Source organism: Chenopodium album, chromosome 24 (assembly GCF_948465745.1).
Source record: "Chenopodium album chromosome 24, dcCheAlbu1.1, whole genome shotgun sequence".
NCBI classification, from domain to species: Eukaryota; Viridiplantae; Streptophyta; class Magnoliopsida; order Caryophyllales; family Amaranthaceae; genus Chenopodium; species Chenopodium album.
Genome location: NC_137857.1, coordinates 37,180,351 through 37,231,042, shown reverse-complemented (window position 1 = coordinate 37,231,042; position 50,692 = coordinate 37,180,351). Strand labels below are relative to the sequence as shown.

The 50,692-nt window shown below is 37.4% G+C and overlaps 2 protein-coding genes and 1 pseudogene across 3 annotated transcripts; all 3 read right to left on the bottom strand.

The window, feature by feature from the left end:
* Nucleotides 1-202: 202 nt before the first annotated feature.
* On the bottom strand, nucleotides 203-4,046 carry LOC145611898 (uncharacterized). The gene is made up of 3 exons (XM_081667281.1): nucleotides 3,862-4,046; nucleotides 1,191-1,390; nucleotides 203-733 (listed from the first exon to the last, which is right to left on the bottom strand). The coding sequence occupies exons 1-3, from the start codon at nucleotides 3,949-3,951 to the stop codon at nucleotides 478-480; spliced, it is 546 nt and encodes a 181-aa protein (XP_081523407.1). The 5' UTR covers nucleotides 3,952-4,046; the 3' UTR covers nucleotides 203-477.
* A 2,260-nt stretch (nucleotides 4,047-6,306) lies between these two features.
* On the bottom strand, nucleotides 6,307-29,069 carry LOC145612610 (protein MOR1-like). Its single transcript, XM_081667946.1, has 54 exons — nucleotides 28,661-29,069; nucleotides 28,399-28,504; nucleotides 28,175-28,298; nucleotides 25,152-25,231; nucleotides 24,841-25,018; nucleotides 24,682-24,746; nucleotides 23,805-23,887; nucleotides 23,433-23,518; nucleotides 23,147-23,260; nucleotides 22,920-23,039; nucleotides 22,541-22,643; nucleotides 21,721-21,857; nucleotides 21,488-21,553; nucleotides 21,279-21,396; nucleotides 21,159-21,193; nucleotides 19,835-19,897; nucleotides 19,630-19,731; nucleotides 19,439-19,544; nucleotides 19,144-19,256; nucleotides 16,979-17,066; nucleotides 16,757-16,857; nucleotides 16,431-16,538; nucleotides 16,198-16,303; nucleotides 16,033-16,112; nucleotides 15,810-15,956; nucleotides 15,605-15,680; nucleotides 15,356-15,480; nucleotides 15,105-15,215; nucleotides 14,853-15,002; nucleotides 14,668-14,742; nucleotides 14,484-14,565; nucleotides 14,273-14,400; nucleotides 14,075-14,176; nucleotides 13,904-13,978; nucleotides 13,496-13,591; nucleotides 13,316-13,417; nucleotides 13,072-13,173; nucleotides 12,565-12,747; nucleotides 12,367-12,478; nucleotides 11,518-11,594; nucleotides 11,365-11,444; nucleotides 10,684-10,746; nucleotides 10,455-10,581; nucleotides 10,150-10,272; nucleotides 9,295-9,372; nucleotides 9,025-9,183; nucleotides 8,786-8,944; nucleotides 8,393-8,490; nucleotides 8,127-8,283; nucleotides 7,887-8,003; nucleotides 7,693-7,788; nucleotides 7,477-7,548; nucleotides 7,116-7,404; nucleotides 6,307-7,029 (listed from the first exon to the last, which is right to left on the bottom strand). The coding sequence occupies exons 1-54, from the start codon at nucleotides 28,821-28,823 to the stop codon at nucleotides 6,767-6,769; spliced, it is 6,069 nt and encodes a 2,022-aa protein (XP_081524072.1). The 5' UTR covers nucleotides 28,824-29,069; the 3' UTR covers nucleotides 6,307-6,766.
* Nucleotides 29,070-35,122: 6,053 nt separating this feature from the next.
* LOC145610221 (TATA-binding protein-associated factor BTAF1 pseudogene) lies at nucleotides 35,123-50,083 on the bottom strand (annotated as a pseudogene). The gene is made up of 5 exons (XR_014106253.1): nucleotides 43,736-50,083; nucleotides 43,013-43,094; nucleotides 42,393-42,497; nucleotides 36,397-36,479; nucleotides 35,123-35,806 (listed from the first exon to the last, which is right to left on the bottom strand). The product of XR_014106253.1 is annotated as a TATA-binding protein-associated factor BTAF1 pseudogene (transcript).
* Nucleotides 50,084-50,692: the final 609 nt, after the last annotated feature.

Here is a 50,692-nt window from a genome sequence, read left to right as displayed (position 1 = left end):
TAAGGAACTAAAAAAAAGACTCGAGTTAGTGAGTCAACCAACAAGCTTTAAACAAGGGTCAGCCTCCTTAACAGTAAAACGCCTTCGGCCTTCCCCTGCAACAACACTAAGAATAAAATCTGTCATAAGCTTTGCCTGCTGTGAGCTGAAATGTGCATGATATATTCATCCATGAATCACACAAAATAATTCAGTAATCACCTAACCGAATGACAATTCACAAGTTTTTTAAAACTATTACAACAAATCAACAGTGGCAGCCAAATCACAGGAATGTACACCAATACTACTATACTAGAATTCTAGAGTAGAGCAACAAGGTTAATTTCACACCTAATTATGTGTAAACCTAACGACAGACATCGTTACAATTGTTCATTAGTAGATACTAGCAATGCCAAACACCACGAGACTACAAGACGATACAGAAAATTCATCAGCAAGAAATGTATGTTAACAGGATATGCATCAATGATCTCACAGGTTACCCATGCGCAACCCTGTGTCTCCGGGTTGTTTAGGAATAAAGTCCACGCTGGCCTTGGAGTAGCTGACGTAGTACAGTTCAGAGATTATGCCAGTAAAGACTGTAAATGCAGCACCAGCCGCAAACACTCCCTTCCTTAGTGTCTGGCAAGAAGGTGGGCTATTTAGGACACTCCTGTATTTGGTGTGGTAGGCATTTCTTACAGAACCCGCAAGCAGACATGCCTCAGCGATAAGGAAAAGCAACCTGAATCATTAGCAACACAAAATTTGATAAATGATAAGGACCAAATAAGTTCAGATAAGTTCAGATAAGTTAAGATAAGTTCAGATCAGTGAAAATCAGGTGAACAGAACACACCCTAAACAACAGCTTGAAGTCTACAGACTTCTTTCATTTAAAAACCTAATATAGAGCATTCTTCTGTTAAAAACAATCAAAGTTTTCCTTTTTTTTCACCTGAATTCGTTCATTTGGCTATCCGATCTTAGTTTGATAAAAAAAATGAACTTGGGAATCACTGTTTCAGGTTATAGGAACTTTTTTAAACATGTAATTCAAAGTAAACTCGGAAAACAACCAATTATGTTTACGATACACAAGGAAACAAAGTAAGCATATCAAGATAAATTAGTTAGTACATATGTACTCCTTATATGGAAGTTATCTATCAAATTTCGGAAGAAATGAAGTTGGTACATACCAGCAACTAATGAACAGCACAATGGCCCATGTCCTGGAACCACCAGGTCTCAGACCTCTGCCACAACAAAGGCATCGGCTGGTTAACATTACAAGAAGTTGGCTAACCAGGAGGAGTAAAAAAGCCCCAACACCTAACCCTGTTGATACATCTGAATCATATTTGCAGTAAGCTTCAGTCCCTGTATTAACCAGTGAGGCCTGTAACCAAAAAGAAAAAACAAATAAGTTACTGAAAATACAAAGCTAACTTAAACACATAAGCTCCCAATCCTTTTTATTACTTTTCTCAGCTATTTAATGTTTAATACTATTACTTTCCTCAGTTCTCTAATATAGTCGGCAATCCCAACGTCAGTATCCCATGAAAAGCCACTGTAGAAACATGGTGTTGAGCTGTGCCAAACTGCCAATTCACATAAGGCTAGTATTTTGAAATATAATGAAAGTTTTGATTGGATGAGCCGGGATATTTTAAAACGATATTGTATCTTAGATTCATAGGGTGATAGTTAATTGTATGATAGGATGAACCATATTTGAAATAGAAATTATCCCTAGTCAATTTGGTATAAGCCAATTCATGAATCAAAGACAGAAGAATTCAATATGCTTATGAGAAAATTAATGATGTTGAAGGTTCTTCCTATCATGGATTCTATTAGGAAGTGGTTTTAAAGTAAATTAGTAATTATAATATCTTAGTTCATGTCCCAAACCTGTAATTTCCAAACTGATCTGCTTAAAAAGAAATGAAAATGGAAGATGATTTCTGACTTCTGGAAAACCTTACAGTTAAGGACTAAATCTATACCAATCATGCTAACTTGCTGAAATGTTACAGGAATGGAACTAGATTGTGTTGGGTGTAATTGTAATAAGGAAGATATATTCAGACTTCTGGAAAACCTTACAGTTAAGAACTAAACCATACCAATCAAGCTAACTTGCTTAAATTTAACAGGAACAGAACTAGATTGAGTATGTGTGTGGTAATAAAAGGGAACATAATTCTAAGCTTACAAGGAATAGGAAAACAGATGGAACTTGGCCAATCATGAGCTTAAGATAAACAATTAAGTTAAAATATAGGCTGAAAAAGGAGAGAGGAGTGACGAGCAATGCTTAGCTTGATGAATAAAATGTGTCATAAATGACTCTTATTACAGTAATGAAATTCGAAGTATGTTCTATATCTGAGTTCCCAGAATCCCAGATAGATACGCATTACATAATGTCATTATTGAACTTTTTAAACTGAGAGAGTCTACTATCTGCATCAAAATTATGGCGCGACATGAAATCTTACTATTGTGCAATTTCACATTTCATTATTCCATTGTTATCTTGAAAACCTAAATCGTGAATTTAGACTTTTGATAATTGATCTATGACCAACAAACACATCAATGGATATGACTGATGGGGATGAAGCAAGTCAACAATTATCATTATTCATTCCGAGTTCATGTACCTATGAGTGATTCTCATTTCTTTGCTTGTATTCTTAAAAGTTAATACAAAGGAGATAATAATCTCCCACGATTTTGTACAATTATGTTCACAGACCTCACACTACAAATCTACAATACTAGGGGGATAATATCTCCCATGATTTTGTACTATTATTAATTTATTATATCCACACTACGATAGTTTGTATATACATACTTCCCCTATTATCAATTATATTCCTAAGCTTCTTCATAACTTCAACAAAACCCTTAAGCTTTACAACCTTAAATTAAGATACCTAACCAATTGTCTATCCAAGATAAGTCTTCCCTACATGATCAAGCTTAAACTTTGCATCCAAAACTTTCATTAACAATAATAGTTTCATCAACAATATCCTAAATTATGCTAAATTTTGAACAAAAAAACTTCCATTATGCATCGGTTTTGACAGTAACTACCATGATACCGACCCCTAGTTCGAGTTAGATACTTACTTGACATATGATCATTGAGGGGTAGCGTTCGATCTCAACTTGATAATTTACTAAGGCAATCCAACAAGTTAAAAAGGCAACCAACATCAATCTAATTCGAACCGACAGTTGAGATTACTATACTTGAGTATTCAAGCATATATTTGTAGCAATCACTCACTCGGTTTTACTAGTAATATTCAATGTAATCACTTGGATCCTACTCATGCAAATCAGGCACAAAAGTACACAAATCCACTGGAACACCCAGCCAGATTTGTGTTGACATAAACCCCAAAAAAAAAAAAAAAAAAAAAAAAAAACAACAATACCAAATCCTTAATCCAAAAATGATTCGAACCAAGAATTTATCTCCAGTAGTCCAAAAACCTATAAAAAAAATCAACAATAATCTCCCAAACAATTATTATTATTATTATTTTTTTTAATTATCATTTTAAGAGCAAAGAAACACATACAACAACAAATACTACGTAATTTAATTAGCACAAAATTCCCCACCAAAAAAACAAAAAAAAAAAGTTGGCAAAGATTAACTAAAAATAAACCCCATAACTCAGGTTATCAGCCAATAATAAATAACTGTAAACAACAAGAACCCAGAAAAAAAAAATTCACATTTAGCATAATACATGAAGAAAAACAAGATTTTCTAATCTTTTTAAGGGGTTTAACAATATAACCCACTTATTCACTTAATTTAATATTGAGAAAACTTACAGTGCTTCTCCTCTGTTCAGCAGCAACAGCAAGAGCAAAAGCAATCAAATCAAGCACAAACACAATCACTAACAGCAGTGTTGAAGCCATTCTAAATTAACCCTTTTTTTTAGAGAGAGAAACAGAAAGATAGAGAGAGAAACAGAAAGCGTTGAGTAAAAGGAGAAGTTGTCAGAAAGAGTGAGGATAAAAGAAGCAACAGAAACAAATACAGGGGAAGATTAGTGAATTAATTAAGTTTTTAACTTTGAATTAATGATTTTTATTTTATAATATTTTTTTTTTGACGAGATTTTTATTTTATAATAAATGTACTTTAAATTATAATACAAATGATACAAGTAATTGATTTGGTAAATTAGATTGAAGTCCACTCTCATATATTCACGCGCTTCTTGTAATTCCCATCATCCCTATTTTTTTAAGTATGTGATTTGTTTCCCTTTTTTGGTAGTATTACTTAAATGGGAAAGGAAGGGTCCAATGAATTCTATTTTTCTTGTTATAATTGAGAATAAGGAAAATTTGTAAATTACCACTCAAAAAGGAGTCCTATTTTGAAATTACCACCCATTACAACTTTTATTTTAAATTACCACCTCTTAAATAAAAAAAGTTTTCAGATTACCACCGATTTTAGATTTCCGGTGGAAATTCCGTTTGAGGGCCCCACATTATTAACTTCCCTCCTTTTTTTATCTTCCTTTCCCTTGACCTAACCTTCTGATTGTTAAATTAAACTCAAAAAAAAACTTCTCTCATCAGTTCCTTCAATTAATTAATCCAAAAGCATCAATCTTTTCCCTCTTCCTTTAATTCTCTGTCAAATTCGCAACTACCCCTAAAAGGGTTGAATCAAAACCCTAACTTTTCTTTTTGATTTTTTTTTCTGCAAATTGAATGCTTTATTCTCCTCCATTTCTGCAAGACATAATCCAAAAACAAAAAAGGAACTAGCTTACAACTTTATTCAACAATAAATCATTCAAATATTTCATTGACAAAACACAACACATAATTTACAATTATTCAACATAATAAACAATTGTTCAACAAAATTGGACAACATCAAGTCGAATCAGCAGAAATCTAACAGAAACGCCCAATTAATTGGCGAAAAACCCTAAATTATGAAGTTGTGGATTTATACCTTAGATGCGAATTGAAAGTATGGACTTCAGTGGATAAATTCTTCACACAGTACCAGCTGAAAATTGAGGAAATTTGGCAATTGGGGCAAAAGTTGTGATTTGAAGTTGGAGAATTTATAAACAAAAAAAATCGGGGAGAGAGAGTCAAAAGAGTCAAATTAGCAGTTATAAGCCATTGTGTGGGGCCCTTAAACGGAAAATTCCACCGGAAATCCAAAAAAGGTGGTAATCTGAAAACTTTTTTAATTTAAGGAGTGGTAATTTAAAATAAAATTTTTAACGGGTGGTAATTTCATAACAGAACCCTTTTTTGGGTGGTAATTTACAAATTTTCCTGAGAATAATGTAAAATTTTCTATTATTGATAAATAAATATATCATTCACAAGACACAAGTGATATGCTTTGTTTGTTATGGAGTATTTATTGTGCACTAGGTTTAATTTTGTATTGATTATTTTGTTTTCTGGATTTGAAATTTAATTCTTGAAATTATTGTTTTTGGAATTGTCGCTTATATATATTGAAACTTATTACAATATAGCATATCGAACTGTAAGAATATAAGAGGTCGGTAGTTGTTAAAATAAAGCATCACGTGTAAACGTAAAAGATTAATTGTAATTGTGCACACGACGCATGCAAGACAAGTGCTAATTACTCCATGTTACAACAATGTTTAGTTTCCATCAGCTTTATACTTGTACTAGTTGTGCCAAATTAACTTTACAAAATTGTTGGTATAGATGAATACATTGATGATCAACTATGCCAATAATATTAAACTTAATATATTCCTGTAGATTTTAAAGAAAAAAAAAAGAAAAAACCTAGCAATGCCAGGTGGTATATAATAATATATATTTTACGAGAAAATTTATGCCTTTAACTATTTGAAAAAATTATTGTTTATTGATTCCAGAAAATCAATTTATTAGGAGTTATATATATATATATATATATATATAATATATATATATATATATATATATATATATATATATATATATATATATATATATATATATATATATATATATATATATATTTCACCTTTGCATTTTCGAGTTTACAACATTGTAATTTATTATTCGTTATTATTTTTATATTTTGAATTTTACCGCCTTTTATCAACCAAATTCCCTCCACTTTCCTCAAGAAGTTGTGCTATAAGCAAAAGTAACAAGCAAAAAGCAACTAATTGACTTTGATGCAAAACTGAGGATAGTGCCAACACTAAAATTAAGCAAAAGAAATAATACCGTGGAGAAAATTGCCCAAAAGAAATAGTTACATCAAAACAAAACAAAACTTTTCATTAAGTTACATCAAAAAGATACATCTGTGACTGTAACAAAAGATAAGGTCAATTATCATACACAAAATGATAAGCTGTAAGGTTTACAAGAATCATTGCACACAATGGTTAGCGGAAGAAAAATTTCTTATACTATTCGCCGATTAGTCTCTCATCAATCACCCAAGAACAAACCTCGGGCTTTTTACAGCTGAATAGATTACAGCTAACAGTATACCATGAGCCATTCCTAAACAAGCTTTTCTGGGAAACCAATCTAAAAGATCCGTTAACACCCACCATTTCGAGTAAAGCTTCCCATTAAACCTGAGTACATTTTTATGTACAAAATCCGAGAGAGTGTACAGAGGTCTGCCCAGAAAAGGCACTGAACAAGATCTGCACTATGTGAGATGGTAAAGCAGGCATTCAACATCGTGATCCTCAATTTTACTGTCCTATACATGATCAAATGACCCACTCTTTAGTCTTTGCATCCGGGCTTGCAACCCAGATAATGCCTTCTCATCCATAGGAAGAACTCCACTGTGAACCGGGTTGTCAGCAGCTGAATCATCTAGCTCATGCTGAGCTTGATTATGAGTGACATTACCATTCATTGGCAACAAGGGCCTGTTTCCAGAATCTTGATTTACACCTGCTGCAGCTAACTGCATGTTCTTCATCCTTTCTCTAATAGCATCTAATGTCCCAGTAGTAACTGCTCAATGCACACAGCATCTCCCAAAATCAACCCAAGGGGAAATGAAAGAAATGAAAGAAGCAAGAGAGAGAGAAAAAAGTTACCTCCTGTTGCCAGTCTGTCACTTCTTTGGTCCCCTAGAATCTGTTGGTGATCAAAATTTGAACCTCTAGAAATTGCATTGGCTGTCTTCTCATCGTCACTGAATGATGGGGGTAAGGAAAAACTTGTTGGCTCAACTCTCGTATTCAGAGATTTTGAATCATTAAGTGAGTTTGTATGTACAGGCGACAAAGGAGCTAATTTTGGCGATGAAAGATTCAGTGATGATGGAGGTGGAGTTGCTAATGGGACGCTAGAAGGTGTCCTTCCGGCAGCTGCATTCTTCTCCATCTGCAGCAAAGAACATATGAGCACAGCACCACAATTATAATTAATGTTGATGATAATGAATTAGCTGCATACCTGTGCCAATCCATCTCTAATATAAGTTCGGAATGCTTCACTGGCATTTTGGAGCTGAGCAAAGATATCAACCTACAGAGTAGATTGTGAGCATAAAGATGCTTGAAGCATAATACTTGAGCAAAATCAAGCAATTGTGTAATGCAAACAAAGGAAAGAGGCTAATGGGTAGAAAACAAAGCAGTAGGAGATAACCAAGTGGTGCACAAAAGTTACCTTAGGGTATAATTGTGTAATGCGATACAGTTCATAAAGACCAATACTGCAAGTCTGCTTATCTCCAATTTTCTTAAATATTGCAGCCAGTTCTTGCTGCAAGAGACATATGGCCCAGATATCATAATCAGTCACAGTTGAATGTATTTAAGGCATAAAAGACCAGATGTCATCATCATTGATGCCAGCATTACCTTCAACTGAGCGTCTGCAGAATGAGTGGCAGAAGATGGATTATTAGCAGTTGAGTCACCCCAATGAGTTTGGCCCACAGGTCCAGTGGGGGTAAGCATCCTCGCCGCTGCCAAAGTCTAGTACAGGAAAATAGTAAAATTATAAATAAGGAACTAAGCACAACATGTGAAAGCCAGTAAGACAGATCACATGCTGGACAACTGGCTAGAAACCCTATATGCAAAGCAATATTCCAGTACCTGGAGATTCAAATCAATATATGCAAGAATAATGGGTTGAGGCTCCATATCTATAGGAACCATGGAGAGATGACCTTTGATAGCTGTACCCCGGAGTTTTACAAGTTCATGCAAAACAGTTTTAACCATACGCAAAGGCTTATCATCAGCTCCCGCCCTTCATGTAGACAGAATTATATCAAAAAGAAGAGAAAACAAAAAGGACAAGTGAGTATAATCCTCAAATAAGAGGAAACCAGAGCTAACACTAAAAGAGGGAAAAATACCTTCTCCTTATTTCTTCCATTCCAAGCTCTTGAAGGTACACATGGATGCTTTGAAGAATGCGGTCTAGGTCCACATCATATATAGTGCTTTGAAGAACCTGAAGTAGGAATAAGCAATTTAAAAAAATGATATCTTTCAACCCTCAGTAAATCCAAAGAAAGTGCAGTGTAGCAGAGAACAATTAAGAAAAAAAAAAAAAGATTCATGATGAAATTTAAGAGGGACAAAGATTGTTGATGATAGTTACTATACTAAAAATGTCTTTTTAGAGGAACATTAAACAAAAGAATATAAAAAAACAAGTGACAGCACTGGGTGTTTTCGAGCAGCAAATCTTACACTCAATGCAACCCAAGGCTTTCACCCACCCGAGCAAAATATAGGAAAATTACCTTGGTTAGTTTTATCAAACATTTGACAACTAAATCAGAAAATTTCTGATTTCTAACATTCAGGGATTCATTCACTGCAGGTGCTGGCCATCTTGAGGAGCTCACTGGACTTAGTAGCTTAATGAGCACCACAAATGATGATGTCCTATCGGCATTGTCCTACAAAAATTGACATTACTTTCAGATAGGTCACTATAAAGGTGATGAAACAATGGCAAAAAAGGCCAATTCATATATACCAAGATCTTAAGCATCAAAACATTTAAAGCTTTCAGAAGTTGGCCTCCATCATCCATGCGGGGAACCCGTTCATCCAACAGCCAAAGAAGAAGTTCAGTAATGAGATTATCAAGGGTGCTCTCCTTGACCGCATGAGCTAGAGTCTTATTTTGAAATGTCTGCAGCATAATAAAAACCATCAGAAGAGCAACAAAAACATAGACATAAAAACTAGCATGGGTTGCAAACTTGCAACAAGAAAATATCCATAGAAAAGAAAATAAAATCACCTGCATGAGTGTGTTTAAAACATATTTACAGGACCTCGAAGAAGCCCCGGTTAGACTGAAGTCAAATGTCTTTGCAACCTGTTTCAATTAATCACAAAAATTAAGGGTTGCATTGCAGGAAATTAAGAATTGACAGAAATTACAGAATGCAAACCAATATTCCCTCAAATATCAATTGTTACACTCCTAATTCAGTTGATCAGTATAAGTGTTATACTTTTATTTCTGATGAATTATTACTCCGTACATTATAATACTCTCTCTCATCTCATGGGCCCCACTCCATTTTTATTACCTCACCTCTCAAATCCCTTACATTTAATAAACTATTAACTTCACTATCATTTCTTCATATTTCTTAATAAACCAAATACCCTCCCCCACCCCACTTGTCTTGATATAATATCACAAACCTGCTAACATTATGTCCTGGTACAAATTGCAATACATGAGAAAACGGAGAGAGTTACTGCAATACACTCACACCCACCACAACGCATTCTGACCTACAGCAGGAGGAAAGGACAGAGACAGCAGCAACAAACAACGCAACAAGCATACCCCCCACCATGAGCAGCAGCAGCAACGGTTAGAAGGATTGGCAGAGTACTTTTTATTTAGCTAGAGGACAAATTGTAGTAATGACTAGCAATCAAGGCAATAGGCCAAATGCTTGTAGTGCAAGTAGTATAAATAGAGTAGCCTAAGGAGAGAGAGAACTATTCAGAAATCATTGTAATAGACCCTTGAGAGTCATGGCCTAAAGCCATGTTTACCGTTTACAAGCTTTCTTGCTAATCAAATACAATCCTTCGACTTATCTTAATCTTTTCACGCTTAATCCGTTGCAGTTACCTTATTAGCTAAGATTATGACAAGTCGGTCTGCATCCTTGACAATGTCATCCATTGTACTTCCTTCAGGATCATTTGTGGCTTGCGCCAACTCATGGCAGACTACTTTCATTCCTTCCACAGACTGCACAAAATTACATTACAGGAAAGATGAGTTCAATGAAAGAAACAAGCATGGATAAGAAGTACAAATATATATATTCAACACATGCTATAAATCAGAGCTACATAAAGGCCTTCTTTATTGTACATCAAACAACAAAATTAAGGAATTTTTTTAAGGGATCATTTAAGCATAACAAGTACCTGCTCCGGTGCACCATGTGCAATGATATCAAGTGCTTCATTCCAGTCAGTAGGACCACTAACACCAGCATGCACTCGAGGCAATGAATTTCTATCCATATGGAGTTCAGGATGAACATAGGGTTCCCTAAAATAGGCAATTCAAACAAATGGCCAATTTAAAATTGAGCAGACTTAAGAACAGCACAGAAGATAGGATGAAGCCCAAAGGAAGAAAAGCGGAGAATACCTGGCAAAAACTGGGCCAGCAATTGATCTTGAAACTTCTCCACTCTGTTCAGCTATATCAGACCTATAATATGTTCATACAAAAATTTAAGCAAGTAAATATTTAAGCTTTACTTCAGCAATTAACCAATCAAAGTGTGACGAGGATAGCAATGAAAGAAAAATGACCTGTTAGAACCTAAGGGCCAGGTAAAGAATGGTATGCATTAAAATTGAAGATACAGGCGGTGCAAATACAACAAAAATGAGGAAGAGAGTAAAACATAAGCTAAAACATAATATAAGGGTGGCAAACATAAGATAAACTGGAATGACCAGAGGATGAACAGATATAAACTGGTACAGGAATATTTTATTAGCCCACCCAGCGTCACAGGTAGTATAGATTGGCACAAAAATAACTCAGCACAAAGCATACATCTCCCAACCTCAAAAACTTTCAGGCTCCAACTCTATACTTTCATGTAGGCCATCAGGCAAAGATAAAAATCACATCAAAAAGCAATCTGAACTAGGTTTTATATAAAAGAAAAACGAAAGCTTATCCAAACAAAAGTATCGATAACTGCGAAGCAAATGGAGTCGTTAGATAACCCTTTGCTATAGAGCCATTGTGACAAGTAGTACATCATAAGAAACAAAGAAAGTAAAGCCGCATAGATGAATATTAGGATATCCTCACCCATTATCTCTGACTGAACGTCTTAAAGCAGCCCTTGCATCTCCAGGCTTCCCTTCCCTCCTCTTGTCCATATCACGAGCCTAAAGAAAAGCTCTATGTGATCAGCTAAAACAAACAAGGCAGTTACCATAAAACGAAAGATCCAATCCTCACCTTTGTCTTAAATTTTTCATCTATCATACTTCTTTGAGCATCTGTTAATTTCCCGACATATCTCCAAATATCCTCACCTGTAAGAGGAACAGTGTCACAAAACAAAAATTTGAAGGGTATCTCATTCTCCACTAAAATTCTTCTCCATTAAATAAAACTGTTGGACTAAATGAAGTTTATAAATCAGTTCCACTAAAAGAAGCATGACTACAGATGGACTGGAAGAGCTGAACTATCCTGTAATTCACTTTGTATCCTACATAATGTTTATCATGTTCATGACCAAGTTAGAAGACGGAACAGTCAATAATTATAAAGAACACAATAAATTCAAAGATGAACAACACTTTTCTTTGTTGATTGTAGAGCCAATAATGATAGGAGGAATTAAGAAACTGAAATCTCCATAGTTCAGGAATCTTAATGGACAACATGATATTCAGAGCGTATTCTGTTTACCTAAAAAAAATAAAGGCTTTCTTGATTTGCAATCTTTTGTCACACACGAAAAAAAAAAAAAAAAAAAAGAGTACCCTTTTGCAAAAGTGTGTAAATCTAGTGATTCCGTTTGCACACAAATCTCCACTAATATTCAAGTTTTAGAAGCTGGAACTCTGACCTACAAAGTTAAAAAAGGCCTTTTTTGGGATGAAGTGAAAAACAAATTAAAAAAACAGAGCCAAGGATGGAGGAATAGGGGGTGACATATCTCACAAAAAAAAATGGAGATCCAATGATCCATAGGACCATAACTCTACAGGATTACACAAGACAGGAGAAAGTTGTAAAAATACGACAAACAACTAAGGAGCTGCAAATGTATATGAACTTATAGTTCAGCATTGATACCTAAAATTTTGTAACCAGTGGCCAGCGCGTTCAGAGCAGCCTTTCTAGTTTCACCATCTCGTTCAGCTGTTAAACTCGCAACAATCTGCAAGCTTTTCAGCTGCCCACTTATCTGTGAAAAAGACACAAGTAGATAATCAATGTCACCACCAATCAAACACTAATCCTACATATTTTTTTAAAAAGACCAAAACTTGCCTCAGCTCCATGATTGTCAAGAAGGAAACCAACAAGATCTGCACACTCTATACGTGTTCGATTGTTTTTTGAGCGTAGACCCTCCACGACGTAAGGAAAAAGTTTTGCTGCTGAATATATACTAACAATTTGTTTAGTGAGCTCATGGATTTTTTCTCGTAGTTTCTCAATGTTATGTCCAGACTACAGATTAAAAAAGAGGCCAAAATTAGTTCTCATCCAACAGAAACATGCCTTCAAATGAAACACAAAGAGACTATAACAACCAAATGATTATACTGATTTGAACTGGAATACATCAAATATGTTGCAAAAAAACAAAAATCTAAAGTCAGCAAAATCATATATCAGTCCCAAATCATTCACTTCATGTTGTAAGAAAGTTGCAATGAAACAAAAATGAAGGAATGTTCCATGCTTCATCAATTTCACAACATCTAGATACATATAAAATAAAATAAAATAAAAAGGAAAAAAGAATCTCTAATAAAAAGAGAAAAGATAAACCTTTTCTACCAAACATGGAAGAAATATGGCTGCCTCTGCTTCAGTCAATGCATACCCCTCAATCCTTAATGCCTCAAAAAATTCAGGAAGAAATTCTAAGACCTGTCATTAAGAAAAGGGGAATTGCCTATTAGAGATGCCTGATATTACACACACATTCCACAAGCAAGAGCATGTTACTATACAAGGAATTAGCAAAAATGCTCAAGGTACTCAAATCAAATGAAGGGAGCAAATACCACACCTTCAATAAGCATGTTGTGTTCGATTCACAAAATCGCAAAACAAACCACCTTAAAACTATATCCATAACTTCAATTAGATCCTTTGCAATGGTTGGAAGTGCCTGTTGGAAGAGACCAGATATAAGAATCAAATCCCAACAGTACATAATACATTTGATACAGAGTAGAACATAGCTCACCCTATGTAACACTTCAATGCCATCCACGTGCTTTTTGAAGTCTGTACTCAGAAGCCTTCTATTCAGATCTTCCCTAAAAAATTTGGCAAGCCCACTCTGCAACAAAACAGCCAGTTTACAAATAGTTCAACATATTAGCCCACCAATTAACTAGATTGAGAATTATATTACTTCTGTCCCCAAATAATAAGCCCATTTCTCCTAAAAAATCCTTGTCCCTAAATAGAAGCATCATGTCTCACTTTGGTCGTCTCCATCATCCATTAACTTACTTTTTTTTTTTGTTCAATTTTAATCAACAAGATCTCTCTAACCCCACCATATTTTCTCACTAATCCCAATAAAACATGTGTCCAAGTGAAATTGGGTTTTACTTTAAAGTCAAAAAGATGTTAAGAAGATACTAACCTCAAGATCCTGTATTTGCTCCAAACGAGGTTCTTCAAATTTAAACCGGCGGACAACCATCCTCTCCCTATCTTCCTGCAGAACGTAATCATAACCGCATATACTATCACTCCCCTAACGTAATAGAGGGATGCAACATAATACAAACAAATAACCTCAACGGTGAAATACCTTGTTTGAATCTTTAATATTTAATAATGGCTGAGACTGGATAGCAATATCATGAACAGACATCATGGACTCGGCTCTTGAGCTCCGTGCAGGAGCAGCTCTCTGTAGAAAGATCAAAAGTCATTCAAAAATCGAACCCACAAAATAAGTAAAATAAAACTGCGAAAGCTGGACAATAATCAAAAACAGGTAACACACCGATGATGCTGATTTCGCTCCGTACTTAGGTGCACGTTCCCCAGCAGCGTTAGAGCTAGTTTTACCAAGTCTGGTGCTGCCCTTAGGTAGTGATGTAGTAGAAGTAACTTGAGCAGAATCGTGCAAGTCTGATGGCAGAAAAACTTAGTAAACTCAAGCACAAACTCAACAAATTATTTACAGACATGAGATAAAATTTATAAAGGCACACCTGGAACACCCCCATAAGATTTTAGCTTCTCAACAACATGAGAAAGAGCCGGGCCTTGAATATCTCTCAAATTCTTGGTCACCTAAGAAGGCAATAAGGCTATGATTGTTAGAAAACAAATCCATTTTCAAAATCAAAAATCTTTCTTGATCAAAGAACATTAAAGCAGAGCCTAAAAATGCACCATTTCTGGACCACAAGCTTTTAGAATATCTGAAAGACACGCATCAGCTGCTTTACGAACATCAGATGACTTATCCTGAAATTAAATCCAGAAGGGTAAACGGACCTCCAATAAAAAAAGGACAAGAAGTAATTTGACCACGATAAAAACAAACAGAAACCATAAAAAGAATGGTCAAAGAATACCGTCATGGCAGTGGCAGCTGGCTTAAGCAGCTGCACTGCATCAGGAAAGTCATTCATCAGGGAAAGATGCTTAGATAGCCATTCAAAAAGATCCTTACGCCCCTCAGCACCAAGTTTTGATTCCAAAAGAGCAGCAGTAATATAGGGTACCTATACTCACAGAACAGCATTAACAACAATTTCCTGCTCAGTTAATTCTTGCTTCTTTCCATTTACCCAAGAATCCAACAATAGTCATAATCTTAGACCAACCATTTTATCAAGATGGACAGCACCATGCCACAGGTCCAAAGTTGTCAAAACACATTCTCTCATTTGCTTTTTATTGTCACCAAGGCATTTCAATACATCTGAAAGAATTCCCTGTAAGAGCCACAATCAAATTTAATTTAGATAAGAAAACATACAAAACAATAAAGAATGCACAAAAAAACCTGAAGTCATTGGAAAGAGCCCAGATAGAGCTCCAGCAAATTCAATATCAAAAAAATGAACAAACAAACCTTGCTTGCTTTCTCAACTGGAAGACCCATGGCAAAAGCAACACCACCAATGGTAGAAGAGGCTTCCATCACAAGCTTTTTATTGCTGTCATTCAAACGGCCTCTAAGTGCACCAAACAACTCTCCTGTTTGTCAAAATAATAATCATAAACAACTAAAGGGGGAAGAAATTACAACTGACACTGCCAACTAAAAGTACAACAGAAAATCCAAACATGATTGCAGCCATGAGCAATAACACAGTGATACCAGTTCCAATGGGTTGAATACGCTTATTGGCCTCCTCTAAAATCTTATTTACAGCTTCGATGGATTCCAAGCGTATCTGGATATTATCAAAACATAAAGATGGTAGCACTTTCAATATCTTAATAAGGCAAATTCTGAAGCACAACGCTACAAAATCAATGACAAATTGACAATACATAAATTGAAATGTTGAATTAATACATACCTTCCAATCAGGGCTTTCAAAATTTTTCAGCAAGGTTGGTGTAATCTTCGCACTAATATCTTCACGTGGTAAACCATCTGAGCCACCAGCAGGAACAGATGACAAATCGGTAGCTTTTACTGTTTTCTTTGGAGCTACAGATGGTCCCTGCAGCCAGGTAACACTAATCTAAAAAATCCTGCAAACTAAATACATTAGGATTGGAATAGCGAAATGCACATACCTCATAAGGATTTTTTTCATATTCTGCATCAAGCGCACTGAGAAGTGCAGGTTTAACATCTGTAAGGAACCCCTTGATGTCTGCAATAAGATTAGTTAGCACTTTTCCAATGCTTCACACATTCACAAAAAAAAGCATGCAGACGAGGGAAGAGCCTATAATCACCTGGGCCAACAAATTTATGCAAGACACCAATCAACTTAATTGTGGCATTTCTAGTAGCAGCAGTACTTGATTGTAGTCCTGTCTCCTTGCAGAAGTCAATTAAGTCCTTCACAAAAGAAAAATAGCATTTACATTAAAATAGCTTTTCTCAAAAGAAAACTATATCATAACTCAATATTTCATGGCATAACAACCTAATCTTGCATAGGATGTTTAAGAAGAAAGATAATCACCTTCAATTTCAAAAGAGAAACACCAAAATCCTCAACAGCAGAAACCATCCATAGAATGCCTTCACTAAGGACCTTTGGATTCTTGTGCTCTTTCATAATTTTATATAACTGCAGCAAATGAAATCAATCAATCAATCAACGCCTTAATCCCATAAGTGGGAACTGCAGCAAATGAAAGTCATTAAAACACAAGCATATAACATATAGAAAAGGGAGCACGAAATCACTTCATTCATTCAAATATCCTTCACTGACAACATCAAGAGCATGAGAAAAGTTTTGCCGGTGGGAAACGAATACAGAGCATGAAGATAGAAACTACTTACTCTATCAAAAATAAATCCAGGACCAACAGCTTCCGAAAATGTAGTCAGGCATTTCATCGCCTGGGCTCTGGTCTTAATATCAGCTACCCTTTCACTTAGACCTGTGAAGCAGACAATCAATCAAAAAGAGATACAGAATAAGAAAAATTGTATCTCTGGATATCACTAGCAAGCAAAGCAACAATAAACTAATATGCAAGCCAAAAGTAACAAGACACTCACCTTGAAGACAAAGAACAACACACTTTTTGGGAAATCTTGTAGCAGTTGATGCTACATAAGAAATAACTTCAATAGTTTGCTGCTGGACCTGTGATATTCAAAAGAGTTGTCACTAAACAATATAGTTGTGGTAGGTTAATTCTTGATATATCTTAATACAGATATCTATGGAGTGATAAACAAACAGCAAACTCTATACTCCTTGTTCTTTACCCTGATCATAACAATTGGCTAATTTTAGCGTCAGGAAGCTCCAGAGTACAGCCCTTTCATCTATTTGTTTCCTATATTGATTCAGGTTTAAAACCTTTTTACTCTACCTAAATTTTAAGACTCAAAGCTAAGATGTTCGTTTATGGATAGGCGATTTCAAATAAATCACTATCCAATATAAGCTAACACTTAATTGACTTGTTATGGCGCTAAGAGAAATGTGTGTGTGGTTTTAATCTGCATTTACCAGAAAAGAGAGGCAGATTGGGAAATCTATCTACTAGTAGCTTAGTAGCTAGCCTATACACAATCTATACACACAAGTCTTATCAATTCCCCATTTCTGTTAGCAACTTCTACATAGAACACAAGGGACTAAAGGTAGTGTGTTTAGACAATCTAAATACAGGTGACAAGACTGACAACAGCAGTATGTCTACACCATAGCATGTGCCAAGTGTCTTCACGTCGATGAAATAAGGAACCAACAACTTCGAATTTGTGAAAATTTGTGGTGACTAATTGTCATTGGATATAACGTTTATATCAGGGAAGACCAACATATTTAATACTTGTATTTCTACAGCTCTTGCATGTAAATTATATAAGATCTAGAAGGAAATAAAAGGATTGAAAGTGAAATCCTTTTGGAGATTTGGACTTAATTGGTTTATCGATTCAATCAATAGCCTTAATCCCATAAGTGAGGCTGGCTTTATGAACCAAAAGTGATTATTCCATATAGTTATCTACAAAACTCTTCCTCCTCCATCCCTTACGATCAAATACCTCATTCTAATGCAAATCCATATGCTTCATATCCTTCCTAACTCCTTCCAACCAAGTCATTTTTGGTCTCCCTCTACCTCGTTTAACCTCTCCATGAACCCACTCTTCCACTCAGAACGTTCAGTCATTGCTTTTTAGCCATACTCAGAACGAACAGTAATTTCTTTTTAGCCATATAGAGATGGCTAAAAAGCAATAACTGAACTGTCAGAATATGACAAATGGATGATTAATAAGGTTTTGTTAAATAGTTATGTCATGCCACTTATCCGGATAAAGGATATTTCCCCTGTGTTTTTAAAAGGATCAGTTTCCTGAAAAGGGAAGATTCAAAATAAATGCAACACCTCAAAAACTTACCACATACTACTTCCCCCGTATTAAATATCCTTATTTATTTATTTAGCTAAACATTAAGTTACAACTTCCAATCAATTAATTTAACCACACACTAAATTACCCACTTTATCAAACACCCACTAAGTCATACACCCAAAACCACCTATTTCTTCATCTTTAACCTCCAACCATTTTCAATTTCAAAAAATACATCACCCACTATATTTCATCAACCTACCAGTCCAAAACCTGTTTCATCCTCTCTCTCTCTCTCTCTCTCTGCCCATGAGAACTTCACAAACAAGTCTACCCAAAAGAAAACTTCCAACTTGTTGACTTTAAGCCACCACCAACATTTACCTGTTGCTGGTGATTTCAATTTTGATGGTCATCTAATGCATACAACTGATACAAGTGAGTTGGTATGATGGAAGTAGGAATGGTGGGGTTCATCGCAACAGGGTCTGGTGACTTGGGGCAGGCATATGGCAGTGGTTGACGATCAGTGCAGGCATGCAGCTTCTGTGGCAAAGCATTGGGATGATGGGATTTGGTGGTCGAAAAATAGAACAGTAGTTTCTCTCTCACGCTTCCCCTTTAACACATGGCTAACATAGCAAATAAATTATCTTTACTGTTTACAAAAATTCCCATACCATTCCTATATGTTTCCTCCAAATAAATATTGGATGTGCATTCTTTTACAAAAAATAGATTGGCTATACAGAAAACTACTTGTAAAATAAATATGATTTCAAGTAAAAAGTTTTGGATCAGTGTAATCCATCAGGTGATTATTTAAGATGAGAAATTTGTTTATGTACCTGAACATTTTTCTCACTCCATCCAGGGACAGCACATAACAAACGAATCAAAATCTCCACTGATTGATCAAGTTCCTGAATGCCCTCCACTTGCTCTTTCAATGAGGAAATTGCTGCGTGGATATGGATGGAAAAAAAAATGAGAAAGAATAACACACTACAGCTACCACTAAAAACATTAAATTCAGCTATGACAGAGAAAAAGCAAAGCAAGATCAGATACAAATGAAAATAGCATGAAAGCAAGTGGAAGATTGATTATAATGCCACACATAAAGGTTAAATAGAATTAAACCTTCAAGCCTTTCTTTCCATACAGTACTCTTTAATTGAGAAATAGTCTCTGCTTGTACAAGAGAACCCAGTCTGCTTTCAATTTCTTCAAGGCTCATCTCTGATGGCTGCTCACCAGGACAAACACAGGTAAATGACATTTTTTTATATCAAGTACCAGGGAACTTCATCAAGATATAAAGAAAAAAATACCTCAACATCTTCCTGTTCAATTTTCACGGTTTTTTGCTGCCCACCTCCATCAACTTTTTTGCTGGCAGCAGGTTTTGATGTAGCACCTTTCTTGGCAGCAGGCTAACAAAATTTAAAAACAAACCAGATGAATTTAAAAAATCACATAGCAGAAAAAATTACAACTTAATCTAAATAATGGATTCAAATGAAAGAGAACACTCACAGCTGCCTGAACAGGCCTTTTTCCACTCAGCATACTTGCTGCTGACTTTTTAACAAATGAGGCCTGTCAACAACAGAAACAGTGTAACATTGTAAGCAAAGATAAGCCCACTAAAACAAGTAAACTGAAAATGAAACGTAAATTTAAATAATACAATGCAATGCTCAGCAAAGTATATACTTCCTCCGTTTCTTTTTAGTTGCATCACTTTCCTAAACGGAAGTTTCAAATTAGTTGCATCACTTTCCTTTTTAGACAATAAACTCTATCTATCTCTCACATGGGTCCACTTTTTTATCTCATCTTCAAACATTGCCTAGGAATCCGCAATTTGCAAAGTGATGCAACTAAGAAAACGGAGGAAGTATCTTAGTTTCAGAAAATTATATAAAGATGAAAATCATTGTCTACCATAGACTAATTATTAAGAAATTACAGGCCACAACACATAAAACACCAGTCTAAATTGACAACACACCTATAATTTAACTTCACTGAAGTAATAATGGCCATATACTCCAAAAAACAATGAAAACCCCCCAACTTTCATAGACGACTCGATTACAAAAGAATAATTAAAAAACAGATTGTCCTCATTCTCTTTTCTCATTTTGTATTAGTTGGTAATAGACAAAGTACTATGCTACCTATGTTCCTTTAAGCTCAGCTTGGTTTGACGTATAACAATTCCCAAAAAAAAAAAATTGAGTTTCATGGAAAACTACAATTGCAAATAAGTATTTCTTTGTTTGGTTCCTTGTGAGAAAAGTTTAGAGAAATTAAAAATAGGTGTAAAAGTGATATAGATGAGAGTAAAGTAGAAATGAGGTAAGGAGGAGAGAGGAAAATGTGGCTTCGCTTGTTTTGATAAGAAAAATGCTTTCCACCGTTAAGAGTGTAAGTTTCCAACATAGGAAAATTGTTTTCGACCCATTCACAAACCAAAGGAAAATCATTTTCCATGAAACTATTTTACATCAAACCAAGCAAACCCTAAATTTGCAACATGGGGGGAGTGCACAAGAATTTAGGTAGTGGGGAAATGGAAGAGGAAGTAAGGCAAAGTTACAAACTTGTCCATGATAATGCAAGCATTTAACTAACGCATACAAGTGTGTACTTGTATAAAGTATTAGCAGTGTAAGAGGAGATGTTTGTTATTGTGGAATGGGTAAAACAAAAAAAAAAAAAAACAAAAAAACGCTTTTGCAATACATTTTACTACAATTTGGAATTGGGAGAGAGGGCACCATCTACAGCTAAAAGCACAAATCAATATAAGGGAGATATAACACAAAGATAAATAATATAAAAAAAAACACACCTCAGATGCAGATCCACTTGAGACTTGCACGTTGACTGACATGCGATAATCAAAATAAGAAGTTAATACAAAGGACATCCAATTTCAAAGGACAATAGAATTAAAAATGAAAGACCAGACCTGAGCTTCCACCAGCCGGTGGACCACTTTCAGAACCACCAATCATTTCATTAAGCTTTTTTCTCCGGACATCATCGAGTTTCTCTAGTGACCTTTCCAAAGGTCTCATACCTACCAACTAAACATGAAAAAGAGATGAACATTTCAGTTTCTACTTTGCAACATGTTCACTAGAAGACTGAAGAAAAGTTAGAACATAAGATACTCACCTTGGCTATGGCCGTCAAAACAGAAAAGGCTGCATCTCTTACTTCAGGAGTCCCATCATTAAGACACTGCACATTACACAAAGAAAATCATCATAAGATTAGAACAGTAAGAATTATAGCTGATCCAAATTCAAGCAACTGGTATCAATAGTATGAAAATAAATAACTTAAACAGCTATTCACAAAATATACAAAATAAGCACCAGATATAGTCACCAATTAAAGTCACTGACCTCCATACATATGGGAACATAATCCTTGTGAGCTTTTTGAATGAGAGTCTTGTTACTGGTCTCAATACAAAATGTGAGCCAATTTAGAGTCAACGATCTCACAAGAGGAACTTTATTTTTCACAGCCGTTTTAACATCTGAAGAAATAATCAGGAATCAGAAACGAGCACAAGATGGACATTGACTGCTAGACAACATCTACAATAGCTAACCAAAATTTAAGGTATATGAACACTTATGGGAAGATTAACAAAAAAAGAAATTTGTCAAAGAGAAAATCATACTTCCTTCACCCCAACATTTTCCATGTTTAATAAGTAAACTTACACAATTACTAACACACTTATATTATGCCAATTCTTTACTCTTCGATAATGTTGGCCCCTCTGATCACCCCAAGTAATCTAAAACTGGGGAAAGAAAAACAAATCTAAGAAATTTTTCCTTTTCTAGATGTTTTACTGAACCCATTAGTATTGTGTATTAATTTGATCACAACAATGAATGAAATTCTAGAAGTCCCAACTGCAGTCACTAAAGAAAAAGAATGCAGAAATTCTTCACCAGGAAAGTTGACTACAATTTATACAACTTAATCAATAAGTTCAGTTTTTCTGCACTGCTTGGAGTGCAATTGACCTCAAACATAAACAGTTTGTAGGTTTAAATGGGCATATACAATGTAATGCATCAATGTTCCAAAAAGCTGGCCCAAGTATCACAAATTCACAATACCTGAACCTGTGGATTGTAGTCTACAGACGATCAAATCTGCCTGTGCGTTACAAGGAAAATTAAAAAGTTAGAAATGAAAATTTACCTTCGACAATATCAACGAGATTTACACATCCAGACTTGTAAATGGCTTGTAACGTTTGAGTTAAAGCATCTGTGATGGTAGGCTTTTTCTCCTTCAGTTTTTCCTGTCAGAAAAGACGAAGTTATATCTTCAAGGCAATCACATTACACAAGGTCACAAACAGATATATATTCAGAAGAGGGGGGCTAGGTGGAGTTAGGAACACGGAAGAGTCATGAATAGATATGTTTAGTCAACATGGTGGCACACTTCATTATAACAATACCAACCTTAGACAGTAAGCAGATAAATAAAATTAAAAATAAAAAAAAAAATAAATAAATAAAAAAAAAAAAAAAAAAACCAAAAAGACCTTCCAGAAAGAATTGTGATATCTTACTAGTAAAACAGGAAGCAAAAAGCGTGAGCTCCCAGCAAAGTGTGCCCTTAAGCCTCGCGCAAGGTTCCCAATAGCCTGTATGGCTTCAGCTGCAACAGCTATGTTTACATCTGTGACTAACTGCAATGACATTTCATAGTCACACATGATAAGCAGCAAGAGACTAAGCACAGTCAATGATAAGGACTTATAATATGTAAGAGGAAAGAAAGAGGTGTCAAACCAACCTTTTTGAGTGTTCTGCAGACTTCAGTGAAATCACCTGGTGCTATCCTCTTGGTGGAAGCAAGTTTTGTCAACTCCGCAACAGCCTCCTTTCTTTCAGACCACTTAGTAGCTTTCTAATCAAACCAAATCAGAAGTGACAATGAGTCTCCCACAACCCTCCCAAAGAATAAAGCGACCAAACAGTAGATTGAAGTGTCAATAAGAAACTGACATGATAAAACCCTACACTTATAGTATATAGAACCAACATTTATAAAGAGAACAAAATGGTATAAGATAACTCACCACTCCATCCCAAAATCCAGATTTCTCTAATGGCGTTAATATGTCCACTGGATCAACTAGCTCATATTCATCTATAACCTGTGGAGCTGAAACCAAAAAGCTTCCTTCAATTTCAACACAGTAGCAAGCCAACATTAATGGTAATTATATGGAGCTACATGGCATACACTACTCTATTTTTGACATATATCATTGAATTATTGTACTGTTTGATGCAGTACAGCACCAAATGAAAGTACAGGAGACAAAATCATCTACCCATTCAACGTTTTTGCCTTTTTTTTTATTTGCTAGTTTCACCGACTACACAGTATTCGATATGAGGTTGTACATGATAAAGGACAGTAATAATTAACATATATAATTGCATACCATCGGATGTAGATTCTTCTGACGGTCCTGCATTTTCCACTTCAGCAACAACCTCAGGTTCGGGCTCTTTGTCTTGTTCAGATCTGAATTTACATGGATAATAAAAAAGAATGTCATTATTGTATTCAGCAAATGTGCTACGGATACAAAGTTCATATTCGTGATATTCACAGACAATCAATTTGCCTACGGATTCAAAAGCCTTATTCATGCTGAACACACAGGTGGTCAGGTAGCTATAAATTCTGGTAAATCAATAAATGCAGGAAGCTGTAAATCCAATATTTACCTCCCTGATAAAATTGTCAATTGAGATTAGATGCAGTGGAATCAAGGGATTTGTTTTGGATATAAATAGGGTATCTAACTACATAAATCAAATGAGCAACACAATTTTAATACGAGCAAAAACGTTCAGATGGCCAAAACTAAAAATAAAACAGATACATGATCAAAGGAAATGAAATCAGGAGAAGGATAATGGGGAGAAACCCCATGACAGAAAGAGTGTAATTTCAAGACAAAATCCATATCTGAAAGAAAACCCAAATAAAGGAAGATAAACCTTGCTTGACAAATATATCACCACTTGTACCATCAGGCAAGTATACACTCAAATTCAGGACAATTCGGAAAAATCAAACACAGCTCAATTTAAGGACATATTTTCGATCCCAGCCTCAAGCAATCAGAATATTACAGAAATTAAACAGCCTAATTAAGATTTTCAGAGAAACTAGTGGAAATGGTATGAGCATCTATGATACAATCTAGAGATTTAAGACAATTCCAGCCTATGAGCATAATGAATCACTTTTGACCCTACACACTTTGTCACAATCAGAAAGCGCAAAATCAAATTGCATACTAGCATCACCTTATCTTTCGTGTGGGCTTCGCCATCCCGGTAACATTGACAAGCTCTGCCTCCAGCTCTTTTTTCTAGAGACCCAAAAAAAAAAATAGATCATCACTCCAACATATTAGATACGAAAAGTACACAGAAAAAAGTATGGTAATATATAGATAGTTTTACCATTGTATCCCTCATTTTTTCAAACAAGATGGATTTGACTGGGTCCTGTCCAATCCAGCGACATAACTCTAAGGTCAATCCTTTAGAGGATGCACGAACATTTTGGTCTTGATGATCAAAAAGCTCTGGTAACATCTTAAGAATTCTTTTCGGAGGTATAATCTTGGACCCAAATTCACTATTTTACACCCCAAAGATAAGATAGATTGTAAGCATAAGAGAAACTAAAGTCAACCAAGAAAACAGCATAGAAAATGCATAATAACGAAACCAGAATGATACATAAAGCACAAGCAGTATAGCCCACTAACCTTAACGCTTGAAACATGACGTCGATGGCAGGAACAACAGCTTTAGCCACTTTGGCTTTGATAGCCTTTTCCATAGCATCCTTGCATTAAATAAATAAAAGATTCGTTAGAGAGAGATAACATGCAGAGTTTTCAAGGTCATTTACTATAGCTAGAAAGCGCAAAAGAAACAAGCATATTCTGCTGACATAAGCCAACAACCACATATGGTGAAAAAAATGGGGTGCCAAAGAAATTAAAAAATTGCATCATTGTTGAGTAAGTTACAAGCGCATTCAACAATTCACCAGCAATACCAGTTGATGCTTAAATCCATTTTGTGTACATGAAAATATTGAATACAAAAGACCAGAAAACGAAACAGGTCAGATCATAACACAGAAAGTCCACAGGCTTCAAAATCACAACTCTCATCAAAATAATTGGTATAAGACATAATGCCATAGACAATTATTACACAGACTAAAGCCAGCAGGACAAGTCAATTTGCACATGAAAACTAAAAGCCAAATTGACCTAACTGCTTAATCACAATCTCTGTATTGCAACAAGTTCAAAGACCTCATCTTTAGTCAGCATACATGCGAAAAAAAATTTTTACAATGATTAAACATAAGCAGCTCCTAGAAAACCCATGATGCTTCATGTGTCTTCTTAAATTCAAAATACAAATTTTGTCATAATCATACGGTACAAAGTGTAAAGGACAAAGTCCCCTCCAAAGACATAGAGAGCTACTAGGAATCAAAGACAGAAGTCTAGGTGAACATGAGATGGCAGATTGGCCCTAAAAGTACTTCTAAAATGCATATATAGGCGATAGGGTACATATAGGTCATAAATTTTAACCAGATTAAATATAAATGTTCATTCCTGGGATAAAGAAAAACTTTCTTTAACTATTCACCATAACTAACATACAATCTCGAACAAACAGAGTATTGTGAAGTTTGACACTAATTTAGAAACTCAAGATGAGTTGCTATCACTTTGGCACAGGAGGCACACAGACCTCAATACTCACATAAAGCAACAATAAAATTCTGTTTAATATACCCCGTTTATTACAAAAAAAAATTTAAAAATAATAAACTTAAAATTCCTCTTTAAATTTGGGTTAAAACATATTACTCCCTCCGTTTTATAATGTTAGTCCCCTATAGAATCAATCACATAAAATAAGAAAAGAAATACATTTAGAATCTAACATTAAAGTACAACATAATTCATAATTAATTTACCTTATTTAACTTTTTCTCATTTTTTATTAGGAAAGCACAAGTCATAATTGCAAAATTTAAGGTAAAAATTTCATTACTTAGAGTCATGTCATCAATATACAACCAATTAATTCCAAAAAAATCAAGTTATAAATGAAATATGTTCAATATGGGTAGATCTTTTTGAAACGCCCAAAACAGTATATAAGACTAACATTATGAAACGGAGGGAGTAACATTTTTCTGCAAAATGCACCTTTCAGTCAAGATATTATTTATGGAAAAGTACAAAAAGAAAAGAAGAGAATGAATATGTCCAATAGTAGCAAAGGGAGCTTCCACGTGTTGACATCCCGAGGAATTGGCTAAAAGTAACCTAAACATTCCTTGGTAAATCAAAAGAATACTCGAAATATGTACATACATACTTTTAGACTAAGGTAAATCCAAGACATTGCAATTTCTTTTCCTTGATGTTTTCTAGGCGCAGCTTAGAGACTAGGCTTAGGGCCTGTTCTCATTGACCGAACTCGCTCAGCTGAACTGAAATGAATATTTTATAAGAGAAGGAAATTAGGAGCTGAGGTGAGCTAAGCTGAACTGAATTTCAACGTAAGAGAACAGGGCCTTACTCTTATACTACCTCCGTTGCAAATAATTTGCAACGACTTGACATAAAGTGTAAGTAGAAGATGTCTTATTGTTGCAAATAATTTGAATTTGACACTGAGATAGTATATAGAAGAATAAAATGTGGTTGAGTAGTAAAGGTGCAAGAGGTCTTACTGTCTAGCCATTGGTAACTTCATGAATGATGTGTAAGCATTTAAGGAATACCTCCATTGTCTTTAAATCTCTCTTTCATCCTAGTATTTAAACTATTCCCAAGTTCCATCAATTTCATACAATTTTCTCTTCATTATCTCATAGAGCTTGGTATCTTATCTCTTCTTCCTCCATATGAACTTTAACCTTTCAAGACTTTCCTGAATTGGGTTCTCTTACCTCCAAAATATATTAAATATATGGTACCATTTTTCCAGATAATTGTTAACAAAAGGTACATTTGCTGTCCGAAGTTTTTTACAATTGTAATTTAACAAAAAGCATATTATAGTAATAGCAATTGAGATAGATACAAAGGTAATAACACTACATTTAGGCCGAAGTACCCATAAGGCCATAACACTACGCCCTAAAACTTACTAAAACCATGTAGGGAAGGACATTATCAAAACTTAATGTTGTAGCCATCCCATATAGTGACGTAATTGAGTAAGATGAAATAAGAGCAAGAAATACTTCAACATACCACTCTTCAAAACTCTCAGCCGTGAAAACCCAACATATATATTCCATCAAATTGAAACTCAATCACCCAAACCTTTTCCATAGATTACATGAGAGCCTAAACTCAGGCTTCAGACCCCTTTAAAAATTAAAGAAGACGATAAGCTTTCAACTAACAGAACCACATCTGCTAAAAAAGCTGACCATGAATATACTAGCTAAGAAGCTTACACTGCTGTCTAAAACTCCAGAGTAAATAAAACCAGAAACAGTCTCTATGTCACTTGCAAAAGGTACATAGCCAAACGCTAGTAAAATGCAATTCCTAAAATAACCACTGCAATACTGCATTACAAGTTTACAAATGCACGGCCATAGTGCAACACGCTTTTGCTCCAAAAATCTATCTTAGCCCTCATTCCTCCCACTAGGAAAGTAGCTCACTGATACAAAACAAAATGCAATACCAGCTACTCAATTGCGTAATAGAAACTAAACAGGAAAGTTTCATACCAGGAAAGCCTCAACTGCCTCCAACTCCACCCAGAGTATAAACACCATTTGTGCCTTCTCCACAGTCTTCGGCCTACCGGTAAGACATTTCGCAACGACAGCATCACATACTTCTTTGCCATACCTAAATCATGAACACAAAACCAACAAAAATTGCCCATAAATTTCAAACCAACAATGAACAACCCAAAACCAACAACTTCACTCCCTTAACTCAAACCCACCTTCCAACATCCGCATCTGCAGCTTTTAAATAAGCAATCAAAGCATCAAGCGCCTTCTCTTGCACCGGTGCATTAGAATCAGTCACTGTTTTCTTGAAATAATGCCCTGAAAAATTCCCAACCAAAAAAAAAAAAAAATTCAAAAAAACCCCATTTCACACAACAAGATCCAAACCCAAAATTCAAATGCATTATCAAAAAAACACCCAAATTCATCAGATCTAATCAACTAAAACAAAATCAAAAACCCTAAAAAATTTACCAAATTCACGAAGACGAGTGTCCTTAGGATCGGTAATTGAGTCGAAAAATGCAACAAGGTCGATGTTCGCATCATTTCGAACCTTCCAATTCTTGTGAAACAATCGATCTTCCCATGGAAGTTTCTTCGCCTCCTTCAACAACTTCTCATCTTCCGTCGACATAATTTACCCAGAAAATGTAACAGTACACAAGATATTACACAATTTTTTTCTAGGGCACAAAAATTTGCAGAAGCTCGATCTGAATTTGAGCAATGGGAGCAAGAAAAATGTGAGAAAAAATTAATTTTTTGTTCGAAAATTTCGGAAATTCAAATTTTTTTTGGTTCAAAATTTTTCTCTCTCTAGTTGCCGGCGAGGAGAGAGAAAATTAGGAAAAAAAAAAAAAACAAAATTAAAAAATGGAGAAGAGTAAAGAGATAGGAGCGTACACTATAATTTCATCAAAAAAAAATTAATTTTAAAAAATCAACTTTTTTGATTTTTTTTACTAGTATTTTGAAAATGAAATTTAAAAAAAAAAAAAAAAAATAGAGAGAGAATAAAGGAAAGGTGTTTTGTGTTGTACGCTTTCAGGTTTAGGTGTGTACACTTACTCGCACTCATGGAAGTTTTGTGTCCACGTGCTTGTACCAAATTTTGGTAAGCAAATTTATGCTGCCTACGAGCAATATGCTACTTTCGTTTCATATTCATCGCAATACTTGTTAATCAAATTTTCGATGTTAAAATTACCGATATTAAATAAAATTTGGCATATGCAATATTCTGTTCTCGGATGATAATGAGGGATATCCTAAGTGGTTAGAGACTTAGGGCTAGTTCTTTTCAGCTTAATTTCAGTTCAGTTCAGTTCATTTCTTAATTTCCTTCTCTCGTAAACAATTCAGTTCAAACAATTCAGTTCAGTTCCTAATTTCCTTCTCTTATAAACAGTTCAGTTCAGTTCCTAATTTTCCTCTCTCCAGTTTAGTTTAGTTAAGTTCAGCTCAGTTTAGTAAATCAGAATAGACCCTTAGAGTTTCCCTCCTGATTTCATGAGATCTTGAGATTGACTCTCAGCACCGCATAGCAGTTTATGGAGTACAACAAAAAAGCACATAATCAAAATGCAATACACTAATCTTGATTGAGACAACAGTTTATCCCATACAAATTCAATCAACAATTCAACAAAATTAATACTATGGAGTAGAGATAAGGATTTGAACGTTGATTTCAAAATTCAAATTAATGGCTTAGTGGAGGACGATGGGAGTGAGGTTGGTGGTATTTGTGTGAACCGGCTTTTGAATAACTAGGAATATATGTCAATGTATGCAAGGCATTAGTTTTACTTAACAGCAAAACTGCTATGAAGTAATTAGGCCAATTCAAGATGAGGATCCATGGTTTATGTACGGATGATATTTGTTTTGGTGGATGAAATAAATAATGGAGTCAATGCCAAATTGGAGCAATGGAGGCAAAGGTTGGAATATAGAGGGTTTAAGCTAAGTTGGAGTAAGACTAGTATTTGGTGTGTCGCTTTGGGTACACAGAGGGGGACAAACAATGATATAATGAGTTTGGACGGAAAGAATTTGACCTTTGCATGGTCGATCATCCAAAAAATAATGACATTGATCAAGAGGTGATCCATAGGAAAATCAAGGTGGTTTGAATGGAGAGCGGATACAGAAGTGTTCTGTAACCAAAACATTCTTTTACAGTTGAAGGGAAGTTTATAGGACTGGCATAAAACTCGTGTTGCTCTATGGTACAAAATGTTAGGCTTATAAGAATAAGTACATTAAAAGTTGGAGGTTACAGAAATGCCCATGCTAAGATGAGTGTGCGGGGACATTCTAGTAAGAAACATAATCAGAAATGAAGTTGTTTGCAAGAAAGTGAGTGTCGCATTCATTACAGACAACTTAAGGGAAAACCGCTGGCGTTGGTTCGAGCATGTCAGATGAAGAGCCTAGGGTGCATCGGTACGAATAGCGGAAGAGTGGGATCATAGAGAGGTTTAACGAGGTAGAGAGATACTGAAAATGACTTGTTAGGAAGGATACGAAGCATATGGATTTGCATGATGATGAGTTATTTGATCGTAAGGGGTGAGGAAGGAAGAATTTTGTATATTACTATACGGAATAATCACTTTTAGATTATATAGTCGACCCCCACTTATGAGATTAACACATGGATAAAGAGGTTTGAACACTCAACTGCTTAGATGAAAAGTCAATGGTTAACCATCTAACTAATTGTCACTTATGTTATCATCTTGCACACAACTTAATGTTATACTACAAAAGTAATAAATCACATATAAACTAATAAATGTCTTTTAAAAAATTAACAATTGCACAACTATATAAAGTAGCAACCCAAGGTAACGCCCGGATTAATAAAAGGGGTATGATTAGGAAATTAAATGTCTCAGGAAAAAAAGTGTAAACGAAAGATTACTACTAGAACCGTAGAACGTACGGAGGAGTAGTTAAGAAAGATTAGGGGCCATTTGGCCATATACGTGGGATATTCATTTACAAAGAAGGGGACACTTCGTCTGAATTTTACGACTAATGGGCGCGTGGTAGTTAAACGTTAACATTTTAGGTTAGGTGTGGATCCCATATGAAGTAATAAAAGGGGGGAAAGTGAGAGGTTTAATTTAATTTGACGTTAAATTATACAAGTATGGTATATTATATGGTACAAATACTTGGTAAATTTGAATTATCAACGTTAATATAATTTTTGGAAGCATTAATATCGTTAATCATAGATTCATAGTGGGAATTTTTTTAATGGTTTGTAGTACACTATACCATACAGTGTCCAACTAAGATATTTGGCTATATACTTAACGGTCTATTTAGTTAATCATGTGATTTGTACGTACTAATGATGCATCCCATCATTTTTCATAGGTATACATACAATATGAAGGTTTTCTTAAACCTGAATGCTTGTTTGTTTATGTAGTTAAAGGACATCATGAGCACATAGTTTTGGTTGTAATTACTAAATTTTATAATTATTTCATAATTAGGGTATGTTCTCATACGTTGAAATTCACATTTCAGTTCAGCTCAATTCAGTTCAATTTAGTTTAGTTCAGCTCAGTTCAGTCAATGAGAACAGACTCTTACTCATTTTTCTACTGCAGTATCACTTTTACATGTTTTTCTTTTTTTAAAAGAAAGTACATGTCACCACTTAGCTAGAATTGTTCCTTTTGGTGTTGAACAAGTGTGGATTAATCATTACCCCCGAAAGTCTCTCCGTATATAATCTTGGACGCTTTGTCCCTTATTAATATATTTGTTAGATGCTTTGTTTCAAAAAAAATAAAATAAAAAAAAAACCAACATAGAAAGTACTCATATGTTAATATTCAATTTCTCTCGGACACTTTGTCCCTTAATTAATGATTTTGCTTGGCAATAATTCACAACATTCAATGCGTACATTTTAGTATTTTACTAACATTAATACATATATACTGTATGTACTCCGTATTTGGTAATTTTTTTTTGAAATTATTAAAAATGCAATAAAATGAACCATAACAAGATTCCAAATAATCATTTGGTGTTGTTTTGATTTGCGTAAAAGTCAAACTTAGGTTAATTTAATTAATTTTGTTTCATTAAAAAAAGGTTAATTAATTTCATACTACATAAAGGAGTAAGTGAATTTTGTAATAGTGCGGAGTAATTTATTTATTTTTTTTATTTTTTTTTACATAACTAGTAGATATATATATTAAAAGGCTATAACCTTAATATTTACAATAAGCATCCCATAGTAATTACAATGAAGATCGATGTTGCAACAAAAAACGCCTATGCAATAGGCTTTAAATACATCCGAGATTAAGCTCCTAGAATGAGCGATATGTGCGGAGTAATTAATAACATCCAATAGTGACTTTGTGAATTAAATACCAGTAGTAGAAGAAAATAAAATACAAAAATGTGATATAAAAATGGACAATTAAAAAGAAATACAATAACTTTAGGTCATTATGTAAGAATGTGAGATCAGTACTTCTTAGAAAGTGAAAGATTAACGAAATGTTTGATTAAAATGAACATAGCCTAAAGTTTTACTGAGTACTTCACAAAGGTGCTAAACTTCTTGCGCATTCAACCAAATGACCCCTAAGATCACTAACGCCCTAAGGTGCTAAACTTCTTGCGCGTTCAACCAAATGACCCCTAAGATCACTAACGCACTAAGACATCCTCTCCCTGTAAGCTTAGGGGTTCAGTCAGAGAAAAACTTCCCAACAGAATAATTAGCACTAGGCCTGTACAAAACTATCCGAGAATCCGAAAATCCGAAAATCCGATCCGCAACCGATCCGAATTTTAGGATATCCGATCCGAGTTTTCATTTCGGATCGGATATCCGATTTGAAAAATCGGAAATCGGATACGGATTCGGATACTGGTTTTCAAATTTTCGGATATCCGATATCCGAAAATTTTCGGATATCGGATATCGGATATCCGAACTAATATCCGAAATGAAAAGGGTAAATATTGATATCAGGAAATAAAAAAGCTGAAATTTTCTACTGTAAAACAAATTCACAAGTCACAACACCTTACTTACTTTCAATATCTCACTAAAAAAGAAAAACCCTAAATTCTTGCCCTCTCTCTATGTTCAGGCCGCCACCCAGCCTTCATAGGCTCATAGCCACCGGCCACCGTTCACGGCGTTCAACGTTCATAGGCCCTCACTCTATCACGACAAAGATCGTCTTCTACGCCCAACCTCCCTTAATTTTTTTTTTCATTTTCGATCTTCTCGAAGACGCCCAACCTCCCTTAATTTTATTTTTCATTTTCGATCTTCTTCTACTCGCATTTGCTCGGCAAATCGCCATTCTTTCGTCCTTAATTTCCAATATGTATGTCTATTTCATTGTTTGGAAGCTTATCATAATGTTAAATAAAACTAAATTTGAAAACTTTGTCTTTTTTGCTCCTATTTGCTGCATCGTTGCAAAGTTGCTAACTGTTTGGAAGTTGATTTGGTTCTACACACAACCACCTTACATAATTTGGTTCTAGTTGTTGATAATTTTGATTTTTTGTTTGATTTTAGATCTACTAGTATTTGTTGCGAGTTTTGATCTGTTTTTTTTTTTTTTTTTTTTTTTTTTTTTTTTTTTTTTATTTTTATCTATTTGTGTTAATTTTCTGGTTTTCAATTTGGGAATTTTGATTTGTTATTTGATTTTCTGGTTTAGTATTTGAGGAGTTGTATGTCAAATTGTCAATTAATACTTAGGTGGTCTTTTGGTAATTTAATTTGCAAAAAAAGACTACAATGCTCATATATATTATACAGGAACGTCAGGAAGGCTTTATGTTACAAAATTGATATAATTAATGAGATTTATTAGATAAGATAATCAACTTTTTAATATAATCGGATAATGGATATCCGAAATATCCGATCCGAATGATTTCGGATATTGGATATCCGAAATTTTCGGATCGGATTCGGATATCAATTTTAGATATCCGAAGCTTCGGATATTCGATCCGAAATGGACCCAACAATTAGCACCCAACAATTCACTAAATGTCAATTACAAAACAATTGATCATTGAATCGACATATATGAAGAGCACATACACCAAAAATTGAAGGCTCTGAATGCGTAATATTCTGCTGAAATAATCAAATAAAGCAGCTGAAAGAAGTACAGTACTAAATACAGATGACTAAAATGTGAAACAATGTACTCATATTGAACAGATTTTATACAGCAGGAAGTTCCAATGGTTGAACATCTCTCTGAATTACCAAGGAATGATTTCTAACATGGCTTGTTTTCTAGCATCCACAATGTACTCCTACACCCACATTAAGCTAATCTAAGCGTCAAAAACTTGCCAAAGCTGTCCAGGTCTCCAAACTTGGCATGGTACTTGGCGAGTTTTACCTACTACAACGATAGAAGAACTCTCTATCTCCATGAAAAGCTGCTGTCTCATCTCTCAACAAAAATTGGATCCCTTGAACTTCACACATAGCAAGTCCTCTGCAAAAAATATGTGAGGCCAGACCAGAAAAGTGCGGAGTACAAAACAAAATGATGCATCTCCATAATGTTCTTAAGCTGAATATGCAACTTGTACTCTTCTCCTGTTAAAACCTATAAGAAAAAACTTGAATTATAAACTACACAAAGTTTCAAAACCACTTACATTAGCAAAACTAAATTGCAAATGAAAATCTACGGATTCGCCAGCTTGAGAGAAGAAACATTTTTCGAAATTGGAACAATCATGTAGTTCTTGGCAGATTGGCAGAACGAATAGAACCACATGGATCACTGCTTCGATCTCCTGTAGTATGTACTGTCGAAAATTGGTCTGATATTCGGGATAAATCAATACCATAAGAATCAATTTGTTACAATCTTCAAAACAAAACAACAAAAATAAAAAAAACTGATTTCTAACAGCATTCAATTTGCAAGTTGATGCAAATTGCGAGGTACTACAATGACTTATATATCACATCTTTTATAACACAAACACTTCAGAAAAGACCTGCGCACTGATTGCATTCAGCAAACAGCATTCACCAAAATGCAAAGCAGCTAAAAAATTGGGAGAAAGCCAGCTGGAATAAAAATGATAGTTGAAGCTACAAGAAAGAGCAAGATAAGACACTTCTAGTTATGAATAGTGTGATTTGATCATAAGGAAGAAGATATGCGGAGGACTCCTTGATTTCTTTTCAATTTAATACTAGAAGTAGAAAGCTAAACATCACACCCAACATATCTCAAGAAAACCAGCTATGCTTTGGAATCCAACTAAAAATCAATTGAATAGTGGTCAGACATCTACTTTCTTCACCAGATAATCAGTTCAAAGGCTTCATTACTTCATTTGCATGTCAATCATGTTTTCTTGTTCCAAAATTTGCATATGTTCATTGGCTTCAGAGTTCGGATCCAACAAAATGGACAGTTTCAAAAGTCACCACTTCTTGGCAACTTCCACTACACTTGTTGATTTGAATGTTAAACCGGATAAAAATTCTCTCATCAGCTATGTTCAGAGTTCAGCTTTACAATAAGAAGAGAGGCAATCTTGTTTTAACCACAAAAGATCAACCTGAAAACAGAAAAGAAGCAAGTGACAATCTTGTGTTAACCTTCCCATTTGAAAACCAGTATAACTAAGAATTAATATCATTGACTTTAGATCAAAAAAAAAAAAAAAAAAAAAAAGAAAGAAACGGCCCTCTGATCCTGGCTAACTTGTACATTAGTTACTACTCGTACATAGAATTTTAGGACATTTTAAAACATGGAAGTCTCACAGCATTGATATGTGTTGGAAAATTGGAAGGATTATGTACACAACTCTACGTAAATAAGTTTTAATTTTTGTGGAGGAAGATTTTTGTAGATGATCATACGGAATAATCACTTTTAGTTCATGTAGCCGACCCCACTTATGGGATTACACACATTAAACCCCTTCAAGAGGTATATTTTCAACTGCCCATCAACACACGTCATACAACAGGGACTAACAGACATAGATCAGAATGTTAAGCAGAAGACAAAAAGAAATACTAGTAGATGAATGCATAAAGTGAATGGTTAGCACAAATAGATATGATATGAAGGTACAAGTATAAGTAACAATGGATAACAAACAACTCATCATTTTTTTAAAAAAGTGTTTATGGTGCCTACCTGAAATGGTGGCTTCCTCCATCTCCTTCATCTGACATAGTGACATCTCTTACAATCTACATGATTTTGCCCAAGCAGATGTACTGAAAAGAAAAACCAAAATTTAGCAGACTAGATTAGCATTAATTTGCATGAAAAAGCAACTTGGAAAGGGGGTGACAGGGACTACTGAAAGGAGAAAAGGTAGAGACAGCTACAACTATTTCACAAACCCTCAACACAATCATCTAGTCATCAAAGAAAAGTCTTGCAATGCACTCACCCTCACCACCAATCACCATTACTTACAGCCGAAGACAGAGAAAGCAGCCACATCAGGAGGGAGTACAGCAGCAGGGGAAGGGGCAACACACCTCTCCTCCTCAAGCAGCAGCAACGGCTCTTAGTGGAGCAGACCTTTTGTAATTTAGCAAGAGGACAAGAAGAGTAGCTAGAGTAATTAAGGCATTAGGCCAATGAGAGGAAGGAAAGGAGTAGTATAAATATTGTAAGCCTTAGAGGGCATAACTATCCAGAAATTGTATGCGAAATCTTGGAGAGTAATGGCCTAAAGCCATTGAGCACGGTACACTTTTGCAATTCAATCAAAAATCCAACCTTTCTACTAATTTATTGTCTTACAATTATCATAGAATCCCGTAGAGTATTCCACTTGGTATCAGAGCAACCATGCCGCCGACGCCATTAACAGTGACGCCGGAGCGAGTGGCGGCGCTGGAAGAGAAGGTAGAAGAGATGCTGGAAAAATTAGGGGAGGGGGAGAACTCACTATCACAAGCCTTGCTGAAGCAACAAGCAGAAGCCATGGAGAAGTGGAGGATAAGAGAGGACGGGAAGATGGATAGGTTCCGTCAAGACGTGAATCAGCAGATCCATATGACGGCGGGAAGGCAGGACAAGGTCCTTGACGAGATCCGAGGCGCCCTCAAGGCCTTAGGCAAGCAACCCATCCCGAATGTTGGTACAAACGAAGAGGTGGAGCAACCCCAGAACGTGGGAGGAAACAATGGTTCACCAATCGCGAGTGGTGGCTATAACGAAACACCGGCAGGTGCCGGAGTGCTTAACGGTCTGAGATTCGGCAACTGGAATTTGGGTACGGGGTTTCAGCCGCCACCCAACCCACCTCACAATGGCTACACCGACGAACCACCACACCACCATAACTCCGATAATCGTTGGAAATTCCGCAAACTCGACTTACCTACGTTCGATGGGTCAGATCCGGATGGGTGGATCATACGGGGAGAACAATACTTTCAGTTTTATCGATTGACCGAGGCGGAGAAGTTGCAGGCGGCAGTGGTGGCAATGGAGGGTGACGCTCTGCGGTGGCACCAACGGGAGTTCCGCCAGCGGCCGGGATGAACTGGGAAGATTTGAAGATGAGACTCCTCACTCAATTCCGGCCCGTTAATGCCGGTACCCTTCACGAGCAATGGCTTGCTGTGACGCAGACAACCACGGTGGCGGACTATAGACGAGTGTTCATTGAAAAGGCTGCGCCTTTATCAGATATTCCCGAAAGTTTGTTGAAAGCCCAGTTTATCAATGGTTTGAAGGACGAAGTGAAGGCGGAGATCCGAATGTTGAACCCGTTGAGTTTGGAGGATGCTATGGACTTAGCGGTGCGGGTTGAGGAGCGAAATCGGGTCGCCGGGCTGAAGAAAACGGGTGGGGTATTTAGTAGACCTGGGCCGTACTCTTACCTCAACAAAAGTCCTGCAACAACTATCTTAGGAGCTGGCCAGCCCAATCCGTATCCCATAGCCCAACTCACAACACTCACAATACCCAACCTTTTAACCCAGCCAAAACCCAAACACAAAATAACCCAACTCCCAGTACACCCCAAAGTTCAATTGCCTCAGTTAATCACCCCACAACATCCAACTACAATCGAGTGAGTACTAGTCCAGGGAGGTTTAATGGTGAAGTTCGACGGTTGACGGAGAGGGAGATTCAAGATAAGAGGGCGAAGGGTTTGTGTTTCCCGTGTGACGGTCGTTGGACGGGGCCTACGCATGTGTGTCCGGCCAAGCAACTTAGTGTGTTGTTGGTGGAGGATGAGGAGTATGAGAATCCCGGGGAGCTAGCTATCATGGAGAACGAGTGTAGAGAAGAGGAAGAGGAGATACCAACCGCCATATCTATGAACTCCATGGTCGGATTGTCTAACCCCAAAACCATGAGACTCCATGGAACCATCAGTGACAAAACCGTAGTAGTCATGATTGATCCCGGCGCCACACATAATTTTATAGCTCAACAAGCCGTGAAGGCACTTGGGTTAACTATTACGGGAGACACTCCTTTCGGGGTTTCTTTGGGCAATGGAGAGAACATTAAGGGAAGAGGACAATGCAAGGGTGTGCACTTGAAGTTACAAGGAGTAGAGTTGGAGGACGATTTCTTACCTCTTCAATTAGGCAACTCGGATGTAATATTGGGGATTCAATGGTTGGAGAAGCTTGGGGCCGTGCTTACGAATTGGAAGCTCCAAGAGATGACGTTCACTCTAGACCACCGTACGGTGACCATTCGTGGGGATCCGAGCCTAGCCCGGACGGGCATAACCTTGAAAGCCATGATCAAGACTTTGAGAAAGGAGAGTGGGGGGCTACTTGTGGAGTTGAACCGAATAGAGGGCAAGGAAGAGGAGGGAAAAACCGAGGAGATACCCGAATTTTTGGCAGGAGTGATAGGTGAATTCGAAGGGGTATTTGAGTCTCCTAAGGGGCTGCCACCTATTAGGAATCATGAGCATTCGATCATACTCAAAGAAGGCACGAATCCCGTGAGCGTTCGTCCTTATAGGTACCCCCAATTTCAAAAGGACGAGATCGAGAAGTTAATTGGAGAAATGTTAGAGGCCGGAATTATCAAGCCATCCACTAGCCCATTTTCAAGCCCGGTTCTTTTGGTGAAAAAGAAGGACGGATCTTGGAGGTTTTGTGTAGACTATCGTGCCTTGAACAAAGAGACCGTGGCCGACAAGTATCCCATTCCTGTGATTGATGAGCTCCTTGATGAGTTAAATGGAGCACAAGTGTTTTCTAAGCTAGACTTGAAGGCCGGATATCATCAAATCTTAGTGAGGCCGGAAGACACACATAAGACGGCTTTTCGAACACATGAAGGGCACTACGAGTTTTTGGTGATGCCATTTGGGCTCACAAACGCTCCGGCCACCTTCCAATCGCTTATGAACGAGGTATTCCGCCCCCACTTACGCAAATTTGTCCTTGTGTTTTTGATGACATATTAATTTATAGTGCTAACAAGGATGATCACATTATGCATTTGAGAATTGTTTTAGCTACACTTGAGAAACATACTCTATTTGCAAATATGAAGAAATGTGAATTTGGTAAGGAGGTAGTGGCTTATTTGGGCCACGTAATATCCAAGGAGGGGGTTTCGGTGGATCATGACAAAGTGAGGTCCATGTTGGCTTGGCCCACTCCTAAATCCTTGAGAGATTTAAGGGGGTTTCTTGGACTTACAGGATATTACCGCAAATTTATCAAAAATTATGCCCAAATCGCTTATCCTCTAACTGATCAATTGAGGAAGGATAATTTTGGGTGGAGCTCCAAGGCCGACGCTGCTTTTCAGCAACTCAAGGAGGCGATGACCTCCGCACCAGTTCTTGTTATGCCGAATTTTCAGAAGACTTTCATAGTCGAATCCGACGCTTCCGGATATGGACTCGGGGCAGTTTTAATGCAGGAAGGGCGACCCGTAGCTTACTTTAGCAAGGTGCTTGGACCCGGAGGAAGGAGTAAGTCGATCTATGAGAAGGAATTAATGGCCGTGTGCTTGGCGGTGCAAAAATGGAAGCACTATTTGTTGGGGAGGAGGTTTGTCGTGAGGAGTGATCAACAAAGCCTTAAATACATCACCCAACAACGAGAAATCGGCATGGAGTATCAAAAATGGGTGAGAAAGTTGATCGGATTTGATTTTGACCTCCAATACAAGCCGGGAGTGGCTAATCGGGTGGCCGACGCTCTTTCAAGGAGGGGTGAAGATGAGCAGGGGAAAGAATTGGGGGCTTTATTGTCCACGCAAGGGGTGGATTGGAATGTTTTGACACAAGAAATTGAGAAGGATGCGGAATTACAGCAATTGAAGGAGGTTGTGGAGAAGGGGGAAGCCGCGACAGGGTACACAATAGAGCAGCAGCGGTTGTGCTACAAGGGGCGCGTGGTGATTCCTCGACACTCGAGTGTCAAGGCTGCTCTGTTCAAGGCGTATCATGATTCGCCGGAGGGGGGACATATTGGAGAGACCAAGACTTATTTAAGGCTCGGAGCGGAGTGGTTTTGGAGTGGTATGAGGAGAGACGTGGCGGAGTATACGCGGCAATGTATGGTGTGCCAAAGGAATAAGTTGTCACAACAGTCACCGGCCGGACTACTACAACCGCTGTCGGTCCCGGAACAGATTTGGGAAGACGTGACGATGGACTTCATTGAAGGTCTTCCTCGTTCTAAAGGAATTGACACCATTCTTGTGGTGGTTGATAGATTGTCGAAATATGCTCACTTTATCGGGCTTAAGCATCCTTTTACCGCGTATGGAGTTGCTGAGGTGTTTGTAAGGGAGGTGGTGCGTTTGCACGGGGTGCCGGGAAGTATTATTACGGACAGGGATCGAATATTTGTAAGTGTTTTTTGGAAGGAATTGTTTCGCTTACAGGGAACCGAATTGAAGAGAAGTACCTCCTACCACCCACAAACGGATGGTCAATCCGAAGTGGTCAACAAAAGACTTGAAACGTATTTGCGGTGTTTCGCTAGTGGGCAACCCAAATCGTGGGCTCGATGGCTGGCGTGGGCAGAGTACTCGTACAACACCACCCCACACTCTTCCACTCTTTACACACCCTTCAAGGCGGTGTATGGCAGGGACCTACCACGTTTGATTAGGGTGGGAGCAGGGCAGACCCTTGTGGATATGGTGGATGAGGTGCTGCGAGAAAGGGATGTCATGTTAGATGAGTTGAAATTCAATTTACTTCGGGCCCAGCAAATCATGAAGAAGAATGCCGACCGTAAGAGAAGGGAAGTGGAGTTTTCTGTAGGGGAGTTTGTGTTCCTCAAACTTCAACCGTATCGGCAAAAGTCCTTGGCAAGACGTCCTTTTGAGAAATTGGCTGCAAGATTTTATGGACCCTTTGAGATTATTCAGCGCGTGGGTAAAGTGGCATATAAGCTTAAGTTGCCAGATGAGTGTAAGTTGCACCCGGTTTTTCATGTTTCGCAGCTCAAGCAAGTGGTGGGGGACCGTAATCAGGCTCCTACAATTCCGGAGCAGATAACACCAGAGCTGGAACTGGTGGTGGTGCCAGAGGCTGTTCTAGAGACACGGGCGAAAGCAGGGGATGGTTCAGCTATTGAGGTCCTTATGAAGTGGCTCGGGGTACCTGAATTTGAGTCGACTTGGGAGGATCCTGCAGCTATCAATGCCACTTTTCCAGACTTCCACCTTGCGGACAAGGTGGCTGTTTTAGGGGGGGGGGTGTTGCAATGCACTCACCCTCACCACCAATCACCATTACTTACAGCCGAAGACAGAGAAAGCAGCCACATCAGGAGGGAGTACAGCAGCAGGGGAAGGGGCAACACACCTCTCCTCCTCAAGCAGCAGCAACGGCTCTTAGTGGAGCAGACCTTTTGTAATTTAGCAAGAGGACAAGAAGAGTAGCTAGAGTAATTAAGGCATTAGGCCAATGAGAGGAAGGGAAGGAGTAGTATAAATATTGTAAGCCTTAGAGGGCATAACTATCCAGAAATTGTATGAGAAATCTTGGAGAGTAATGGCCTAAAGCCATTGAGCACGGTACACTTTTGCAATTCAATCAAAAATCCAACCTTTCTACTAATTTATTGTCTTACAATTATCATAGAATCCCGTAGAGTATTCCAAGTCTTAGGATAAAGGTAGCCCTAACTAGAAACCTTAAAATCTGATCTCTTTGCAATATGTACCTTGGAAGAGCAACAGGCAGAAAATGCACTCCTCTGTTACTTGAATTGTTCCCATTGCTCTTCCCTGAAGCACCTAAAAATCCTGGCCTTGTAAACGTGCTATTCCTGAACAATGAGAAGGTAACAGCATGTCAGCTCATGATAATTTGATAAGGTTTTGAAGCCTGTAAAGCAGGTCTGTTTCTATAACTCTCAAATGCAAATGATGAGTTGTACACAGTAAATCATCTTTACGTGAAGAATTATAATGGCTACCAATTAAATAGATAATAATCTACATTCTATAGGCCAGTGGGAATTTTACAATTAATTGTCATCATAATGTAGAAATGCTAAAATTTCTGTTTTAAAAATATATCTCACCCAGTCACAAAACTGGCAGGAGGCTAGACCTCATTTACACCAAAAACATCACATAGTTCAAACTGTTTCCACCCCCACCTCCCCACCCCTATTTTTAGTCCAAAAAAGTTTATCTAACCCCACAAAAGCTAATCTCAGATTTGTTAGAGAACCTTTACCACAGCAAAAACAAGATCTTGTGTCCAAAGAGAAAAAAAAGATTTGAATAAGAGCAGTATTGATAACAATTGACCAGATAAATATTAGATACAACATACCAGCAGAGCTGACAGGCAACAATTACACAAATGGAGGAGAAGCACTCTATAAAACATGGAGCTGTTTTGACCCTCAGTATACCTGACAGAAAAAGAGAACCCTTAGTATGCCATAGTCGTGTAGCAAGTAAGATGTTGACATTTTATGTAGCAAGTAAGATGTTGACATTTTATGTAGCAAGTAAGATGTTGATGTTTTATGTTTCAACTCGGAGATTAATCACTAAAGTTGACTACTATTCCAAAGCCCCCCCCCCCCCCCCCTCCCCCCCAACAAAAAAAAAAAAAAAAAAAAAACTCCTCTATCTTCTCCCTCCCTTTAGATTGCCCGGTGTTGTGAAATAAACACCACACAGAAATATGGTGCAAAGTAGCCTACTAGGTATACAATTTCAAACATTAAAACCTTCAATTATCAATACGCAAAAAATTATATAAAGTTCATATTTGAAATTATACAATGAGACGAATCTAACAAGACTCCCCATTGACTATGTATTTTCTCAAGTATATATCACAGAAAAAAGTCAAAGTAATTTCCGTAAATAGTGTTTAAAGTCAACACGTACCAGCTAAAATGAAATGGAGAAAGTATAAGATAAAACGAAGCTCATCTTAATGTACAAGAAAGAAGCTTATCCAGCTGTATTAATTTCAAAAGAAAATGTAAAATCCAAAGGCAAGGGATCACAACCAATTAATTGTAGAATTTATAGAACTTACAAATTATATACACAATTCCACCAGTTTTGATGCTCAACCATTGAGCTTTGATAGAAACTGGTCAAGATTGTATTCTTCTGTGTATTGTGATTGATCCCAGAGTTCTTCCAGACCATTAAGAATGGCTTTCAAGCCTTTGCCACTTCCAGATCCTTTTTTATTTTCATTTGAATTTCCCTCGGAGTTCTTCAGTTTTAAGCCGCCCTTTCTGGAGTTCTCAGCAGGCGTGAAAAGGTCCAAGAGCTGATCTGTGTTCATTGTTTTCAAGCTGGCATTGTCTGCATTGATAACAGAATTAGCAACTGATACTTTGAATTTCTGAAGGCTCATAACTTTCTCTTCTAGAGTTCCCCGCATGATGAGACGATGGACATTCACTACTTTCTTTTGACCAAGCCTGTGTGCTCTATCCATTGCCTGGAGATCTCGCATTGGATTCCAGTCATGCTCCATAAAAATAAGAGTGTCAGCTGATGTCAAATTCAAACCAAGCCCGCCAACATGCGTTGTAAGCAGCAATACGTCAATTGTAGGATCAGAATTAAAAGCTTTGACTATATCAAAACGCTTTTCTGTATGTACGGATCCATCCAAGCGCAGATATGCCACATTTCTCATATGGCTACGGAACAAGTCTCTTTCTATTATGTCCAACAAGGCCTTATGCTGAGCAAATATCAAAACTCTATGCTGACCAAAGTTGATCATGCTTTCAGAATTAGATGCATCCACACCTATCCCACACTCTTCCAGGATCTCCTGAAGAGCAATCAATTTAGGAGAGTGGTGAAGTTTATGGAGTTCAGAGATGACATCAGGACTTCCAGGAAGGAGATCTGACAAAATATGTTTTAGTGAATCAACTGCATCATCACTAGCTACTAGCAGTGGATGACTGCAAAGTTTGAGCAGGTACTGAAGTGCCTGGAAGATATGTGATGATGCTTTAGGAGCAACTTTTTCATCCTTAGCCTCTTTGTTGGAGTCATCCAGATTGACAATACTTGATATTTCCTTTTTAGCATGAGAGCCTGAAAACTGCTCATATAGTTTCAATTGAACAGGGCTAAGGTCACAATATCTGTCCTGAATGATTTTCTCAGGAAGATCAGATAAGACTTCGTCTTTTGTTCGTCGGAGCAAGAACGGCATCACCTGCTTGTGCAGAGCCTCCATAGCTAAAGCACCAGCTTCAGCATCCTTAGCAGAACATTTCGGATCTCTTGCTGCCAACAAGGGCTTTCCATATAAAGCTTGAAATTGCCTATCAGATCCAAGAAAACCAGGCATCAAAAAATCAAAAAGAGACCACAAATCCAAAATGTTATTTTGAATAGGAGTTCCACTGAGTATAAGACGATTTTGAGCTTTCAACTGTTTCACCGCAGCAGTAATCTTAGACCTGGCATTTTTTATAACATGCCCCTCATCCAAGATGCAATAATTCCACTGAAGCTGCCCAAAAAAATCGACATCTTTACGCACAACATCATATGAAGTGATGATAACATTATGCTTGTTGAAGAGACTTCTAATGATAATGCGTTCCTCGGCAGAGCCAGCATATTGAAGAGTACTGATAACAGCAGGATCAATAAACTTCTCTATCTCATATGCCCAATGACCAACAAGAGTTGACGGGCAAACAATCAAAGAGGGAAGAGGCTCTTTGCCATTATTTATCAGGCGATGTTCGGCTATATCTGATGCAACTATTGCAGAAGCTTGTAAGGTTTTACCAAGTCCCATATCATCGCATAAAATTCCATGCAATTTAAAACGTCTAAGGAAAGCTAACCAATTAATGCCTTCCTGTTGGTATCTCCTTAAGGTTACCTTTAACTCGGTAAAAAGTTTATAGTCATCGATGCTAGAATTATCAAGTAGCTGCTCCAAGAATTTTGCATCCTCTTTGTCTCGTAACAAGCTTTCATTGATTCCAGCAGGCGGAGCAAGGCCGCGCGCCAAAGGAAGAAAAGGCACCAATGCAGCAAAACTCCGTGTCACACTCTGCCTTACCGAAGCATCAGAATCACTCATGCACCTAAGAAGAGGAACAACTAACAAGGGAGCATAAGGGACCAGTTCCATTCCCAATCCTTGGACAAGCAGACCAATAAGCATACCTGCTCCTTGTCTGGCAGGAACAGATGCAGTATCACCCAACATAGGCACAGCATTCTCAACCACAGATGCCATCACACTAACTATCATGGACTTTGCCATAGTAGTAATACATCTGGAAGCGGCTAATCTAACAGCAACATGTGAATGACGAACACATCTGAAAATGCATGGGAGGAGAGTGAGCAGTTTTGGCTTTAATGCATCATCCAGCAAAGGGGCAATTGAGCGTACCACTTGTATGTTATTTATCAAAAGTTGAGGATCACTGATAGATTCAATTGCTACCGTAATCTTTTTCTCTTCAGCAGAAACTTCCCCTTGCAGATCAATGGGCTTAAGAACTTCTGAAAGACAATCCCATAACTTGGGAATTTTGTCAAACAAGGAAGCCCCAAACTTTTTACACAAGTGTTTAAGAGCAAGTTCAGCTCCTCGCCTGCTGATGAAACCTTCAACCTTTGATCTCTCTTCAACACTAGCTACTGAACGACCCCTAGACCTCTGATTTGAACTCATGCTTCTACATAAAAGGAGTTCCTGGTCCTCAATGACTTCCATTGATGTTATGATTCCTGCTTGAGGTGTCTCAGAAGGGTCCATGCAGGTCAAACTACAAACGTTCTTGACCAATTTTTCATTAGGACTGGGTTTACGTGCAATACAATCATTGATGAGCTCGGCAAGAGCTTCAGCAGCCTTCTGTTGCAGTATTTCCTCTTGTTCTCTTTTCAGAGAAGCCATCAGGGGCAAGATAATTGGATTAAGCCTCTTAGGAAGATCTGAAATCCATACAATTGCAGCGGCAATCAAAGAAGAAACAGTAACATGCAAATTGCTTTGCACACACTTCAAATAGCCAGTGGTTGTCAGTAAACGTTGTCTTGAGGATTCTACATCATCTAAAGCAAGCTTTTCTCCGAGACTCTCTACAGAGCTATCATAGCTAGGCAGCACAACTTTCAGAGCAAAGTCCACTGCATCATCCATACCCAAGTTTCCAAGGTCAATACTAGTAGTTGACAAAAGATCCTTCAACATTCCACATGACTCAACAGCTTGGAACAAGTGACTGGCTTCACTGCGCATCTTGGAGTATGTTCTTGACAGCTCAGCATAAGGTAGTGATGAATCTTTTGTTGGCAAAGAAGGATCAGTACAGGCCAACAAATCCAGCAGCCAAATCTTAAATTGTTCAAAAAGAGCAGAATTAACTCCTTGTGCTGGTGAAACATCCCCATTTTTCATCTCCTTAAACCAAGCAATCAGAACCATCGAAGATATCTGCCGCTGGACACCAGATGATGAGGATATATCTTTCCATAGTGGATCAGTTATATGGTGTATTGATGACTCTGGCCACTTTGAAGCAAGAATACCCAAAGCTGCTGCAGCCACTACTCGCGTGCGAGTCACAGACTTCTCCGAATCAGCACCAACAACTATCTTGACAGAAGCATCTCCAGAGTCCTCTAGAATGGTCCCTTTTGCAGCCCCTACATTACCACCTCTTCCAGCATAACTGTCCACCTTCACAGCCCGCATTTTTGCAGCAGTGACAAATCTTCCTTTCTGAGGTGGAGCGACAGGCCAAAACATCTTTGAAATATCCAATTCGGAGCCATAAGGAGTAGTAGCCAACTCCAACCATGAGGAGATATGGGAACTTGCAGCAGTTACTAGATCTATAACAGGGCAATGAAGCAATAGCTTCCACACCCTCTCACTGCACTGTAAAATTTCTTCATTTGACTCCAGAAGTAAATTTTGGAAGACAATTCGAAGGGTGTCACCCAAGATTGAGGAAGGCCAAAAAGAATCAGCAGAAGGCTCAGTGATGTGTCTTTTATATCGAGCTTCAAGCAGCCTTTCCAGCGTTCTAATGGCTGAATATCGAACCGATGAGATACTATGTCTCATAAATGGCCATAAACGTGGAGCCAGAGCTGATAACATATAAGGGTTTTCGTTTGCTGCTGTTACCTCCAAATCATCTTTGTATGACAATTCTTCATTTAGATCAAGTTCCTGAGGACCCTGCAGTATCAACGTATCAAGCATATTTCCAGTCAACCCTGCATGAGTATAGATTTCTGCCAGAAGATTCATGACACTACTGGTAGACGGGCTAAGATCATCTAAATCAAGCAAAATATCCCACAACAGCATTACAATCGGATGCAGCAACTGATTCATGTTAGCAACAATGGAAGATGCAGCGGGTATAAGAGCATCTGCAGCAACTGCTCTGACATCATCATCAGGGTCTTCCAGTCCACTTTTGCAAGCAGGTAAAACAAACCCCAGCAAATCAGACATCATCTCTCTCCGTACAGCAATCAGATATTTAATCCCCAACAAGCTGCCATGGCGAATTTCCCATTCTGTTCTCTTTTGCATTTGCAATAATATATTCATAGTTTCACGCACTAATTCAGGAGCCATGTACTTGAGCACAGCCCCTAACGCTTGAGCACATGTTTCCCTCACAGGAGCAACAACTTGATCTGAGACATAATCTCCAAAACGATCCAATGATAGCACACAAAGGAAGCAAATAGCACAGTCTTGTAGAAACTCACAGTTTCTAAGCCATGAATTCCTAGCTGATCCCACCAAATTCATCAGCTCAGGATTCGTGCTAAGACTTTCCACCACATCTACCTTCTTCTCTGCAGCATCAATTGAATCTATCATATGCAAATCACCACCTTCACTCACACTCTTCACCTCTAAAACATCAGATTCAGATTTCATTATTACAGAACCAATATTAGCTTCAGATACAAACAGGGTAGAATCATTTTCTCCATTTTGCTCAATCTTCACAGACATTTGCTCCGAAAATGGTTCTATGCCTTCATGCTTCACCCTTTTCAAAATCTCCATAGAACCATCTTCTGGAACTTCCAAATTCAAGTCGATTTCCCTCTCCCTTTTTACAGGTAAACTCACTTTCTCACTCGCACTATCCACTGCCTGACCACCCCGAGAGCCCGAGTCATTCATAGACACCCCAGCATAAGCACCCTGATAAGTCAAAATTTCCCTCAAGGCCATAATACTCCCATGACGAATCTCCCAAACAGGATCAAACATATCAACAAGAAGCTGCTCAACATACCCATGAAACTGCCAATACCCATCTTCCTCAAGTTCCACCCCATCATCATCAGTAGCCGTATCAACCGATCCCTTACCCGAACCACTACCTCCTCCAAACCCCTCAGACCCACCCGACGAAACAGTCCCCGCCTTCTGCACCCCTACATTCACCCCACACCTAACATCATTCGAATTAACCTTCGCTTTCCTCTTCAAAAGATTCAATTCCCTAGCACTCGGCCTCTGCGACCGAAATGGCCGATACCCACCTCTCTTCCTACTATAATCACCTACAGTTTTCGATGATTCCGAAGATGGAAACATTACAAGATCCTCATCCCTAATCATATCACTAACATCCATAAACTGTTCACACATATCAAGCCCCAATCTCCTACGAAGATTCTTCTTTTGTCTAGCCAATCTTTCTTTAGAATTTTTAGCATTATTATCATCACTAACATCATATTCCTGCCCCCCAGAAGCCAATAAAATCCCAAATTCCAACACTTTATTAATATCAAAACTACGAAACGATGAAATACTTGCCTCATTCTTCGGCTTCAACTCAGGGCACCCGAACCCGGCATCGGAAACCTTCTTCGCCGCAATATCAACCAGCTGCTCGATCGAAACCCGCTTCGAGTTCTCCGCAATAGCCCCAATTGCCTTCGCCGCTGCAACCCTCGTATCCCAATTCCGACTCCTCAAACACTGCGACACCTTCCTCAACAACGGATTCAGCTCCTGAGGGTGCGACCTAGCGATGTCCCCGATTTGCCTCGCTGCTGCGAACCGAGTTTGCTGCGTCGACCCAGTATCGAGCAAGGTGAGGAGACGATTGAGCCGCGAAGATGACTGCTGCTGCGGCTGAGGTTGAGGTTGCGGGACCTGCTGCGCCATGACATTACAGTGAAGAACAGGGAGAAATTGAGATTGAAATCGAAGCAATTGGGGAAGAAATTGAGAAGAGGAAACCCTAAAAAGGGGAAAAATCTGGGGTTTAAGGTGAAATTAGGGATCTGAAGGAAGAAAAAGTTAGCCGGAAAATGCGAAGGAGAATACATTGGAGAGTATATATAGAGAGATAGAAGAGAGGGTTTGAAGGAAGAAGAGAGCTTTGAATCCTCATTTTCTGTTGGCATTTGACAATTTACGAAATACTAACGCCCAAATAAGGCTACCCCACTTTAAAATTAAAATAAAACTAGTATGTGCCCGGGATATAACTAATGATAGAATTATATGTATCTTTTAGGTGAACAAAAGTAGTTGACATCAAATTAAACCCCATAAGCCAAATAATAATAATAATTATAATAATAATGGTTTCAAAAATAATAATAATAAGGGTGTTTCAAAAAAAAAAAAAAAAATAATAAGGGGGATTTTTCTGTGTGGATGGCTACCACCGCGTGGTAGGGGTACTTGAGTGACTCAGTCATGGGTTACTCGAGTTACTCCTGACTGAATAACACCTAAACGAACCCCTGACTGAGTAACTCGAGTAACGCTTGACTGAGTAACCCCTCAAGTAACCCCAGAGGCCTAGACTGAGTAGTCCCTGAAGTAACCCCTGACTTAGTAACCCTCAAGTAACTCATGACCGAGTAACTCGAGTATCATAACCCTGACAGATTAACTCAAGTAATCCCTGATCGAATAACTCGAGTAACCCTTGACCGAGTAACCCCTCAAGTAACTCCTAACTGAGTAACCCCTGACCGA

Bases quoted from the DNA above. Each gene is read 5' to 3' on its own strand.
- LOC145611898 (XM_081667281.1), bottom strand. From the start codon at position 3,951: ATGGCTTCAACACTGCTGTTAGTGATTGTGTTTGTGCTTGATTTGATT. The intron at 1,391-3,861 runs GTAAGTTTTCTC...TTTTGGTTACAG, and splicing joins CTGAACAGAGGAGAAGCACT to GCCTCACTGGTTAATACAGG. The intron at 734-1,190 runs GTATGTACCAAC...CTAATGATTCAG, and splicing joins GTGCTGTTCATTAGTTGCTG to GTTGCTTTTCCTTATCGCTG.
- LOC145612610 (XM_081667946.1), bottom strand. From the start codon at position 28,823: ATGTCGACGGAAGATGAGAAGTTGTTGAAGGAGGCGAAGAAACTTCCA. The intron at 21,858-22,540 runs GTAAATTTTCAT...TTATTTCTTCAG, and splicing joins TCTCGTTGATATTGTCGAAG to ATGTTAAAACGGCTGTGAAA. The intron at 7,030-7,115 runs GTAACTTTTTTC...TGCATTGAGCAG, and splicing joins TGACAGACTGGCAACAGGAG to TTACTACTGGGACATTAGAT.